This window comes from Rosa chinensis, chromosome 7 (assembly GCF_002994745.2).
Source record: "Rosa chinensis cultivar Old Blush chromosome 7, RchiOBHm-V2, whole genome shotgun sequence".
Classification (NCBI taxonomy): domain Eukaryota; kingdom Viridiplantae; phylum Streptophyta; class Magnoliopsida; order Rosales; family Rosaceae; genus Rosa; species Rosa chinensis.
The window spans coordinates 43160132-43231839 of record NC_037094.1 but is presented as its reverse complement, the minus strand read 5'-3'; the positions used below and the strand labels follow the sequence as shown (position 1 = coordinate 43231839).

General features: G+C 40.0%; 5 protein-coding genes and 1 pseudogene across 6 annotated transcripts; 2 read left to right on the top strand and 4 right to left on the bottom strand.

Annotated features, from left to right (window-relative positions):
- Nucleotides 1-9059: 9059 nt before the first annotated feature.
- LOC112179913 (probable 3-hydroxyisobutyrate dehydrogenase-like 2, mitochondrial) lies at nt 9060-10481 on the top strand. Its single transcript, XM_024318403.2, has one exon. The coding sequence runs from the start codon at nt 9261-9263 to the stop codon at nt 10179-10181; it is 921 nt and encodes a 306-aa protein (XP_024174171.1). The 5' UTR covers nt 9060-9260; the 3' UTR covers nt 10182-10481.
- A 4308-nt stretch (nt 10482-14789) lies between these two features.
- Nucleotides 14790-16438, bottom strand: LOC112175157 (probable 3-hydroxyisobutyrate dehydrogenase-like 3, mitochondrial). The gene has a single exon (XM_024312819.2). It carries the CDS (start codon nt 16196-16198, stop codon nt 15254-15256), a length of 945 nt encoding a protein of 314 aa, XP_024168587.1. The 5' UTR covers nt 16199-16438; the 3' UTR covers nt 14790-15253.
- A 6061-nt stretch (nt 16439-22499) lies between these two features.
- Nucleotides 22500-23141, bottom strand: LOC121048819 (annotated as a pseudogene).
- On the bottom strand, nt 22899-25582 carry LOC112175158. Its single transcript, XM_040510870.1, has 2 exons — nt 25099-25582; nt 22899-23174 (listed from the first exon to the last, which is right to left on the bottom strand). The coding sequence occupies exons 1-2, from the start codon at nt 25289-25291 to the stop codon at nt 23143-23145; spliced, it is 225 nt and encodes a 74-aa protein (XP_040366804.1). The 5' UTR covers nt 25292-25582; the 3' UTR covers nt 22899-23142.
- A 22536-nt stretch (nt 25583-48118) lies between these two features.
- LOC112179731 (12S seed storage globulin 2) lies at nt 48119-51344 on the top strand. Its single transcript, XM_024318209.2, has 3 exons — nt 48119-48571; nt 50157-50853; nt 51035-51344. Exons 1-3 carry the CDS (start codon nt 48382-48384, stop codon nt 51156-51158), a joined length of 1011 nt encoding a protein of 336 aa, XP_024173977.1. The 5' UTR covers nt 48119-48381; the 3' UTR covers nt 51159-51344.
- A 595-nt stretch (nt 51345-51939) lies between these two features.
- Nucleotides 51940-53924, bottom strand: LOC112179732 (50S ribosomal protein L27). Of its 2 annotated transcripts, none has more exons than XM_024318211.2 (4): nt 53747-53924; nt 52854-52955; nt 52614-52738; nt 51940-52525 (listed from the first exon to the last, which is right to left on the bottom strand). In XM_024318211.2, the coding sequence occupies exons 2-4, from the start codon at nt 52924-52926 to the stop codon at nt 52292-52294; spliced, it is 432 nt and encodes a 143-aa protein (XP_024173979.1). In that variant the 5' UTR covers nt 52927-52955; nt 53747-53924; the 3' UTR covers nt 51940-52291. The 2 variants fall into 2 exon arrangements, with proteins under 2 accessions (XP_024173979.1, XP_024173978.1); XM_024318210.2 differs by having other exon boundaries at nt 51955-52525; nt 52845-52955; nt 53747-53921.
- Nucleotides 53925-71708: the final 17784 nt, after the last annotated feature.

Below are 71708 nucleotides of genomic sequence, written 5' to 3'. Positions count from 1 at the left end.
GGCCAGCGGCGCCGGAGTCATCTTAACAGGACCCGGGGGACTAAACGCGGAGTACGCGTTGAAATTCAACTTCACAGCTTCAAACAATATGGCGGAGTACGAGGCACTTGTCGCCGGTCTACTCCTCGCCATTGACTCAGGAGCTGACAGCGTCAATATATTCAGCGACTTGCAACTAGTCGTTAACCAGGTCAACGACAGCTTCCAGGCCAAGGACCAGCAGTTAGCGGCATATTTGGGGTACGTCAAAACGTTGCTAAAAAAGTTCAAATTTCACACCATCACACAAATCCCCAGGGAAAAGAACGCTAAGGCTGATTCACTGGCGAGACTGGCAACCGCCCAACCACATCAGAGTCCAGCGGACACAAGGGTGGAGTACCTTGACAAGCCAAGTATCACAAAGACCCTGGCGGAGATTTTCAACATTCAGGTCAATCCCAGCTAGATGGACGAGATCATTGCATATAAGCGCAGCGGCACATTGCCAGAAGATAAAGTCCACGCAAGACAGCTCAAGCGCAGAGCAACCTGCTACAACATCCAGGATGGCAAGCTTTACCGCCAGGGATTCACCCATCCCAACCTCCGCTGTCTAACCCCAGAGGAGGGAAAGGTCGTCCTAGCAGAAATCCATGGCGGAGAATGTGGAAACCACTCGGGCGCCAGATCCTTGGCCAACCGCACAATGCGACAAGGCTACTTCTGGCCCACGCTTGGTGATGACGCCCGGCGGATTTCGAGGTCTTGCCACAAATGCCAACAGTTTGTAGATCTCCCACACGCACCGGCGGAACCACTGTCAGTCATCATCAGCCCATGGATTCATTCCACGTGGGGCCTTGATTTGATGGGAAAGTTCCAAACCTCCAAGGGCCAGTTCAAGTACATCATTGTCGCCATCGACTACAACAGTAAGTGGGTAGAAGCGGAGCCACTGACGACAATAACTATCGCAAAGGTAATTCGCTTCCTTTGGAAGAATATCTACTGCCGCTATGGTGTCCCACATACAATCATTACAGACAACGACACACAGTTTAACAATAAGGAACTCATCTCATTTGCCGCCAACCTGGGCACCAAGTTAAGTTTTGCATCTGTCGCCCATCCCCAAACCAACGGCCAGGTCGAAGCAGCAAACAAGATAATCAAGAAGCTGCTAAAAAAGAAGCTCGACGACGCCAAGGGTTTGTGGGCGGAAAAACTTCCAGAAGTCCTATGGGTATCGCGTTTACACAATTTACAAAACAAACAACGGGTATCGCGTTTCTACAACGCCAGAGTCAAGGTCCGGAACCTACAACTGGGGGACTCGGTCATGAAGGAAGTCATTCCGCCACCAATAAAACTCTGCCCAACTTGGGAAGGCCCGTACAAAATTGTGGAAGTCGTTAGCCCAGGCACCTTCTACTTAATGGACAAGGACGGCGTCACATCGACCCACCCTTGGAATACTGAACACCTTCGGTATTACTACAAATAGTCAGACCGCTACCCAGGAGCATCTTGACTTAGCTAAATTTTTGTTCAAATATTTAGCTAAGGGAAGCTACCCAACGGGTACTACCCCACTTTTGTACACTGATCCGTCAACTATCAATGAAACGAGGAATTATTCAAATCATTGTTACCAAGTCTAGCACTGAGGGCAACTGGCAACGCCAGCAATCGTCGGCGGACCTCGTCCGCCACGTGGTGCACTTGGACCAATCTTAATTCCTTTAATGTTTCATTGATCGACAGAAGAAAAATATAACTCAAAACACTAGCACTGCAAACACATCATGGCAAACCAATTCAGAAATTTATTTCACTTCCCAACATTCTTTACAAACTGTCGTGCCTCAGCGGCCACAAAACAAAAAGAAAAGAGTAGGAAAGTCTCTAGCGGTCTCAGCTGGCTTCAGGGGTTGCCTTCGACATCTTCTGCTTCAGTGGGCGGCGGCACGATCGATCTACTCTCTTGGTCGGACCCTCGCGCTGTCGGACTGGGGGTCTCTATGGTACCATCCGCCCAGGTGTGCGCCTCCAGGAATCCAGCACGTGACACCTCCGACGGGGTGGGGTGGGGAGTCTGCTAGGACCCTTCCGCCGGATGTGCGCCACTTTCTCCGCTGCCCGAGCGGGCACCTCCAGTTGGGGCAGGCATGACGTCTGTCTCCGGCGGGATACTCTTAGCCGGCGGCGCGTCAGGCTGTGACGCTTTGGCGAAGTCAATGGCGCCCTTCCGCTTCAGCATGTCTATGTTTGCACGGGCCCCAGCCTTCGCCGACTAGGTCATCGCCTTCTTAAACTCCGCCGACTGCTTGAACGCCTCAACAGCGGCGGCCGCAGCGGTACTCCCTTCAGCCCTCAGCCGGGTAACCTCACCCCCCAGCCGCTTCACTTCAGTCATTCTGTCGGCGGACTCCCGCTGCACAATAATGAGTTTTTTATCCTTGGCGGCTATCCGCTCCTGCAGCAGGACGATGTCTTGCTCCAACTTGGAGACATATTCATTCCTCTCCAAGTCCCGCTCAATGGCTACGTTGAGCTTACCGCGGACGTCGGCATAATCACATTCCGCCTTGGCAAGCCCCCGCTCTACCTCCGCCAGTCGCTCCTTCGCCTCCGCCAACTCCCTCTGCAGACCTTGGATTTCCTCCCTGAGCTCCCCCTCAATCAGGGGCCGCTTCGACACTACCACAAACATGTCGTGCAGTCCCGCCGCAATTTGACCAAACGCCGAGCTGAAAGGCGATTGGTCAATTGCCGTGGGGCGCGAGATACCCGCTAGGCCGCCGAACCCTAGCCGTTCGCATAGATGGAAGAGGAACTCCCGCTCACCATCTGTCATGAACGCAGCATACTCGGCAAACGAGTCCAGCTCACTAACGGCGGGCGCCTCTCCCTCCACCGCAACAGTTTTCGAAGGAACTTGTCGAGCCTTCTTCTGTCGGCGGGCCCCAATCACCTCCACCTCCTCTCCCTCTTCCTCGTCAGGAGAATCAACCTGCCGGCGTTTTCTCTCCAGCGCCTTTTGGGTCCCAGCGGCGGTCCTCGTCACCCTCACTGGCGGCTCCTCCCTTGTCACAATGACACTATCCGCCGGTTGCACCACCTTCCCCTTTTGAGGGCCACGCCTGTGGGCAGGCATCCGCTCCTTCTGTTGCCCAGCTGCAACGCTTCCCCTCTCCCCGCCAGCCGCTTCGGTCCCCGCCTGCACTACCGGCAGACCATCCTCACCAAGATGGGAGTGGTGCGGCATATGCAGCACCACAGGAACCTCGGACTGACTCAGCGCCAGTGTCTCGGGGTTCACCAGCGTCTGCTGGGCCGCCAGCCCTCGGCGTACATGGCCTCCAGAAAGTTGTCTATCTCCGCACGGTCCATGGCCTTTTCAAAAGCGTCGCGACTTGATTTATTACCCGGCGGGGTTTCTAAAAAAAAAAAAAGAGAGAAAACGGTATGGCGGAGATTTTTCACCAATGGAACGCGTTAACCGCTGGTCGACCAGCAACTCCCAACCAGTCAGAAGTCGGAAATCCAGCAAGTTGCGGTTCCGCCAGTAACCTCTGATCCTCGCTACGCGACACTCTTCTTCGCGCGTTAGCGTGTACCGCAGTCCCGCTGCACAAAAACGGTAATCGTTAGTGAGAATACAAGTGCAAATACGTGAACCCGCCAACTACGTTCAGCGGAAACCGGTTACCAACCTCGAATGGGTTGGAACTCCGACTTAATCCTAAATGTCGGCCCTTCCTCGTTCGACCTGGCATGATACTCCCAACCCTCTGTGGCGACGCAGAAGGTCCCCTGCCAGTAGGACATTGAGTCCCTTAGATTCTCGATCAGCTTGGGCGCTCCCTGCCTGCGGCTCAAGTTCACTTGCCCTTTGCAACCTCAGCGCTTCACATACACCAGCTCGTAGAAGTGAAGCACTTCCGCCACAGTAGGCCCCTCGCACCCGGACAACCGCCAAAGTGAGTTCATGGCCAACATCAACCGCCACATGTTGGGGCAAATCTGACCAAAGGCAAGGCCAAATTCGCACACCAGGATTTGGAGATTTGGCACCAGCGGGAATGTCACTCCTTGGCAGAATATCGCCTCATGAATGGCAGCAAATCCCGCCGGGAGAATCGAGGCCTTCTCATCCGCTGTCGGCGGGCGCAGCTTCACAGAGCCCGGCAACCGGAACGTCTGCTTCATTCGGTTAACAGCGGCGGCGTCCATCCGCCCTCCTGCCTCGTCGACGGCGGTGCCATCCGAGAGGAACCACGCCGACTCAGCATTCTGCCCCGCTACTTCTCCTTCTCCAGCGGAGCCGCTAGCAGCACTATTGCTCACCAAACGCTCATCGCGCCTAGCTTTGGCAGCAGCGGCCTCACCCGCCATTGAGCTCTCTGGACGCGAACCACGACCCATAGCTACTTCCCAGGGGATGGTCTGTTGTGGCTCAACTTCTAGCGGTTCTGGCAGTGAGGTTCCTGCATGGGCAGACGGACGCAACGAATCAATAAAAATCCTATCCGCAGCGCTGAACGACACATCAGACCCGGAATCCTCACTGCTCGAAATCTCTATGACATTAGCCATCCCAAACCCTAAAACCCACATCAGTTAGCACAAACACAGATCTAGCCTATTCTTACATCAGTTATAGCCAAGGGCATCAAGAACAAAACCCAGAAAATGCCAAAATACGAACAAACGCACTCAACCCAGATTCGGCCATCTAAATCCCTAAGCACTAACGCTTTGCCAACCATAATTCAACCCCCCCCCCCCCCCCCCCCCCCCAAAAAAAATCTCATTTTACACCTCAGAACACGCCCAACAAAACCAGCAATCTTCCCAGAAAGACAAAAACAAGACCCAGAAAATAGCAGACCCACTGAAACAAAAAAAAAAAAAAGGGGGGAAATCCAGATACCAACCTCGGTGATGAAGTCTATGACACAATGGTGCACATTAATCTTAGGGGGCTGCGATCGTCGTCTCTCCGGGAACGGTATACCCAAGCTTCGGCAAACTCTTTCTTCGGTCTTGGACAAACAGAGCTTGAAGACGATGACTAGGTTTTCAAATTTTCACAAAGTGATGAAATCTCCCAAGGTTCCCCCCTTTTATGTCAGCGTCAATGCGTCCTAAGCCGTCCGCTTCATAACGACATCACATACCAGCCGTACACGTGTCGTAAGTCTCTACTCACTCTCCGGAGTACCCGAGGCGTCACCTTGGTTACGAAACCCACATTTACTATCATTAAATGCAAGAAGACGGACAGGCTTAGGAGACAAGCCTACGCACGCTAACCCTCTATGGGTTCGACGCGTGTTAACCACCACGGGGACGACTTCACAATACCGTCCGAAGTCTCCGCTGAGCGAAACCCCGCCAGCGGAACTTCTCACTTGTTATCTTCCAAGTGACGAAGTCTCCGCTGAGCGAAACCCCGCCAGCAGAACTTCTCACTTGTTATCTTCCAAGAGACGAAGTCTCCGTTGAGCGAAACTCCGCCGGCAGAACTTCTCCCTATACCGTTCTGCAAGCCGGGTATCTTCCTCTGTACACCTCTGGCGGAACCCACTTTCATCTTGCAAACTGCGTGCTTTGTTTAAACGCAATACCGTTCAAACAAAATACCGCCAGGCACGTCTGCCGGACACTGCTTCCTGCTACATTTAGCGGGGGGATATCCGCCAAAATGCGTATCCCAAGGCCACGCCTCTCTGACAACGTCCGCCACGCGGCGTTACCGTCAGACCGTCCCTACGGGACACGGGGACTAGTCAACAGTCTACGACGGCTCTGATCAGGCACGTTGACCCCCGTCATCTGGGTGCTAAACGTTGGGCTCGCTACCCAACACCCTCTGCTCCGTGCAGTTCCCCCTCAACAAACAACTTGCCGACCATCCGGAGGTCTATCTTCTCCGGGGAGTGGGGGACTCACTGGGGGGCCCAGCAGGGGCCCACCCGAAAGGGTATAAAGCGTTTGCTCAGTAAAACCAACGGTTGACAACGCACTGACGCTAATTATGCTCTTGCAAGTCTAGCGGAAGAAAACGCTACAAACCGCCGAACAACTCCCCAACCAAGATTGCCCTCCTTGATTGGGGACTTGGGGGACTTGTACATACATGTACATTTGCAAACATAATTAGCTATAATGGGCCACGCTCATTGTACCGCCAAAGGTACTAATTCCAACTAAAGGAATGACATGCAGACACACCGCCAGGCAGGCTACAGCCTCAGCGTCGAACCACCTCCAGATCACCGCCGACGCGCCGCCACGAGCCACGCCAAGATGGCATCAGAAGCTTCTGAAACTGGGAACTGAAGCATATCAGTCCCACATCGAAAACAAAGAGAAGATCAACCTCTTCCTCACCTATAAAAGGTTCTCTCCTCTCTCCTCATTTAGGGGGCATTCAATACTTATCTACTGTTACTTTGTCAACACAAATACATTGACTAACTTAGGCATCGGAGAGCAGAAGACCGCCCGGCGCGGTCTCCCTCTGACGCCCATTGTATTTCACTTGACAGGTAACGGGAACTTCGAGAACAACACAAGTACCGATCCGCACACCGGATCAGCGTTAGCTAAGGTCTAGCTACCGCTGGACTTTTAGATATCAACAAATACCAAAAACAGTTCCTTAAGTGGTCGGAACACCACCGGAACGCCACCACAGACGGTGGTGCACCGCCGCCGGCCAAAAACTCATTATTTCACAAAACTCCCAACATCAAAAAGCTTCATCTAAGCATGCTTGTGAATTCTCATAACTAGCTCGAAGTCAGAAAACAAGCATAAAGGGTCGAAAACTACCTCACAAGCCGTGAACAGTAATCCGGACTGAATTGAACAAGGTTTCACGTGAATCGATCCAAACAACCACCAAGGATCGATCAAGGAGGCTGCTCTGAGCTCAACCAAGAAGGCTTGAAGTCTCGCCGACGTCGGAACAAGGATTTCCGACCGGGTCCGAAATCCTCCAACTGCACCGCTTTGCTGCACTTCCTCCACCACGAATCGCCGCAAGAGGCTGCCACAGAGACGACCGCACGAGAGAGGCGAATCGTTCTGTGCAGGTTTCAAGGTTAGAGGTGGCCGGAGATCGCCGGAAAATCCGGGTCGGGTCGCCGGGTTCGGGTCGGGTCACGCGCAAAGAAGAGAGAGAACAGAGCTTCTGATTTCCGGAAAAAGAAGAATGAAAGAAATGGAAATAGTAAGTTTCCGAAAATGGAAACTACTATTTATAGAATTTTCCCAAAACTTCAAACGCTCATAACTTTCTCATACGAACTCCGATTCTCGCGTTCCACATGTCCATGAACTCGTATCGACGCGCTCTACAACTTTCATGAAGGAAGTTTTAGGAGAATCCCAACGCTTCAAAAGTCAACCTTTGCTACCTCCTAAAGTCATACTTTCCGAATAAAAATTCATCCGAAACACTTCCGCTCCATCCACGAGCCACGAAACCGTCCAACAACCAAAAATTAGATTCCGGAAAATCCTCAGAAAATAATTACGAATTTCCAGGGCATCACAGGGCCGACATGGCTCAGCCCAGCCCAGCCCAGCCCATTTTAAGCGGGTTGATTTATGCTTTGTGTCGTGTTCCATCCGACCCATTTATTATCGTGCCGGGCTCATGCCTGCTCATTTAGTTGAATGTAAAGTCTAGCCCAACTCATGGTTCGAGTCCATTGTTAGGTCCATAATTACCTAGTAATTATTCCCCTAATTTTACACTTTTTCTTAACCTTTATGCTTATTTATATATATTTATTATATTTTTTTTATCATGCTAGGAAATGTTGTAAATTTCGGCAAGACCTCAATAAAATTCATGCACCATTTTGGTAGTTAGACAAAGAATCAAACTTTGAAAAGAATTTCACAAAATATATATAATATTCTCAGTTTGTCTTCAATTGTAACGCAGTACAAAATATTAGTATTATATGACTCTAGAATACCATGTGGTATTGCCAATTGTCGATCAATTGATGGTTCCAACCAACAGAATTGAGAAATTCCACCTGAGTTCAATTATGGAATGTAAAGAAAATAACAAATTATGTTAAAGAGATTGATTAGTAACAAGTACTTGCATGTGGACCAATCACATTAGCCAAAAAGAGTACATGTTGTGATCCGGGACGTAGAGACGACATGTGACATCGATGTAGGTGAGAGAAAAGAAGAACCATAAAAAGTCAAATTGGAAATGCCAATCTAGTCTATGTAAGTGGCTGTCTGGAAAAGAGCTAGGGCAAGTCAATGATGAAAGACAACGTTGGTGGTGGTTGCTGCTGCTGTGTGAGTTATTAGTAAAGATTGGGGATGTTTGGGCTGGGAAGGGATGGGGGGTCGAGCACGAAAGGCTAAGGGGGTGGAGGTTGGGTGGTTCGATCCATTGTTGTCGACCTAGTGGGTTCATAGAGCTACTGGTATAGGGTGGTTGTTGGTCATGATGGGTCGTAAGTGGGGATCGACGTCATGTATAGATATTTGTTTTGATTCGGACGAATACTCGCCATGTATGATGGTGGTTATTGTTGGCTCGAGGAGGATAGCAGTAGTCATAAAGATGTTGCTAGTGATCGACTATGACTAAGTTGGTGTTTCATTATTGCTTTTTTTTTAATCTATTTTTAGATCTCAAACAAGTTCTTGCTCTTTCGCATTAAGGTTGTCGTCTTGAATTCCAACGTGTGTTTAGATTTTGGTAGCTGGTCCGCTATCAATAGGACCGAACCCCTACCCGACTTAAAGCCGCGCGGTTCAGTAATGACCCAATCACATCTAGAGTGACCCACACAACATTTCATTGTTTTAGTCACATGTCCCCATAACTGCGATAGTAGTTTGTCAATTTGAATAAATAAGTTGCCGAGTTTAATTGTCATCAATGAATGATGAATCACTAAGTCGCTCCTGTTTCAAGTGCAGAAGCGTAATTTTAGTTTCTTGATGTCTTGCTATGGATGTGGTTGGAATGAATTTTAATTTGATTAAAAAAACAAAAACAAAAACAAAAACAAATAGTCTAGAAATTCTCAGCACGCAGCAAGGAAAGGAGTGAGGAAGCTACACTGCATCACACAAAAACAGATTAGCCTCCCTTGGAGAATACAGCAATTCCACAAAATTGCCTCGCATTTGGAGGACATAACCTTCAAGCACATATTTGTAGGGAAACAAATTTTGCGGCAGATGTTTGTGCTGATCTAAGTTCCTGCGTCAGCTCTGTGATGGGGACTCCTTACCCAAACCCCATCTCTCCTGCCCAAACCCGCATAGGCTGGATTGGCATCGGCGTCATGGGTGCCGCCATGGCCTCCCGCCTTATCTCAGCCGGCTACTCCCTCATCGTCTACGCTCGCACTCCTTCCAAAGCCGCTCCCCTACAATCCCAGGGGGCCCACCTCGCCGACTCCCCGTTTCAACTCGCCCAACGCGCCGACGTCGTCTTCACCATGGTGGGCCACCCGTCCGATGTCCGATCAAATGTCCTCGGCCCGAACGCCCTTCTTTCCGGCCTCAATCCCAACTGCGTCAACGTCGACATGACCAGCAGCCATCCCGCCCTCGCGCGTGAGATTTTCGACGCCGCACGCGCCAAGGACTGCTGGTCCGTCGACGCGCCGGTGTCCGGCGGTGACATTGGCGCCAGGGAAGGCAAGCTTGCTATACTCGCCGGTGGGGATGCCTCGGTGGTGGAGTGGTTGGCGCCATTGTTTGAGATTATGGGGAAGGTTACTTATATGGGTCCGGCAGGGTGCGGCCAGAGTTGTAAAATTGGTAACCAGATCACCGTGGGGGCGAATTTGCTTGGATTGAGTGAAGGGTTGGTGTTTGCGGAGCGGGCCGGGTTGGATGTGAGGCGGTTTATGGAGGCGGTGAGGGGCGGGGCGGCGGGGTCTAAAGTAATGGAGTTGTTTGGGGAGAGGATGATTGAGAGGGACTTCAGGCCTGGTGGTTTTGCTGAGTACATGGTGAAGGATATGGGGATGGGAGTGGATGTTGTGGAGGAAGGTGAGGATGGGAAAGTAGTAGTGTTGCCGGGTGCTGCATTGTGCAAGCAGTTGTTTTCGGGTATGGTGGCTAATGGGGACGGGAAGCTTGGTACGCAAGGTCTTATCACTGCTATAGAGAGGCTAAATGGAAAGTGAGGTGAAATGATTCCCTCCATTTGAAAGGTGTGCCTAGTGGTTTGAGTGTGTTCATTTTGTTCATACTTATTGTATCAAGAAGGAGCTGCAGAGCTAAGTTGTTTGCTATATAAAAGATAGGCTTATTCTGTTGCTCTTCCTGTTATATCTATAAATTAGTTTTTCGTGCGCTGCCATTGATCAGTAGAGTACTTATGCAATGTGTTGATGCATTGCCATGTGTCTTTTCTACTTACTTCCTGTAAAGCATGTTTCAGACAAGCAATTGATATATTTACATTTGAGATAAGCAGTTGATTATTTGCGGTTTCAATAACCGTCAATGAACATAATAGTGTTCTCTACCCCCTCTCTAGAATAGGGATACATATTTTATTTTGATAAAACTGAAATTCTTCGCTATCATGGCTTCAATTATAATTGCCTATCTTATGAGATGCATTATTGCAAAGTTAGAGATCAACAAAGGCGGAACCAGGAGTGTTCAGAGGCGCATATATTTTTTTTCTTTGGGTTGAACAATAGGTGAGAGTGTGAGACCATATAATTGAAACAAGTTCATTCATTTTCAATAAACATTAACATGATTAAGTAGAACTAATATTATAGACAAAAATTTAACACATTATTAGAGGGTGGTTGTCAACTTGACGAGTTGGGAAATAGTAAAGAGTTAGATGTCTTTATTTTTACAAACTATAAGAAATTTACAAGAATACAATGATCAAAGAGGGCCACCTCAAGGACAGAGCTAGCTTAGGACTGCCTATTACAAGTTTAAAACTGCTTGCTCTACATATTTATTTACTAAAGGCCTAATATTTCCATTTTCCAATCAGTTACGATCTGTGATGTGTTTCCTTGCTTATGTTTTGTGAAAAAAACATTTTGTAATAGCTGTTGTGGAAACTAGAATTTGAATAGACATATGCATTTCAGCCTTGATGATCGATTTCACTGTGCAATCTGCAATTTAAAAGGAGTGATACTAACTAACTTCTTCCCAAAAGCATGTTTGAGTAAGAACACTATTGTAGAAAAGCTCAAAGAGTTTTTATGCGATAGACTAGTACATATCTAACTGTAGGTCTTCTTTGGCAATTTCTAGAGTTGCTAAGGGACAGGTGTTTCAAATTTTACACAGGTATTTCACAACTGCCTTGCTCTATTCCTATCTCACAGGGAAAAAAAAAGTGCTTCCTTATTTTTCGCTCCACTGTTTTCAAGATGTGCTGTGTCCACTTCTCTTCGTAGTTTTTGGTTTAAAAGTGTACATTGCAGCTGTCTCCGAATTTGTTTCATTATTCTAGTAGTTTTCCTTGAAAGTCTATGTAGGTTCCCAGTTATGGATTAAAGGTAAATGCCTCATCATAGTTTTCAGGAAAATGTCATGGCGGTTACAAAAATCAAACCTATAAATTTTCATAATGTGATATATGCATATGCATGCGTCTCCAAATCTTCTTTGTTTCTTGTATTTCTTCATTTATCCTATCTAGGCTGATCATCTGCATTCAATTTGTCCATTTTCAATTTCATTTATAAATAATATCATTTATAAATATAACTAAATATATCAGTAAAAATACTTTTCTTTGCCATCTTCCTTGATTATCTGTATTCCCTTAAAAGCGCATTTTGTGAGTCGCCTTCACGCAGCAGCATTTAAATAATCTTTCCCTTGTTTTTATCATTTTTAATATTATGGAGTATGGTTTCCTTGTTGTCAGTGTTGTATCTGTTCAGTTTTTTATAAAAGTTTTATTTCTCAAAAAAAAAAAAAAAAAAAATAGTGGTGTTTTGTTGTGAATGTGGTTCTGTTCTTCTTATAAGCGTACTACAGTGATTTTTGTTTGGAATTTTAATCACTTGTGAATCCTAAATCCTCTCGTAATTAGCTTTTTTCTATATTTTTGTTTTCCATGGTACCTTTGAGAATTTGGCTAGAATTGTCCCTAATTTTTTTTATTCCAATGACCTTAGCTTTGACAAGTTGTATCTAGTGGCAGAAGAATAGAAAATAAGGTCAATGAGATCAAATGTTGGAACCATACTGGATTTAGAAGATTTTAGTTATACAGACCAAGGTGAGATACTGACCTCCCTTCATAAGGCAAGGTGGCTTTCCCATTCCATCTTTTTCCAATGCAGACTGCGTCTCTAACTTGTGTTAATTTGGTCCAGCTTGTAAGCTGTGTTAATCTTTTTAACCAAAATGGTAATGTATATACTGTTTTAGCACATGATTACTACTGTTTAAGAATTAAAGGCAAACTGCTCCTTAACTTACTGTGCTGTCTGGGAGCCATTTTTTGGTATCATATTGCTATCTAAACTTATAGCTATTCATAAGAGTGAGATGGTTTCATAGAGATAGATAGAGTTGCTCATGGCATTGCTGTTGCTTGCTTCTAGTAATCAACAAGATCAAGGTCTGTTTCACCCTTTGATATTCTGTTTCTTTGTTATGCAATTCACTTTAACATTTCTTTCTACTCCTTGTATATGGTTATACTATTAGTTTGGTTTTAAATTCTTGTGGAGTCTGATTGATTTGGGTGGGATTGCCCTGATGTGATGAGCTGCTGGTATATATCCATGGTATATACTCTTGACAGTGCTCCTTTTTTCTGAGGTACGTACAGTTATGCTTTTCACTAGTCTTATTCTGTTATGTTTGTGGGTTTGAGATCGAGTAATAGGTCTACAATGGTTGTTTTGTAATGTATTTAAATTAGTGCATGATCTGAATGATAGATAGGAGTATAAGAAAGTTGAGCATTTGGAAAGAGATTGGTCCAGTGAGCATTACCAACAGCTCTGCCCAAACATTCGTATATTCTAGAATCTGCTTGTTGATTATTGCACTATGCTAACTGATTACCCAGAGAAGGTGAAGATATAAGTTCACAATAATTTAAAAAGGTCATAAAATTTGTCATATAGTTTGTAGTTTTCCTAGCTCCTCCAAGCTTTTCATTTAGGTTTCAGATACAAATAAAATCTCCAATGATAATCCAGGGAGATATCTGAATCGGTTTTAACATTTTTAGTTCATTCCAAAGGTTCATATGAAGTTCTTTATGAGGATACATATATAAAAAAGTGTGTAACAAAGACTGATTAGAAGCAACATCCATTACACTACAATGCAAGTATCTGGAATGTCTACTGGTTTATGAGTGTGCATTGCACCTGCCCCCCAATTTGTTTCATTATTCTAATAGTTTCCTTGAAAGTCTCTATAGGTTCCCAGTTATGGACTAAAGGTAAAATGCCTCGTCATCTTTTTCAGGAAAACATCACAGCAGTTACAAAAATCAAAGAAAAATGTGGTATTTGCACATGGGTCACCAAATCTTCTTTGTTTCTTGTGTTTCTCCATTTATCCTATCTAGGCTGATTATCTGCACTGAATTTGTCCATTTTCAATTTCATTTATAAATAATATCATTGTAAATATAAATAATGTCATTGTAAATATATCAGTGAAAATAATTTTCTTTGCCATCTTGCGTGATTATCTGAAGCCCCTTAAAATCTCAGTTTGTGGGTCTCCTTCACGCAGAAACATTTAAATAATCTTCCTTTTGTTTTTCTTTTCTCAACTTATTAGAAAATTTGTTTTTATCATTGTGAATTTGGTTATGTTTTCATATGTGTACTAGAGTGATTTTTGTTTGGAGTTTTGAGCCATTGTAAATCCTAAATCCTCTTGTAAGTGGCTTTTTCTGCATTTTTGTTCTCTATGGTACATTTTTGATCATTCAATTTGGGTAGAATTGTCCTATTTTTTATTTCATTGACCTTAGCACTGACAAGTTGTGTCTAGTGGAGAAGAATAGAAGATAAGGTCAATGAGATCATATCTAGGAACCTATTGGATTTAGAAGATTTTAGGTATACAGACCAAGGTGAGAGACAGACCTCCCTTCCTAAGGGCAAGGTGGATTTCCCATTCCATCTTTTTCCAATGCAGACTGCCTCCCTGACTTGTGTTTGTTTGGTCCAACTTGTCAGTTGTGTTAATTGTTTTAACTGAAATGGTAATGTTTAGACAGCTTTAGCACATGATCACTATTGTTAAAGAATTAAAGGAATTCTGTTCCTTAACTTAATTATGTGCTGTCTAGGAGCCATTTTCTTGTATTGTATTGCAATCTAAACTTATAGCTATTCATAAGAGTGAGATGGTTTCATAGAGGTAGATAGAGTTGCGCATGGCATTGCGTGTTTGTTTGCTTCTAGTAATCAACAAGATCAAGGTCTGTTTCACCCTTTGATATTCTGTTTCTTTGTTATGCAGTTCACTTTAACATTTCTTTCTACTCTTTGTTTATGGTTATACTATTAGTTTGGATTTAAATTCTTGTGGAGTCTGATTGATTTGGGTGGGATTGCCCGGATGTGATGAGCTGCTGGTATATATCCATGGTATATACTCTTGACAGTGCTCCTTTTTTCTGAGGTACGTACAGTTATGCTTTTCACTAGTTTTATTCTGTTATGTTTATGGGTTTGAGATCGAGTAAGAGGCCGATTTTCAGATTTGAGTTGAGTTCTTTGATATATGGTTTTCTTCGAGGGAGACCAAACCTCCTTATAGTTTCAAACAAATACAACTTCAAAATCATTCCTTTAATGAAACACTCCTGGAATTTATACATCACAAGACTAGATAATAGGAATTAACTGATCACTCTAAACACCGTAGAAATTAGATTAGACAGCTGCAGATATACCTGTAAAAGATAAATACTACTACTGTAACTAATCACCAACACAGATATGCATCAGTAAGTCTAAGTCAACCTACAATTAGGCACATATCATGTTCCAACACAAGTGAGAGTTCACTTTCTAGGGAATTATATGAAGCAGCAAATATCCATGTTCCAGGACCATCACTTTTCTAAAGTCCAGAAGGGAAGCATGGTAATTTTCTTCCTGAAAACTCTCTATCTTATTTAGGGAATGAAAAAAGAAACTAGCAAAGACATAGCTAGTGATACTACGGGAGAAACAAACATGTCTAGGTTCCCCCATCAGTTTCACCAACAGCTTAATATTCTTCAGCGAGTAGAATTGTCGATTTCAGATATGCCATTGAGCCTTTGTATAACAGTGATAAGGCCCTGAAGGCCAAGCTTTGCATCCCCATTAGCAACCATCCCAGTAAACAGTTGCTTGCACAATGCAGCACCAGGCAACACCACCACCCTTTCATCATCAGTTTCCTCCACAATATTTAATCCCATCCCTAAGTCCTTCACAATATACTCAACAAACCCACCAGGCCTGAAGTCCTTCTCGATCATTTTCTCCCCAAATAACTCCATCAACGTTGATCCTGCCGCCCCTCCTCTCACTGCTTCCAAAAACTGCTTCAAATCCAAGCCAGCTCTCTCTGCAAACACCAAACCTTCACTCAACCCAACAAAACTCACCCCTCCCACAATGTTATTCGCTATCTTGCAGCTCTGGCCGCACCCTGCTTCACCCATATACGTAACCTTTCCCATGATATCAAACAATGGTGTTAACCACTCGACGACTCCAGCATCACCGCCTGCAAATATTCCAAGTTTCCCTTCCCTGGCGCCAACATCTGCCCCGGAGACTGGGGCGTCAACTGCCCAACAATCTTTGGCACGCGCAGCTGATGATATGTCACGTGCCAAGGCTGGTAGATTGGTGGTCATGTCCACCGTGACGCCGTTCGGGTTTAGGCCTGAAAGTATGCCGTTTGCCTCCAAGATAACTTGTCGTACATCCGGTGGGTGTCCCACTATGGTGAAGACAACATCACTACATTGAGCAACTTCGAAAGGGGACTGGGCTAGGCGGGCACCTTGGGATTGTAGTGAAAGGGCTTTGGAAGGAGTGCGAGCATAGATGGTGAGGGAGTAGCCAGCTGAGATGAGGCGAGAGGCCATAGGAGCGCCCATGAGGCCAATGCCGATCCAGCCAATGCGGGTCTGAGCAGGAGTTATGGGGTTTGGGTAAGGAGTTCCCATGTGTGATAATTCCTACTAAGCTGAATCTGGTGTTGGATAGCACTGAGAAACTGATGAAGGACTTGTTGAAATCTCGAATGCCTTGTTCATCGGCTTTGGCTGCAGATTTAGGAGTTGACTAAAATATAATAAATTATTACTCTTTTAATCTTGCAAACATGAATCTTAGAATAATCAATAATGTAATCATAAATCGGTTGCGTTTAGTTTAATTAAACCTCATTTGGTTACGCGCACTAAGATGATTTATATATATTAGAAAATTACTATTAAGTGTGGTCTTGAAACTTTATTTATGCATAAATTGATAAGAGCATTTTAATACGACGTTTTAAAAGTTAGTTTCTCATGTTTTGTTTAGTTATTTCCTTAACTGAATCGGTTTTTAACTTAGTTTCTATTTTTAGGTACATTGGAGCAGATGAAGAAGAAAGAAGCTTAAAAGAGCCTGAGAAGCAAAAGAAACGTTGGAGATAACAAAGGCAAGGCACAAGGGATGCAGAAATGAAGAAATGAAGTATTCCTGTTCCAACTAGGAATCCCAGTCAAAGTAGGAATATTGGGTCAACTAAGAACCATGTTCGAAGAAATGAAGAAAAATGGCAAAAAATGTAGAGTCCGAGTTGGACTAGGAAACCTACTTCTACCAGGAAAAGGAATCCTAATGACATCCTAATGACACAAGGAGTCCCAGTTGAACTAAGAAAGCAAAAGAAGATTTAGGAAGGTTCAAGAACATTTCATGTGAAGAGTCCTTGTTTGACTAGGAGTCCTGACGACATAAGAAGTCTTGATGGGGCTAGGAAACCTGAGAGCACTAGGAGAAAAGACGCATGAAAGGCCAAATCAGGAAATCTGCCTGTACAAGTCAGTCAACTTCGATAGATCATTGAGAGTAGCTCAAAACGAACTAGATGATGATCTTTATATAATTATATTTTTGGAAAGCCTCGAATGTCTAGTTTCCAGAGCTTTTTACGGCTTATCAATATCATTTTTCTAGAAGAAGTTATGACCGATTTAGTACAGGAAGGTCAAGTTGAGCAGGAATCTTACTTTTGACGGAAATTTCTGTTTTGAGGCCCAAATCACATCGAGAAGCCCATGAATGAATTTATGCTTCATATTTCAAATAATATTGCACATGTGCTGTCCATAGAGAATTCTAGAAAGGTTTGGCATCATCCTTGGAGAGTTTTAAGGGATCACAACATGCAGAAAGGATGGAATCGAGTCAAGATACGTTGCTTGTTGCTCACACTCCTATTTGGACAAAATTATAGGATTAAAACCAGCAAAATCCCTTATTATTTGGGCAAATATATCTTCTCTAAGATTTTAGAGACTTATCATTGGTTGGTTGATGCAGAAAAGCTTACATGGATTTATTTGATTGGTTGGAACTATGTGGATCAATTAGATTATTCTTAGAAATTAAAAGAAGGATCTAGAAGACTTGAAGACTAAGGCTTGCCGTCCCCTATAAATATACACCATTCCAACGTCAAGTATCATCAATTCTTTCATTCTTTTTACACACCAAAAGTTCTGTTTCATTCTCTAGTCTTCAGAGTTCTGCGTCTTCAAGCAAAGAGGAGAAGAAGAAGAAGCCGTGAGCAAGCCCTAGCCACCATCATCCACCCTTGTGTCTAGAGGTGGCAAACGGGCCACTAAGCACGAGTACGGCACGGGCCCGGCACTCTTAAAAGCGGCCCGGCACGACCCAAGCTCGTTAGTGGCCCGGCACCACCCGAGCACGTTAGAATAACGGGTCGGGTTGGGCCTAAGAATATTGGCCCATTGGCCCGGCCCGGCCCCAGCCCGTAATGGGCCCAGCACGACATATTGTGGGCCGGCTCGTTACAAACACAAAATTTCATTTTGTTTTTAAAAATATTAAAAAAATACAATGATGAGATTTGAATATGAGACCTTTTTATTTAAAATCCCATGGCAATTCCACCAATGTTTTCTTTTATATTGTCAAAATAATGAAACAAAACATTATATCCTTGTTTTGACATAAGTATTTTTTCTAAATATTAAATATATGTTAATTAATAAAGACTAATCTCATAATAATACAACTATAGAATGAAGGAAAGAATAATAGATACTAAATCTTCATTATATTAATAAAAATTAATCTCACAATAATATACTAAAAACAATATATTTTGAGTTTTTTCTTCTTCTTTCTTTCTTATAGTGGAATATAAAAAATTATTAGAAATCTAATCTTAAAAAGCTAAGATTAAGAAAAACGTTGTGGAACTTAATTTATTTTAATTTTCTAAATAGTTAAATAAAATTAATTTTTATTTGTTCAAATTAAGATTTTAAAATCGTGCTTTATAGTGGGTAGGCACGAGCACGGCCCTTTATTGACCCGGCACGAGCACGGCCCGGCATGATATGAGCTCGGGCCATGGGCCGGGCCGGGCTTAATGTTTAAGTAAATGGGCCGGCACGAGCCCAGCACGATAATAAATTGGCCGGCCCAAGCACGGCACAAAGCACGACTAGGCCCACTTAAAATGGGCCGGGCCGGCCCGTTTGCCACCTCTACTTGTGCCATTGCCATTGAAGTCTTGCTTTCAAGTTCTTCAAGTGTTCAACGTCTACAAGTGTTCTTCATTCATCCCTTCACGGTGTAATTCAATCTTTTTCCTTGTAAACTCTTTAGTTCGTAAACAATGATTTCTAGTTAACACATAACGTTAAGGGTAACACATAACGTTAAGGGCCAAGTTTAAAGCCCGTCTCTATGTTTTGATAATAAAGTTGTGATTTCTATGTGTTGATTTATATGTTGCTTATGTGAGATTGGTTAATTGATTTTGTTTTACAGAAATTTTTTATATGTTTATGTTCTTTGAGTGCACACTTAGAATATATGCATGTAATTGGAGCTAGTTATAGGTAACCAATTCACCTAACAATTTTGTGAACCTATTTCAGAAGTAGTAAAGGCTTTGGACAAAAGTCGAGATCAATTAAGGAGGATTGCAAAGGTGCTTTCACTTAGATTAAATTGGATCTCTCCCGCACGAGACATTATCAAAATTAATTTTGACGGTTCAGTTACTAGCAACTCTGTTGCTAGTGGCTTTCTTATATATCTAAGATTCCAATGACAAAGTGCTTATTGTTGGGGCAAAAAGAATCGGTTCAACCACTATTTTTGTTGCAGAAACTATCGCCCTGCGTGATAACCTTAATAGTGGCTATTAGAAAGGCTACAGACACATTCAAGCTGAAGGTAACTCAAAAATTATAATTTATGCTGTCAAAGGTGAGTTCACACCGCCATAAAGAATTATGAAGATCATTTGTGACATTCAACAACTTGTAAGATAGTTTAAACGTATCTCTTTTAACCATATATTTAGAAAAGCAAATTTTGCAGCTGATGCTTTAGCAAACATGGGTAATGACGACCAATTTTAGTCTAGTGTCATTCTTGTCCAGGTTTCTAAAGTCATATTATTTAATGTTGTAAACTCAGTTACCCAAGAGGTTTTAGCATCTAATGAAATATTTTTCATATAAAGAAAGAGTGTCAAATTCCTTTCGTATTTTCCACCCATATCACCACTAGCATAATTATCGTAGTCGATAAATTGCATTTTTAATTTATCTAATTTATAAAGGAAAAAAAAATCAATGACCATTAAAAATAGTACAAAGTAGGCGCCTTGTTAGTGTTAAAGTTAAAGATAGTGCGACCTTTGGCTCCCGTTTCGTAAAGATGTGGAAACAATAATGTGTGGGAAAAAGTTTAAGAACAGTACATGAAGTATAGGCCGTTCCGAAGTTCAGTGTATTTGGTTTCAAATAATTAACTTTGGTACATGAAGTTCCAATCCCGACCCACTTTTAGTACATGACATGAATAACACCGTTAAACCTATGCAATTATTCAATTTTCAAAGGGTAATTTTAGGTTTTCACCTCTCTCTCTCTCTCTCTCTCTCATATGGACACCCAATTCTGGGTATCCTACTCCTTCCTTCTTCTTCTTCCTTTTTCTCCTTCTTCTTCTTCTTCCTTCTTCTTCTTCTTCTTCTCTCCCTCCCCGATTTGATTTGGATGCTGAGATTATCTGATTTTTTCCTCATCCTTATTCTTCTTCCTTCTTCCTTCTCCTTCTTCTTCTTCTTCCTTCCTTCCTCCCTCCCTCCCTCTCCGATATCAAGTTTTATTTGGACACCCAAATCTAATTTTCTTCTCCTTCTCCTTCTTCTTCTTCTGCAATTTTTTTTTTGTTTTTTTTGTTAATTCATGAAGAGACGGATTTGCCCTTACAAATTTGACTAAAATTCCATTGACTAACGGGGCCGTAACGGCATACACTGATTTTGAGTCAGAATTGTAATGTCATGTACCGAAATTAATTCTTTGAAACCTGATACACCGAACTTCGAAATGGCCAATATTTCATGTACTGTTCTTAAAATTTTTCCTAATGTGTGCGTATCTTATCTTCTCGTCCCACGGTGCCCACATGTGTGTTAGTCTGTTGCCCACTCTCTCAAATCTTTACGTATTGTTAATCGCATTTTATGTCTGATGTAACATATGCATGTACTTTCGTCCTTTTTTAATATCTTCCACCAGCTAGTGCTCTACTCCTTCTCCCTTTCATATTTACGTTTATTTTTTTGCCTTATTAATCACGTTTAGCATAAGTGGCGATCAGAATACATCTAAAGAAATTGATTTGATTACATATACATACAAGCTGGACCAACTAGATGCGGACTGTTTTAATCATATATAAAAGCAATATAATTCTTTGGAACATTATTATATGGTCCAGAATCATGGTCATAATACGCGGAGTAGTTTAGGCTGATGTTATTGGTCTATATGAGATTATCAAAATACATCTAAAGAAATTGATTTGATTACATATACATACAAGCGTGGATCAACTAGATGCGGACTGTTTTGATTATATATAAAAGCAATATAATTCTTTGGAAAATTATTATATGGTCCCGGACCATGATCATAATACGTGGAGTAGTCCGGGCTGATGTTATTGGTACATATGAGATGTACTTAATCTTAATTGGTTATCAAATTCTCAACCGTTTATGCAATATCATAGCTAGCTACCTCACTTATTAATCCAACTCCATCCTTAACATTGTCAACTATATATAATTGATTAAGGTTCTAGTCCCGTTTCACATTGTTCAAATTATCGATCCATCAATGGCGGAGATGGATCTAACACCAAAGTTAGCTGCAGCGGCGTTCGAGGGAGATGGTGGAGGATATTACATATGGTCATTTCTGGCCCTTGGCGAGGCCAAAGTTGGTTCCAGGAAGCTTCTTTTGAAGCCTAGTGGCTTTGCTCTTCCTCACTATGCAGATTCTGCCAAACTGGGGTATGTTCTTCAAGGTACGTACGTATGTCTTTACTCTCTCTCATTGCTTCTGCCTGCAAATGAATTAATTGTTATAACCAACGCCCATGTATGTAGCATAGCTGAATTGTCCGCACACATTTTTCATGTTTGTAAATCATTTACCTCATGACTTTTTAATTTGGAATGATCTCTGATTTGTCCCAGTGTTTTTGATTTATCCGGTATCGTCAACTCCATCCAAATTTTCCGTTTAAACCCTAGTGTTTGTGTTTGGCACGTTAATGCATTTTTGATAATTTCCAACCCAAATACTAACATGTTTCTTGATACTGTATAAATTATGCGAAAAAGCCTCACGTCAAGATGAAAACTTTGAAAATAGGGGAAATTCATTATACACCCAATTTTTATAAGAAGGATACGATCCATAATGGGTCTCTTTAGAAAATCACACAAAGATAAAGATTGTAAATGAACAAGAAAACAATAATCTCCGATCCTCTGCAGACAGGAGTTTTATTCTAATTCATCCACTTTATTACATGTCTTGCAATGGAGACTATATATGGAAGTAGGTATGCGATTAATAAGCAGAGACTTCGATAGTGCAGTCTCTAGTTAATCTTTGATTGGAGAATTGTCTGCAACCCTGGATGTATATTTAGGGATATTTGTAGCACCTCAGGTGATAATGCCCTCAATACTGATGTCTTGCCAGTTAAGTCTTCCAGGACAGCCCTACAAAATTAATTATAACAATAGCTAATTAATTGTTGTCCTTATATATTGACAAAAAAAAAAAAAAAAACAAAAAATTTCGTGCTTATTTATACTTCAGTAGTTTTATTTTTAGTGTATTATAGGCTAAAAACCAAGTGAAGGTGCTCAGTGTACATTTCATGCAAGATATTATTAGATGCTTACCGGGAACTTGTAATGACAGAGAAACACTCCATTCCTTTTTTCCCCAGCAAGTTTCGCTACCATGAAAAACCTAGGCACAACGATCAAGTGACCCGCAGTTACTTCTGCATCCAACGCACTCTGACCATTAAGACCCGCAATTTGGACCCGACCACCTCCTCCAACGACATAGATCACTTGAACCGAAGAATCAGTAGTGTAAATGGGAGAGGAAATTGCATAGGGTTCAAGTTTTATGAGGTTGGCACTTAACCCAGCTTGGTTAAGAAAAGGAAACTCCTTCTCAGTCAAAGTGGCACTAATAGTGAGTTGATGAACAAGTTTGTGGGTGACGAGTGCGTTGGGCTTAGGCATGGTCTTTCCCTGTTCTAGCTTAACTAGCAAAACCCCTGTCTGGTTTTTGGTGACCTCATCAGCTTCATCTTTGGTAATATTGAATGACTTGCTAATGAAGTCAGTCGAGAAACCTCTGAGCATACTTTGAGTTCCTGCTATGAAGAAGTAAGTAAACAGACCAGGAGTGTAAGCCTTAGTAGTTCTCCCAAGAAAACAATAATAAGGTCGTTGGATGAGCCGCCATTGTTGAACCACCATGAGACTGCTCCGAGTGGTATCGGAATCACGTCTCCTTTCTTTAGCTTAATATACCATTCCAACTAGTCCATCCTCACCTGTGGAACATTAAATCACTTAATTCATGTTACAACAAAGATCGAAAATATGCAAGTGAGTCTAGATATTACTTTTTCTGTTTTCCACTAGCTAGGTCGGTTAGTCAATGATAGACAGTCATGATCACCTGGTCACCTACTGACCAAATATTATTTGGTCAGTCACCGTTCGATTGACATCGGACGGTTGACAGTTAAGTGATGAAATCTGAGATGAGAGCTGTCAACCGTTTGATCTCAATCAAACGGTGGCTGACCAAATGATATTTGGTCAGTAGGTGACCATGTGAACGGGGCCGCAATGATAGATAGTCTAGTGACATTGGCACCTTGCATGGAATTTGACTACTTATAACTGCTAGCTGAACCATAATTCATATTATTGAGGGAGAATATCACAAATGATCACTCAACTTTTACATGTTCGACACTTTGGTCACGCACTTTTTAAATATATCACTTTGGTCACTCAACTTTAACTTTGTTATTCACTTTAGTCACTTCATTAATTTTTTTCATTAAAAAAAAATAATTTGCCACAATATCAATGGTATTTTCGACCAACCAATTATTAAAAATTGAGAAATCTGAATTAGAATTAATGGGAGAAGTGATTAAAGTGAGACAAAATGCCACTTCGGTGACTAAAGTGATTGACAGAATAATAGTTGAGTTACCAAAATGATATATTTGAAAATTAAGTGACCAAAGTGTCGAATAAATCATAATTGAGTACCTATTTGTAAAATTCTCCCTCTTATTAATAATCATAATGGTAATCCTTGATCTGACAGTTCTAAAGGTGTGTCATGATTACGTATGTTGTCTCTGTTCTCTAGCTAGCTCGGTTCATCAATGATATATAGTCTAGCGATTTACCTCTACAATTGATTACATAAATAACTAGCTGCACCATAATTCATATATATTGATCATAATGGTAACTGACACGTAGCAATAAAAACATAATAGTTTTAAGTAATGATCTAAACATTGAACAGTTTGGATTGTCAAATTTGTCTGATGATCGACTCTGATCACACCCTACTACATAAGCTTTTTGAGTAATCGTCTGATAATTGAACCGTTTGGATCATGAAGACAAGAATGATTTTTAGGACTGCCATGACTTCCATCACGTTATACATAAAAACGAGTCTCTACTCAAAGATCGTGTATAACATCTATTGAGCACCCAATTTACATGTCTTTATATTTTCTTTATTCTCTCTATAGGCCGTACTTTAAGAGAAGTTCTGTACAAGAGATTTTTTTTTTTGGATAAAGTACTAGAGATTTTTTATCGACTTCTTTTTTCTGGCATACTTGAATGATTAAAAACTAGCTAGCTATCGTTCTTCAATTTCCTTTACAATACACACACATAATAATTATATTATATATTATATATATATATATATATATATATCTGTATGTGTGTGTGTGTATCTGCAAAATCAACAACCACTTGATCATCTAATCAGGAAAATTCTACAATGTGTTAACGTATGACATGCATACAATTGCCTTAAAAGTGGTAAAATGAGTCATCAAAATAGTAATATTAGTCTTCAAAGTAATAACATGAGTCCTAAAAGTGGTAAATTTTCTTAGTTATCACATGAGTCCTCAAAATAGTAATATTAGTCCTCAAAGTGATAACATGAGTCCTTAAAGTGGTAAATTTTTTTAGTTGACCATTTGAGTCCTAAAAATAGTAATATTAGTTCTCAAAGTGATAACATGAGTCTTTAGAGGGATAAAAATAGTTGATGTATTAAAAATGTTAACATACCATAGTTTTAGCCATCTAATCATTACTCTCATTCTCATTTGTTTTTTCTAATTTAGTATATATGCATACGGGTTTAGGGAAAACAGCTTATTTGCGGGCAGAAGCAAAATGAAATATATACGGAGATACCTTGAAGAACATATCCCAGTTTGGCAGAATCTGCAGAGTGAGGAAGAGCAAAACCACTAGGCTTCAATACAAGCTTGCCGGCGCCAACGTTGGCCTCTCCAAGTGCCGGAAATGACCATATGTTATATCCTCCACCATCTCCCTCGAACGCCGCTGCCGCTGACTTGGGTGTTAGATCCATCTCAGCTGCCATTATTGATAGAGAATTAGATGAAGTACGTACTTACTGGATTGATATTCGGACAGTGACTAGGGGTCTAAAACATCGGTAGGACCGTAGGTAGTTCGCAGAATTTATAAATGGATCGAGATGGAAGATGTACTTAAGCTAGGGATCCTATTGTACAGTAGAGAATTTTATCCAAATCTCAGAAAAAATAAATCAGCGCTAGCTATATGATTCATTTAGCTAGCTCGCCAGCTTGATAGTCTTTGTTTTTGATTAAATATGGGTTGTTATTCTCGGGCATGATACGTGAGAATCACACTATAAGCATGTAAGGATTACGTAATGGTGAAGGTTAATGGAGAACCATTCTTACGGGCATGATATGTGAGATCCATTCTTATGGGCATGATATGTCAGAATCACACTATATGCATGTGAGGATTACATAATGGTGAAGGTTAATTAATGGAGAACCATTCTTATGGGGCTGCAATGCTTACATGAAATAAGAGAAGGTAAAATTAGAGGCGAAAAATAACTTACTATCTTGAAGCTATTACAGTTCAGGTTGGACAGATTCAGTTCGTCCATTGATTTAAGCGAGTTAGATACTTAACGATCATCAATTTGGCTGAAAATTTACAGAGATGATCTATACATTAGTACCTAAAAACTGAACGGTCGAGATGTGGATATGCAACCAAAAAGTGACCCTAAACCCTAAATGCGCACTTTAATTTCAAAGCGAAACTTCGCTCTTGATAAAATACACACGCGCGCACGCAAGGCTCTTCTAGTGAGGGATCATTTTTTTTTTTGTATTTTCTAGGGATAGCGCATTAGACCAACTTTTCGATTATATTTTCACATCTCAACCGTTGAGTTTTTAGGTCATAATGTGTAGATCACTTCTAAAAATTTCAGCCAAATTGATTAACGTTAAGGCCTTCAAAACGGCTATTTAAAATTATAAGTATGAACGGTTCAAGTTTGACAGATTTAGTTAGTCCATTGATTTAATCTTGTTTGATACCTTAACGATCATCGATTTGACTGAAAATTTGCAGAGTTGATCTACACATTAGGACCTAAAAACTGGATGATTGAGATGCTGAAATGTGATCGAAAAAAGTTGGTCTAATGCCCTATGCCTAGAAAAGACAAAAAAAAAAAAAAAGGATCCCTCAGTGGAAGGGATATATATATATTGGTTGAAATGGTAAAGTGATTATCTAGAGAGGATCTCCTTAAATTGGAGATGTGTTTGGTGTTAGATTCATCTCCGCCCTATTTGATCAAGAATTAGACGGAGTATGTACCTACTGGATCGATATTTGGACACTGACAAAGGGTTTAGATCTAGAACATCGATAGGTAGCACTCCGAAATTAAAAATGGAGATGGAAGAAGTACTTAAGCTAGGGATCCGATTGTACAGTGTCATTTGTATTAATCTCCAGTATTAAATCATTACTTAAAATATTTTAATTAGGCTTCAAAATTTCATAATGGGCCCAAAGTATGTATTGAGCTTCATGTTCACCTACTCAATAAATAGATTTTTTTTTTAAAAAAACAAATGGTCTTAATGGTCAAAATGGCGTTTCGGCTCTCCCCAAACCCTAACTCTCACAGCCCCGCATTCTAGCTATGGCGGCAGGTAATACTTTCCCTGCTAAGCCACATGCAAATGGCCCCAAGGCGCCAATCCCATACGGCGACCACTCAATCGGGCAAAGCGTTTTGCCACAAAATTTTCATCACCCGATTTGTTCCTCATAGGAGTCGACTGATTGATGGGAAGGAAATTGATCGGCGATTAGATCCATGGGGACCCAACGCTAGATGGGTGCGAGAATTGGATCAAATTAGTCCACCGAAGGCACTGGATCTGGGAGTCAAAACCATGGGGTGGTGGGTTCCTAAACAACTTGATTGTAATGGTGATGCTGAAAGATCAGTCATGGCAGAGGAGGATCAGAATCTGTCCTGAGGGCTATGTGATGGGGATGGCAGTGGCCTTGAGGCAGGATATTAGCGATGTGAGTGATGAACAAGTGCTCCGGTCTGTGGTCTCCAAGGTAAGAGCAGCAGCAGCGGGCGGTCAGATGGTAGCGGCGCATGGCTTGGTCGGCGGTGACGACCTGCCCTCTCATGCAATGATGTGGACACCCATTTGGGGGCCCAAAGCAAGATTGAGGCCCAACTCAGTTTGGTACCCTAGCTTGTCTTGGACAGATCTGGTCCAGGCCTCTAGTGGGCTAACTAAGGCTGCAGATATTGGAAGTTGGAATTGGGCCCTTTTTAGGTTGTTTTTTGCTACTACCATGTGGGCTAATGTGGGGCCCACATACTTCGGGTTTCGCATTTGGGATCCCAGAGGATTATTCCAAATAACTATGCTTATGTGGTTTTTTAGCTTGCAGATTATGATGTTTCTTTTACGTCTTGATAATGGAAGCTTCTAGAGCACCGCAATTGAGTGCATTGGCAAAGAAAATTTTCACACAAAATTATCTCTTTGTAGGGTAACGTTATAGTTTGTTAGGCTCCTTGATTAAGTGAGCTTCGATGTCTTAAGTGAATGGTGCATGATTCTCATTTCTGGGAAATTTGTTAGTGCCGTTCTAGCCTGCAATTATCAATGAAATTTTCATTTACTAAAAAAAAAAAAAAAAAAAAAAAATTTTTTGCTCAGTTGTGTTCGCTTACCATTGGATTTATATCTAAGGATAGAAAAAAGAGACAAAAATAAATAAATTATAATTATTGTAAAAGTAAAATGAGAATTGGAATTGGTCTACTCATTTCATTTCATAGCCCCTTAATATAGGGATATAATTACAATGGAAACATCGATTAACATCAATTACAATAATGATAGTAAATGCTGATTGTGATGTGATTGCAATTCCTTAATTCCCTCTTTCGTCAGTTTCTTTGACGAAAGCACATAATGTGCTTTTCCTTTAACACTCCCCCTTGTGCCAAGTCAAAGATGAAATGGTGCATGAGTTGTTGCCTCACTCAAAATCTTGCCAAGTAATAATAAAAACTCTGTGGGACAAAAAAATACACCTTGGTTGAAGGAAAATAGCACAATGCACCTTCTACATTTGAGGATGACATGTGTGTGTTAGACTCCCCTAACGTCTACACCTCCCCTTGATACTTACATTAATCAAGGGAGCTTGGAAAGTTTTCACATTCCTATGTTTTTCACATGTTTCTCAAATGTGGCCTTAGGCAACGATTTGGTGAACAAATCTGCCACATTCTCCTCAGACATTACTTAAATCTTGAGGAGATCCTGTTGTTACTGATTGTAGAAAAACTTTGGCGATATGTGTTTTGTATTGTCACCCTTGATATATCCTAGCTTCATCTATTCGATGTAAGCTGCATCATCTTCATAAATGCAAGTAGACTCTTCAGTGGTAGAACTCAAATCACTAGTCCCTCGAATATGTGTAATGATAGCTCTTAACCATATACACTCAAGAACCGCCTCATGTAGACCAATGATCTCTGAGTGGTTCAAGGAGGTAGCCACAAGGGTTTGCTTGGCTGATCTCCAAGATATCGCCGTGATCTCAATGGTAAATACATAACCAGTTTGGGAACGACCTTTATGTGGGTCAAAGATGTACCTAGCATCAGCAAAACCAACCAAAACATCATTTGGTGTTTCAGTGTAGTGAGTGGCGCTTTCGCCATCAACATTTCCTTTAGGGATTGCAGTTCCATCTGCGGTCCCTCTTGTTTCTTTGTAGGGAAAGAACAGTCCCAAGTCAATGGTTCCTTTTAGGTATCGGAAAATGTTCTTGATACCATTCCAGTGACGCTGCGTTGGCGCTAAGCTAAATCTAGCTAACAAGTTCACTGAGAATGCAATGTCTGGTCGAGTACATTGGGCCAAGTACAATAATGAGCCTATTTCACTTAGATAGGGAATTTCGGCTCCCAACACCTCTTCGCTATCTTCCTCTGGACAAAATGGATCTTTCTTTGCATCCAAACTTCGACCGATCATGGGAGTGCTAGCAGTATGCACTTTGTCCATGTTAAATCGCTTGAGCATCTTTTGGACATACGCAGACTGGTGGATTAGTATTCCACAAACTCAATGTTCTAGTTCAAAGCCTAGACAGAATTGAGTTTTCCCAAAATCCTTCATCTCAAATTCGGATTTTAAGTAACTCGCGGTTTCTCTTATTTCATCAAGAGTACCTATTATGTTCATATCATCAACATATACAGCTACAATTGCAAATCCGGAACTTATTTTCCTTATGAATACGCAGGGACATAATTCATCGTTCTTATATCCCTTCCCAATCAAATAGTCACTTAGACAGATATACCACATCCGCCCGGATTGTTTCAATCCGTAAAGTGAGCATTTCAACCATATTGCAAACGCACTCCGTGGTTTAGAGTCACTTGACTTGGGTGATGTAAGGCTCTATCACTTTCATATATATCTCTAAATCAAGATCCCCATAGAGATATGCAGTAACCACATCCATGAGCTGCATTTCCAGTCCTTCGGAAACTACCAAGCTGACTAAGTAGCGGAACGTTATAACATCCATTACGGGAGAGTATGTCTCCTTATAGTCAATTCCAGGGCGTTGTGAGAAACCTTACGCCACAAGGCGAGTCTTGTACCTCAGGACTTCATTCTTCTGAGTACGCTTTCTGACAAAGACCTATTTATGTCCTACAGGCTTTACACTTTGTGGGGTTAGCACTACCAGACCAAATACCTGTCTCTTTGCCAGAGAATCTAGTTCTGCCTGGATTGCTTCTTTCCATTTAGGCCAATATGCTCTTTGTTGACATTTTGCAACAGAGTGTGGTTTGATATCATCGTGCTCTATGATTTCTTGAGCAACAATATATGCAAATACATCATCAATGTGTATGGAAGATCTTTCTATCAACTCATACGCACTCTCATAATCCATTGAGATTTCTTTGTTCTCTGGAATCATTTAATCATCGGAGCATCCTCCAGTATTAATTCATGGACATAACTATAATCAGAGACAATCTCATGAGATGGATTCTCTACATTGATGATTAATGGATCGGTTTGTGCCTTACTCGCCCTCTTCTTCCTTGAGTGAGTGTCAATCGAACCAAGTGGCCTCCCCCTCTTCCTCTGGGGAACCACGGCCTCAACCACACCTCCACTAAGTGTGGTTGCAGTGCCTCTATCTATGGCACCATGCCCCTTGTTGGGAACTTCTAACCTTTCAGGCACATTTGCAGCTGGTATATGTGATCTCCTCACTTTTGCAATATCAGTAAATGCATCAAGCATCGAATCTGCTACGTTCTGAAGATCGATTATTCTTTTCACTTCACTTTCACATTGTGGAGTGTGGGGATCAAAATGAGACAGAGTGGGCCACGAAAATTTCTGTCGTTCCCTTGGAAAATCATTTTTCCTATCTCCCCCTAACGACGGGAAGATTGTCTTATCAAAGTGACAATCCGCAAATCTAGCGGTAAAGAGATTGCCTGTCAAGGGTTCCAAATAGCAGATAATTGTTGGAGATTCGTATCCAACATAAATACTTAATCGTCTCTTAGGACCCATTTTTGTGCGTTATGGCGGCGCAATGGGCACATATACTGCACAGCCAAATATGCGTAGGTGTGAAATGTCAGGCTCATATCCAGTTACCAACTGGTACGCAGAAAATAGTTGGCTAGCAGTGGGTCTGAAACGAATAAGTAAAGTTGCGTGCAATATTGCATAACCCCAGGAAAATATAGGCAGGTTGGTGCGCATAATCAATACCCTAGCCACCATCTGTAGCCTTTTGATGGTAGCTTCTGCCTTCTGCGAGACCATTTTGTGTATGCACATGGGGTACAGGATGCTCTACATCGATCCCAATAGACATGCAATAATCATCAAATGCTTTTAATGTGAACTCTCCAGAGTTATCAAGCCTTATAGACTTGATGGGGTGATCAGGGTGGTGAGCACTTAAACGTATAATTTGTGCTAGGAGTTTTGCGAATGCAGCATTTCTTGTGGACAATAATGCGACATGTGACGAGCGTGTCGAAGCATCCACCAATACCATAAAGTACTTGAATGGTCCGCATTCTGGATGGATAAGTCCATAGATATCTCCTTGTATCATTTGTAAGAATGGAATGTTTTGTTTTGTATCTTTAGCATAGGAAGGTCTCGATCCTGTTTTTGTTAAAGAGCAAGCTTTACAAAACGAGTGATGTGTGCCTTTGAAATAGTCAATGAGGTATAATGGGAGGGAGGTGGTGGTTCTAGTACTTCAGAAGGCAATGGCTGCATTTGAGTAGTATTAGGACCGACACCTTGCAGTGTGGCTGATTTTTGTCCCATTTTATTTTTCACTCGAAAGAAAGGATGCCCGTGTGAGTTTTTTAAAATACGGATCATCATGTCACGACCAGGGTGCCCTAGGCGGTCATGCACAAGCCTGTATGAGTCAGTGTCCCACATTTCATTATCGGTGACAGCATAGGATTCAATTATCTGAATAGTAGTGAGGTACAGTCCACTAGATTGACTCATTAATTTTTCTAAAATGCGTTTCCTTCCACATTCATTAGAGGTAATATAAAGGTATTCAGTTCCATTCTCACAATCGGTTTCTATATGATAACCGTTGGCATGAATATCTTTGAAACTTAACAAAGTTTGATTAGCTCTTGGTGCATACAGAGCGTCTCCTCGATTCATTCCTATAAAACGGGAGGTATTTAATTCAAAAATATATCTCATATTCTTTAGAGTATTTCTATTTTAGGTAGAATGATAATCTTTTCATTCTAATAAATTTTTTTCTAGATGTATTGATTTACATCTTTATAGTGATATTTCGAACCATGTAAATCTGTGTAGTGAATAAAAGTCGAACGAATTCATTGCTTTAGAATAAAATTTGAAATTTATTAATAAGTCAACGATAATCAAATCAAGGTCTTGTTCAGAAATCTAATTCATCAAACCATTATTGAAAATAAACTTTAAGACCAAGCAATAGTCTAATTAAAAATGAGGCATTATGCCTTCACAATCGTCTTTGGAAAATAAAATGAATAAGGCAGATCAGTCAAAATCTAGTGCATCCATTGACTGAGCAATTTTCTTGTTGCCTTTGAAGTCTGCAATTGTGAGGTTGACTTCTTGGTCATGGCCTCCTTCTTCCATATAGTGAGCCTCTTGTTCTTTAGACTCCTTATACCTCTTGTAAGTGGCTGCTACTCTGTTGCTTGCTTGGCAGTTCTTATACCAATGCCCAATGACTCCACACCTATAGCATGGTTCATTACCAACTCTTTCATGTTTGACTAAATGGTTCTTTAGGTACCTTTTGCATCTTGTTTCCATGACCACTAGGGCCAGCACCACCATCTCTGCGCCATACATTGGGAGGGCCTCCACGACCCCCATGTCCCTTTCCATATGGTGCATTGTTGCCACGTGGGTAGGGATCAGTACGTCCAACCTCTTTTTCTTTGGGGTTCTTTCCACCTTTTTCTTTGCCATAATTAGCCTCGAGAATTTTCTTTGTCCTAATAGGCCTGACATTGTTGTTCAAAAGAACCTCATTATGCCTCTTAGCCACTTGCAGTAGGTTGATAAGCTTATTGAAGGTTGTGATTCTTTTGTTGTTATACTCCAGCCTATACTGGTTCGCTAGTATAAGTGCTGAAGTAGGAAAAGTGGAAAGAGTCTTCTGGATCATATCATCTTCCGGGAGTTCCTTTCCACATAAATTGAGACATGCCTTGAGGGGCAACATGTCCTTGTTGAAGTCATTGACCCTTTTGTAGTCAAGCAAGCGGATTTCATTCCGCTGAACGATCAATTTTGGGAGCAAAATATCATGAATGTTCCCAAAACATCCCTTAAGGGCATCCCACAGTTCTTTGCTTGTCTTCAACTGAAGGTACTCCCAGCGTAGGCTAGGATCAATATGTCGCCCCAAAAACATTAAGACATTTGCTTTCACCTTATTTGTAACGTCCCGAACCTAAATTAACCAGTTTACGAGTCTTTCGATGGGTAAACGATATTTACATTACTTTTTGGCTCCGTTTTGACATTTTAGGGGGCCCTAAAAGTTGACTTTTTGTTCGGGTCAAAATTTGACAAAAAGTTCTTCATAAAAGTTGTAGAGGACGTTAAACCGACCGCGTGCATATGTGGTACGTAAAAATCGGAGTTCGTATGCCAAAGTTATAAGCAAAAATGTAAAGTTACTGTTCATGGTAAATTAGTATATATATTCGAAAATTTACTGTGGTAGATCAGTTCTACCACTCTCCCTCTCTCTCTCTCTCTCTCTCTCTCTCTCTCTCTCTCTCTCTCTCTCTCTCTCTCTCTCTCTCTCTCCCCTCTGCACCTCCGACCACGTGGGAGCAAACCGAGACCCCTCTCCTCCTCCTAGACAAGCCTGGGGTGGTAGCTCGTCGAGTCTTGGCCGGAAAAGGGTGAACCAAGGCCGAGAATTTTACTGTAGCATGTGACCGTTGACCTCAATTCTGGCCACCTCCGGCAACAAAGCCAGGCTTTTTAGAAGCCCATTGAGGCGTACTTGAAGCTCCCCAAATATCTTGAAGCGATTTGCAGCGTGGAGGAAGAAAGCATAATTAGAAAATTTTACTCTACTTCGGTTTGCTTAATTGTTTGGTCACTTAGAGATATGGTGGTTGACCGGCGGTGCGTGAGGGCGCGTCAGACAGTTTCTGGACGACGGATATGTGAGTTGAGGACGGGAAAGTTGGACGGCCGTTGTAGCCGCAAACCGTGAGTGGACATTTATTTTAAATTAATTGTGCATGCAATATATTATTATTTTCTAATTGAGGTTTAATTTATTATTTGAATTATTGAGTTTTATGATTTTATAAACTTTGGTTTATTGAGATTTATTTATGAATTACGAGGGTTAGTATTGAAATTCCTTCCCGAGGGCTTTTAGTAGATTTTCGAGATAGTTACTTATGAGTTATTGAGTTGGGAAATGATTTCAGGAAGTGATCGATTAAGAAAATATTATGAGAATTATATTGATTTCGAATATCGATTTATATGATGTTATACGAATACGAATGATTTACCAAATATTAGAGCACAATGGAATTATCGAAATTTCTTAAGTTTCGAGTTCCGCACTTATCAGATTTGAAGTTATATTGAGAATTCTTTCCGAAAGCATTTATTGATTTATCGAGTATGGGATTTATGCTTTCGAGGATTTATTGAGATATTGAGGTTTGAGTTATCGAGATATTCCTGAGTTATGCTTTCGATGAACTATTAAGGATTTAGTGAATTAATATCGGGTTCTTTCCGGTAGCAATTGCCTTAAAGAGATTGAATCCAGTTTATTGAGGAGGTAAATAAGTCAGCGCATGCATGCTTTCCCTGGTCGGTAGTCCCCTCCAGGTAATAGTTTGGGCGTCAATCCCCTCCAGACAATATTCTGGTCGGCAGTCCCTTCCAGAATATTCCGGTCGGCAGTCCCCTCCGATGCGTCATTTAGTCGGCAGTCCCCTCTAGATGACATGAGGTAGTTAGTCAGCAGTCCCCTCGAACTACCTATGGTTAGTCGGCAGTCCCTTCTAACCATCACCTCCTCGTCCGGTCGGCAGTCCCCTCCGATGCGTCACTGGTCAGCAGTCCCCTCCAGGTGGCATGAGATGACTAATCGGCAGTCCCCTTTAGTCATCGTCCATTTTGAGATATGATTTGAGACGAGTAATTTAACAAGATGTCTGAAATGTGATTACGTATAGGAGGAATTGGAGATTTTAAAAGATTGTGAGATGTTCTATTTTATGAGATTAAGATTGCAGCAAAGATGGTGATTAAGAGTGTTTTCAAGATTGTTACAGCATGCGAGGTTTTAGAGAATAACTTCGGAAAGCATTAAGTTTCACTTGTTCATTTGAAATTATTTATTTTTCGTCCACTCACTCTAACGATTTTCAATGCTTTTCCCCGGGCCCTTTGGTTTCAAATGCCCAGTTTGCAGGCCAGTTTAGCTTGAGGTCGAGCGTACATGGGGTTGAGGCATAGCTGTTATCGCTTCCTCATTATAAAAGTATCGGTCCTTTATCTTGTATTCTATTCTCTTGTACGCCTGTACATTAGATTGCTCTGATAACCTTTGAGATTAATATTTTTTAAGTTCAAAATTGTTTTGTGATATGGGAGATGTTATATTTTAGGGAGCATGGTGGCTCCAGAAGATTAAGTGGATTATTTTAGAAGTGTAAATATTTTTCTACAGATTTGAGTAGTCCACTTTTAGAGGAAGTTCCGCCAAATTTTTGGTAGAATTTCTTCTAAAATGGGCCCCGCAGGGCCACTTTGGATTTCAAGGTGAAATTCGGGGTGGGTCCTGTCATTATTAGAGTCACCTTATTAGATGGTTCATCATCTTTGGGCTCAGTAATGGTGGCAGAGTAGTCTTTTGCCACAAAAGCAGTTTCCACATCGGAAACCCAACGATGGTACTCAAGTCCTTATGAGTCCAAGATGTCAAATTCAGGTCGAGTTGGATCAGCCATCTATATAAACAAGAGGGAAGATATAAATTACGCAGTCATAAAGACATCCACGTGAATTATTTTCCAAAAATATGAATTAGATTTCAAGACCAAGATTCATAATGGTCACTTTTTTTCAATGCTATATGAAAATACTTTATCACGGTAATTATGTGTTTATAATACGCATGAATTTTCATTATCATGGCAAGATGTAATTTATATGTAGCATGCTAAATAAGGAATAACCATAGCACATTTAAACATAGCATATATAAAAATAAATTACATGGCATGCTCAAAACATTTTGAAAAAGTTGTTTTATCTCGAAGTACCGGTTTCTCTCTCTCCAAAACCCTAGGCGGCGAGTGTCTTCCATTTAAGTGTATGGCCGGTCCGACGGCACACCCTCGCGGTTGCGTTGTTGGATGGGCTCGAAGGGTCCTTGTGGCCAGGATTGCATGGTCCAGTTGGGGAGAAGGTTGTAGGGTGGCGACATTGGCGTTTGGAGGATTTAACTGTGAGGGGCAGCGGCGGGTAGATGGATGGGTGTCGGGGCCGATGTCGCCTGACCATAGGAAGAAGTGCGGACTTTTTGCGGAGGTGTGGCGGGATCGGAGACCACCTGAGGGTGGTGAAGGGACAGCGGCGTAGCTGCAATTCTCTGGTGGTGGATCAGATCGATTGGACTAGATCTTATCAGTTCGGATCGATCACTGGGTGGGATGTTCTGGCTCTAATCTCTGGAAAGGTGGGGTGGCTAGCCGGAAGGTGGATGTTGGTGCTGCTACCGGTGGATGGTCTACAGGGAAGGCGCCGGCAGGTGGTTAGCTTTGCTCCTGATCTCGGCTTGGGTCGGTTACATATTAGGTCTGGGCTTTAACCATCTTGTTAGTCTAGGCTTTGACCATTTTGTTGGGTTGGGCTTTGGCCCTTGACCCAACTTAGTTTTCTGTTTTGCTTAATTATTATTTACATTTAGTATGCTAAGGCTCTATGCCGGTAATAATTCCCTACCAATTTTGGTTAGGGCGAAGTGGGCTTTGTCCCGGTATGCGAACTTTGTGTGCCTTGTCTGGCCTAGCGAGGCGGCGAGTTATTTGCTTGATCAAATGAACACAACCTCCTAATGGCATAATGAAATTGAGTGTCGCCGGATTTATTTCTGTGTGGAAACATAGTGGGAAAACTGTACTATTTGTAATGATGCTTCTTCGTGATAGACTTATCTTTCCAGTATGTCACCGCTATGTCAAAGCAAATGGAGTAGCCATTCGTGCACTCTTTGCTAATTGGTGCTTGTTAGAATACATAGGTTTTGTGGAGAATCTTGGTATTATTTCAGGATGTTCTATCTATGCTTATTGTAATTTGGGGTTCAGGCTCTATGTCCCCCCCTTGTATTCTGCAATTTCATTCATCAAGGCTTAAGGGCAGCCGCACCAGCCCCATTTCAAAATATATATATATATATATATATATATATATATATATATATATATATATATAGACACACACACACTACACATAATATATCATGCGTAAAACTATAAACAATAGCATAACATAAAAACATGTTAAGGAATAATTATATAAGCGTAAATAAAATAAAACATACTCAAAATTTCATGATAAAAACATAAACAATAAAATATAAGGCATGCTTAAATTCTCTTCTTTCTTCTTTTTCCTCATATGTTTCTAGTTTGCTGAAGGTGCTATCAATCTGGCCTTCTGGTTTGCAGCAAGTGCTGGGCGGTGGTAGGTGTGGTGATAGAGGCCAGCTGACGGAGGAAGTGCCGACCAAGAGGTCTGATAGGAGCAAAAAATGTGACGATATTATTGAATATTTGCCCCATTTTAGCCTTGTTTCTCCCTTAGTTTAGTGTTTTGAGTTATTAAGTCATTTTGAGAGTCTTGTTGAGTGTTTGGAGTGAAATAGGCGGAAAAAGTAAAATTCATGAAAAATCCTAGCTGGATCAGGATTCCTCACTGTCAACTGTTTTTGCGGTCTTTACATTTTAATTCCTTTTATTTTCTCTAGAAAATTCTGATATTCTCCTACTTGTTGTAGGAAACCTTGCCTAGTGGAACTCTTGGAAACAGCAATGATGGAGTCATAAAATAAAGCATTTAAGAATTTGACCAAGCAATGAAGGAGGAAAATAAAGGAGAAAGACGTTTTCAGTTGGGCAATAAAGGAGAAAGACGTTTTCAGTTGGGGAATAAAGGAGAAAGACATTTTCAGTTGAGGAATAAAAGAGAAAGATGTTTCAACTGGAAAATAAATAAGAGAAAGACGTTTCAGCTTGGAAATTAAAGGAATTGCCCCATTATGAGAGGAGTTAAGGCCATAAAGGAGATGTTTCAGTTGGGAAATTAAAGAAATTATGATGCAATCCCATCCGTCCAATGATGAAGGGTACGATCGACAAAAGCCAACCAATGCTCCCCTATAAATAGGTAACGTCCATAACAGAATTATCATTACTTCCCAGCCAAGATCGCTTTCTGGCCAATCACTTCCTTGCGCATCACTTCCTGGCCAAAAACCATTCCAAGATTGCCCAATTCACTCCTCAAACCTCCATCTCCTACAAGACCGTGACCACCATCCATCCATCAATCTACAAAGGTCTAAGGCGCTGAGTCAAGGACGCTCCACCACCATAGTAGAGACGAGTTCATCACCTTGTTGCCAAGCCGCTGAGGAAAGCTTCAAAGTGTAACTATGACTCTATTTACAATTTTGGTTTCGGTTTTGTGTGTTTGGATTTGCGAGTTGTGTAATTGGAGACACGAAATTTTCAGAATATTTTTATTAATATTTTTGAGATTTTCAATTTATTATTGAGTTAATTTCGAGAATTCTTTTATGATGCATGTTATAATCTTGTACCCTTTTACGTGTTTAGGTAATTTTCAGAGTTAGGTTCATAAGTTTGCATGCTAGAATAACGGTGAGAGTTCTTGTGTGTTTGCTTAATTTGCCAAGAGTAATTGTTATTTGTTAAGACGCTGAGTTAAACAAGTAGTAATTAGTTCTAACGGGTGGTAAAAATCATGCTTTAATGATTAAACGATTCTGGAAATTACGTATTAAATTCTATGTGTAATGGTTAATTTGCACGTGTGAGTTGATTCGAGAGTTAGATAATACTACTAGTTAAGAGAATTACACTGAGTGTTTTCGGAAATTAGTAGTATTAGGCTTGGTAAGGACTTTTCCGATCCAAGCCTACGTTAGAACGAATCAGATAAATGGATTGATCCGCTGAGGCTTTTCATTTGGGCTCTTATCTAGGCGTTCAAGATAGGCACATTTTTGTAGCATGTTGAAATGAATTTTCTGTTTTTACACTTAGTAATTTCCGAGTGGTATTGGTTTAGTTTAGGGAAGTTGATCATTATATATAGGTTTATTTGTTTTGGTTTTATTTTAAGTAGATTAGGAACCAGATTTCAAAACCCCCCATTTTATTCTTTTATTTGTTAATTGACCTTTTTGTGTGGGTGTACCCTACAATCCCCGACTGAACGATCCATGCTTATCCTATACTGACAACTACATTGTGCAGGGTTAAATTGTGAGGCTATTTAAGCCGCATCAAGGTCTGGGGCACCGTGACTTGGCCGGATTTGCTGCGCCGAGGTCGGGTTCGACTAGATGCTTGCTTGCTGGGCCATGCGTAATCCGGCCGTGCAGGGCTGGAGTTGGCTCGGCGGTGCAGAGCTGGAGGCGGCTAGGTAAAGGCGAGCATTTGTGTGGGCGAGAAGGCTAAGGCTGGACGAGGCCGGTCTGTGGGGCTGGATGAGGCCTGTCTGTGCTAGCTGTGTCAATGAGGCCGGTCTGTTGCAAGCGCTGGGCGAGGGTGTGCGCAGGATAGAGGCTGGCCGGGAGGAGGCCCATGTGGATAGGTTGATTGGGATCTGGCCTCAGGTCTAATGCAAACCCGACCTGGAGATCTGTTTTTTTTTTTTTTTTTCCGAAGCTTGGGCATTTTCTTTTGTTTTTCAAAGCTAGAATTTTTTTCTTTTGGCTATTGGCTCTGAGCGTGCTGATAACGTGTAAAAGTAAAATGAGAATTGGAATTGGTCTACTGATGCGGCTAAAATAGCCTCACAATTTAACCCTGCAAAATGTAGTTGCTAGTATAGGATGATAAGCAGGGATTGTAGGGTACACCTACACAAAAAGGTCAATTAACAAATAAAAGAATAAAATGGGGGTTTTGAAATCTGGTTCCTAATCTACTTAAAATAAAACCAAAACAAATAAACCTATATATAATGATCAACTTCCCTAAACTAAACCAATACCACTCGGAAATTACTAAGTGTAAAAACAGAAAATCCATTTCAACATGCTACAAAAATGTGCCCATCTTATATGCCTAGATAAGAGCCCAAATGAAAAGCCTTAGCGGATCAATCCATTTATCTAATTCATTCTAATGTGGTCTTGGATGAGAAAAGTCCTTACCAAGCCTAATACTACTAATTTCCGAAAACACTCAGCGTAATTCTCTTAACTAGTAGTATTATCTAACCCTCAAATCAACTCACACGTGCAAATTAACCATTACACATAGAATTTAATACGTAATTTCCAGAATCGTTTAGCCATTGAACATGATTTTTACCACTTTTTAGAACTAATTGCTACTTGTTTAACTTAGCGCCTTAACAAATAACAATCACTCTTGGCAAATTAAGCAAACACACAAGAACTCTCACCTTTATTCTAGCATGCAAACTTATTAACCTAACTCTAAAAATTACCTAAACACGTAAAAGGGCACAAGATTGTAACATGCATCATAAAAGAATTCTCAAAATTAACTCAATAATAAACTAAAAACCTCGAAAATATTAATAAAAATATTCTGAAAATTTCAAGTCTCCAATTACACAACTCGCAAATCCAAACACACAAAACCGAAACAAAAATAGTAAGTAGAGTCATAGTTACACTTTGAAGCTTTCCTCAACGACGTGGCAACAAGGTGATGAACTCGTCTCTGCTGTGGTGGTAGAGTGTCCTTGACTTAGCGCCTAAGAGCTTCGTAGATTGATGGAAGGATGGTGGTCATGGTCTTGTAGGTGATGGAGGTTTGAGGAGTGAATTGGGCAGAGTCTCGGAAAAGTTTTTGGCCAGGAATTGATAATAATTCTGGTCTGGACGTTGCCTATTTATAAGGAAGCATTGGTTGGCTTTTGTCGATCATACCCTTCATCATTTGTACAGATGGGATTGCATCATAATTCCTTTAATTTTCCAACTGAAACGTCTCCTTTATGGCCTTAATTCCTCCCATAATGAGGTCTTTTAACAAGCTGAAACGTCTTTCTCTTATTTATTTTCCAGTTGAAACGTCTTTCTCCTTTATTCCTCAACTGAAAAACGTCTTTCTCCTTTATTCCCCAACTGAAAACGTCTTTCTCCTTTATTTCCCTTCTTCATTGCTTGGTCAAACGTCTTAAATGCTTTATTTTCTGATTCCATCATTGTTGTTTCCAAGAGTTCCATCAGGCAAGGTTTCCTACAACAAGGAGGATAATATCAGAATATTTTAGAGAAAATAAAGGGAATTAAAATGTAACAACCGCAAAAAGTCGATGGTGAGAAATCCTGATCCAGTTAGGATTTTTCATGAATTTTTTTTGTTTTTCACCTATTTCACCCCAAACACTCTACAAGACTCTGAAAACGACTTAATGACTCAAAACACGAAACTAAGGGAGAAATAAGGCTAAAATAGGGCACATACTCAATAATATCGTCGTTCTTTGTGCTCCTATCGTCTACTCATTTCATTTCATAATCCCTTTATATATGGACGGAATTACAGCGGAAATATCAATTATAATGATGACATTAAATGTTGATTGATATGTAATCGATGTTGATTGATCGGTAATCGTTAATTCCTTGATTCCCTCTTCGTCATTCAATTTGACGAAGACACTTAATGTGTTTTTCCTTTAACATAATGAGGATTTTTTTTAATTACCACATGTGTCCTCAAAGTAGTTACATGAGTCCTAAGAATGGTAAATATTATATAAAATAGAACATGTATGAGAAATGTTAATGCCCATGCCATAGCTTTACATGTCCTCATTTGTGTAATAAAGTTCTCTCTTGCATAATTAAATTAAGTAGTATATTGTGTAACGTCCATCTTTGAATTAGTAATTACTTTTAATCAACTTAAATTACCACAAACTCCAACAATTGATGAAAAAAAGATTAAGTTTTGTTCTAATTATAGTAATTACTCCACCTACAACATATATACTAGTTTATGGATAATTTCACAAGTGTGACAATAAATTTGTTATCAAAGTAGTAAATCTTTATGTTTTTACCATTAGTGAAATTATTACCAAAATGACTACACATTTTATCATAAACCATAACACTTGATGTAAAAGCGGTAACTTTTGTTCTATTTGTAGTAATTACTCCACCTAAACTAATGTACTAATTTATAGACAATTTAACAAGAATGACAAAAAATTTGTTGTCAGAATGGTAAATCTTTATGTTTTTATCATTAATGAAATGATTACTACAATGACTACACATTTTACCATAACCACAACAATTATATCAAAAGCGGTAACTTTTGTCTTATATATAGTAATTACTCAACCTAAACTAATGTACTAATTTATGGACAATTTAACAAGTGCAACAACAAATTTGTTGTCAAAGTGGTAAATCTTTATATTTTTATCATTAATGGAATAATTACTCAATGACCACATATTTTACCATAACTCACAACTATCGGTGTAAAAGTGGTAACTTTTGTTCTGATATTGTAGTAATTACTTCAAAAACTATACCATTTACAAGATTACCAACCATTTTACAATTCCGACAACATTTGTGTTGTGAACATGGTAAAATTAAAATTAGACAAAAAGATATGTAACAACTCAGTATTGTAAGGAGCTTCTCCACTTGATAATCAAGGTTCTCCATTTGATAAAAGTTGTCCAAATACGATATTTACATTTTTGACCACTCAGTTACAATAACCACAACAACTGTTGACATAAGTCATAATTGTAGTTCAACTATGTATAATTTATTATTTTGACAATACTTGTTACATGATTTTTAATAATGTTGCATATCAAGAAAGAGTGTGTTGTTAATATGGTAAATTTTATTTTTAAAAATGACACATGTTGATATTTAATTTGGTAACCTGTTGACTAGTTCAGTAGGTTTCCACTATATTAATTTACTAAAAGTAAAAAAATAAGGGTATGACATACATCAAAGTACTCTAGACGACCATAATATTTTTAAGCCAAAAAAATAAAAACTAGTGTGAGTCTCTACACCGATTTCGATATTTTAACGATATGTGCACTTGCGTATGTGTATAGATATTATCAAATCAATACACCAACGTATACTAAGAGCAAGTTCACTGTTGAGAGAAAATAAGCACACTGTGAGCGTAAATGTCACCCAAGATAATTTCACTCGTATTCATTTAGTTAATAGAGTTTTAATTATTTCGGGTTCGAGCCATTCAAGACAGAATGTGTCCCTTAATTATATTCCCTTGTTACAGGGAAACACCCTTTGATTCCATTTATGAAGAAACCAATTGTGGATGTGTGTTTGTTTATTTGTTTTTGCAGCTGCACCCGGATATTTGAATGGGTTGCCTACGTACCCTTGGAGAGGGATCAAGCCACTCGTAGTTCAAGAATTCCATTGGGTGAATGACCCATTGGAGGGTATTGCTTTTGGAATGTGAATAGAGTTTGGACGAATTTGGTGTAAGTGAACCAGGGATTCGATTTGTTTTGGATTTGTTTGGAAAGGCTGTGACGTTTCCTGGTGTTTGGCGGAATTTGACTGATGAGGTCAGGGATTCGGATTGGATGAACCAGGGAGTCGGAGATTTTGTTTGGACTTGTGGTTGCATCTAGTGGGCCGCTAGATTGCCTACATACCCTCGAGGAGGGATCAAACCGTTGTAGTTCTTGGGATTTATATTTCTAGTGTTGGGAGAATTTGATTGGAGTCAGTGATTCAATTTAGGACTGGTTGAATTTGACTGGTGGAGTCAGGGATTCTGTTTGGATTTGTGGTTGCATCTAGTGGGTTGCTAGATTGCCTACGTACCCATTGTGGGATCAAACATACCGTAGTTCACAGGAATTTGTATTTCTAGTTTTGTACCAACTTTTGTGTTCGACGGATGTATGTATTTTTTTGAATCCGTCAAATGTATTTCTTTTGCAGACATTTAGATTGAGGAGTGTCTGTTGATTTGATCCGGACCCAATGTACTGAGATTTGCAATGGGCCTTGTGATTTGGAATGGGCTTTCGGCTACAAATTAATCGGGCTTGAGCTTTCGAAGTAGACGGGCTCAAGTTAACAAAGTGACTTGGGACACCCACTACGAAGAGTTAAGCTTTACACGGAGTCATCGTTGTCATTTTGAAGAGTCGGGTTTTCAATTCAGAACTCAAGATTTGAAGTGAACCTTTGTAGACTGGGCTTGCTTCCATTTCTTTTGTAGGAGGCCCAACGGATTGGGGTTCAGAGAATTTCATTTCTTTTTTCCTTCACCGGGAACTCTTCACTTTCTTAAAATTCTAAAATTAATGATTGTATCAAACCATTGATTTATGTTGGTGTCCACTTTGCCATTGGTCTGCTTCTTTTCAATTTATGAGAAGCCTTGAATCCTAGCTAGTCCCTGTAGCCTCCTCACATTCTTGCCTTTTGTTTGATGAGATTAATAATTGCTGCCACTTAACCTGTGAGTTTGATCTCATTTGTCATGGAAGACGCAATGTTGTGTGGTGTATATGGCCAGCAACGTCAATTATTAACGTTTATATGATCATCATTTGGCTTAGAAGTTCTCATTTTTTGTGAAGGCTGTGAGTGAGTGATTTTGGAGTGGTGGCTTCTCAAGGGCATAATTATGCTTCAGGCTCGTTTAGGACAAAACTCATCATCTCCAGCTTGTCATCTTCCACATGCTTGCTGCATCCACATCTCGGCTTAATTGAAGCATGTTTCGCTCTTAGCCAACAGCTGCTTGCACATGAATTTGGTGGGAGACCATAATATTGTTTGAGCAAAACTGAGGTCGTGTCATTGGGAATATCAAATGGCAAAACCAACCACCATGTCAACGGACTTTCTAGCATTAAATGTAGCTGTTCGTGAACAACCATTGTTCAATGCAATGAGTTTTGGATCATTGAGGATGTTGGCTGTTCATGAACAACCTCCACTCTATTAATTTTGTTTTCTTGTTTGGAAAACGACCACATCAGCACCATTGTCAAGGTAATTTTAGCATTTAAACGAGGCTGTTCATGAACAACCGTTTTGTTTCGATGCGTCAAGCATTGGAGCAGTTGAGAGCAGCAGCGTCATTTTGACAGGTTTAGGAGGGGACTCTAATAATTGTGGTCGTTCATGAACGGCTATTAAAGTCTTGGAGAAGGCCACTACAAGACATGAGAATTAATTGGAGAGGCTCATATCATGGGGAAGGCAAACATATACCTGTAGCTTTCTGGTAGTGAAGCTTGGACCTTCCTTCTCTGTTTTTTTTTTCTCCCCTCTGTAGTCTTTTTTGCTCGGTGTTTTCTGCCCTCCTCTGCTTCGCTGCTATAGGGAGCCTTTTTATAGGCTTTGAGAGGCTAACGATCATATCATATCCTTTAGTTCAAATTTCAAAAGCTTTCTACCACCTCATTCAACATATAAAGGTTTACTTCAACGGCTGCAAATCCCAATTTTTACGTAGGATTGAAAACCGTTTATGACTTTTTCTCCTCCCCTCTTTTTGTTTTGAGCTTGGACGCTCGTCCCATGTTCTTTGCTGCATTTTGCAGTGTTTGAACACAGCTAGGACTTTATCCTCTATAACAAACCTGTATTTAAGGGTTTATGTTACAAAAGAATTTTTATTATTTTTTTGGAGATAATTAAGCAAACCCAATATTTTGAAGAGAAAAATTCATGAATAGTACCCGAAATAAGGCCCACTACGAATTTCAGTACAGCAAATTCCAAAACATAAACTTTGGTACATCAAATATAAAAACTGACCAATATATGTACATGACGTCAATGGCTCCATCAATCCGCATGCCATTATGCACCTAATGAAGGGCAAAATTGGTTTTTCATTGGTCAACAGCTTTCCTCTCTCTCACACTCTCTGACTCCTTCTCTCTCTCTCTCTCTCTCTCTCTCTCTCTCTCTCTCTCTCTCTCTCTCTCTCTCTCTAGAAATGGCTCTGCAACTCTGGAAACACAACTGAAGGAGGCGATCGTGGTCTACACGGGCCTATCTCCGACAACCTTCTTCACACTCCTGGCTCTGATCTTTGCCTCTTATCATGTCTTTTCTGGGATTTTTAGGCAGTCCGAGACCCACCATCGCCCCAAGAACTTGGAGGAGATGCAGCCTCTGCTGCCGCTGGTCTAGCTAGGCGAGATCTCCACTAAGGAGCTGAAGCAGTACGACGGCTCTGATCCCAACAAGCCTCTGCTCATGGCCATCAAGTCTCAGATCTATTGTTGAATTTGCAATTTTCGATTTGGGATAGTGATTACTATTTCTCTCTCTCTAAACCTCGCTTACCTAATCTGCTACCCCCAAGCCAAGCAATGGCCTCTGACGACCTCTCCACCGTGTCTGCCGCCTCTGACGATGGGAAGTACAGGTTCAAGAGGCCGGAGATACCCAATTTGGCTCTTCTCCCACTCCCTCCTTCAAAACCCCTTTCCAAAACCCAATTCTTCAACCCGAACCCACTTCACACCTCCAAGATGCTCGCTTTTCGAAGATGACCCAGTTGCAAAAACTGAGCACCAATCCGTTTCCGGCCGAGGTACTCTCATCCAACTCTTGTTGTAGTTAATTTGGGGTTTCAATACAATTAGGAATTAGGAATGGATTGTAACTATAAAATAGAAATGGAATGCATCTTTATTAGATGATGGCGGTGGTGATGTTCATGTAATTTTGTAGATACAATTAGGAAATAGGGATTGAATAAAAATGTGTTAGACGATGGTGGTGGTGATGAGGTTGATGTTCTATTGCAGATACTGATGAGGACAACTACAGGCCTTCAAAGAGGGGGCGAGAGCTGATTTCAAGCCGGAGATGTTCGAGAGCACACTCGCCGGCACTATCACGATGTGTAAAGAGAAGAGAGAGGGTTGGGTGCCAGAGTAAAAAAGAGAGAGGGTTGGGTGCTCAGAGTAAAAAAAGAGAGAAGGCTGAGTGATCAGAGTAAAAAACTTGAAGAGACCAAATTACCCTTTAAATTATGACACCTGTCACTAAACTAACGGCGTCATTGACGTCGTGTATGTTTACTGGGTCAGACTTGGAATCTAATGTACCAAAGTTTATGTTTTGAAACTTGTTGTACTGAAATTCGTAGTGGTCCATAGTTCAGGTCCACTTACCAAATTTTTCCCATATTTTGAAAGCTGCTGGACTCTCTCAATGTTGCATTTTGATCTCAACATTCACCCGTTGGGTCACCGGGTCACCTACTATTCACTGCTTTTTAGTGTATATTTTCATTCTCTGGGTCACGAAATACACTGTGCCTATGACCCAGGGCACGAAATACACTGTGCAGGTCACCATGGTGACCCAGGACACAAAATATACTGTGCTCGTGACCCAGAGGGTGAAATTAACACTAAAAAGCAGTGAATAGTGGGCGACCTGGTGACCCAACGGGTGAACTTGCTCTAACAATTCCCCGCTAGTGAGAGCTGATATCCTCATTGAATTTTATTTTAGTTTTGTTTCATTTCGGTAGTGATGCGTACAAGATAGTAAGTTATTTTTCGCCTCAGATTTCATGTAAGCATTGCAGCCTCATAAGAATGGTCCTCCATTAACCCTCACCATTGTGTAATCCTTACATGCATATAGTGTGATTCTGACATGCATATCATGCCCGCGTACGGTGTGATTCTGACAGATCATGCCCATAAGAATGGTTCTGACATATCATGCCCGCGTACAGTGTGATTCTGACATATCATGCCCATAAGAATGGATCTTACATATCATGCCCTAAGAATGGTCGTTCTCCAGTAACCTTCACCATTATGCATCAACTTTTAATCTTTTACAGTATCACAGAGTGGGTCTCTCACGTATCATGTGTCGACTTTTATACTATCACAGAGTATCAAGTTGATATAGTCATATTTGATTGTATATATTATTAAAGCAATAATTTACAGTAACGTGCCCGAGAATAAAAACCCATATTTAATCAAAAACAAAGGCTATCAAGCTGGCGAGCTAGCTAAATGAATCATTATAGCTTGCGCTGAATTTTTCTGAGATTTATCCAAAATTCTCTACTGTACAAGCGGATCCCTAGCTTAAGTACTTCTTCCATCTCCATTTATAAATTCTGAGTACTACCTACCGATGCTTTAGACCCTTAGTCACTGTCCGATCGAATAGCAATCCAGTTAATTAGTACGTACTCGATCAATAATGGCAGAGATGGATCTAACACCAAAGTCAGCGGTAGCGGCGTTCGAGGGAGATGGTGGAGGATATTACATATGGTCATTTCCGGCGCTTGGGGAGGCCAACGTTGGCGCCGGCAAGCTTGTATTGAAGCCTAGTGGTTTTGCTCTTCCTCACTATGCAGATTCTGCCAAACTGGGATATGTTCTTCAAGGTATTTCCATATATATATCATTTTGCTTCTGCCCGCAAATAAGCTGTTTTCCGTAAACCCGTATGCATATATACTAAATTAGAAAAAACAAATGAGAATGAGAGTAATGATTAGATGATCAAGTGGTTGTTGATTTTGCAGATAACACACATACATATATATATATATATATATATATATATATATATATATATATAGAGGGCTTCCACTAAGGGATCCCTTTTTTGCTATATATAGATATATATATATATCGTTGGCGCCGGCAAGCTTGTATTGAAGCCTAGTGGTTTTGATATAGATATATATATCATTTTGCTTCTGCCCGCAATTTAGTTGTTTTTAAATCAACACCAACGTATGTACTACGGCCACTCTGATACACACACACACACTCGTGTCTGGCCTTTTTTTTTTTGTCAAAAACCATTTGGGAATCCAAATTATGCATATATACTAAATTAGAAAAAAACAAATGAGAATGAGAGTAATAATTAGTTGATCAAGTGGTTGCTGATTTGCAGATATATATATATATATATATATATATATATATATATCTATACTATTATTAAGAGAAGAGATTTTGTTAGCCAAAACTGAAAATTTTAACAGATTTAACCCTGAAAAATTAAAAAACTTTAAGAATATATTAAATCACAAGAATAAATATGACAATTATAAAATAATTTTTTATTAAGAAAATTAAAAAGAAATAATTCCACAACCCCCACTTTTCTCTCTGCAATAACTACCAGTGAATCTATTTCTTCTGCAATAACTACCCACCTTTTTTTTTAAATGAAATTTTTTCGTATACATGCAGAGCATGTGATTGCAAACTAGTATATATATATTTCAAGTATGCCAGAAAATAGAAGTCGATAAAAAATCTCTTGTATAGAACTTCTCTTAAATTACGGCCGATAGAGAGAATAAAGAAAATATAAAGACATATAAATTGGCTACTCAATAGATGTTATACACAATGATCTTTGAGTAGGAGACTCGTTTTTATGTATAATGTGATGGAAATCATGGCAGTCCCAAAAATTGTTTTCTTGATCCAAACGGTTCAATTATCAGACGATTACTCAAAGTTATGTTATGTGTGATCAGACAAATTTTACAATCCGTTTAGATCATTACTTAAAACTATTATGTTTTTATTGCAACCTGTCAGTTACCATTATGATCAATATGAATTATGGTGCAGCTAGTTATTTATGTAGTCAAATTTGTATGCAATTGTAGGGGTAAATCGCTACACTAGCTATTTATCATTGATGAAAGGAGCTAGCTAGAGAAAAGAGACAATATACATGATCATAAAACACCCTTAGAACTATCAGATCAAGGATTACCATTATGATTATCAATAATATGAATTATATATGGTTCAGCAAGTTGTATGTAGTCAAATTTTATGCAATGTGCCAATGTCGGAGACTCGGAGGTAAATCACTAGACTATCTATCATTGACCAACCGACCTAGCTAGTTGGAAAACAGAAAAAGTAATATCTAAACACACTTGCATATTTTCGATCTTAGTTGTAACATGAATTAAGTGATTTAATGTTCCCCAGGTGAGGATGGACTAGTTGGAATGGTATTCCCCAACACATCAGAGGAGGTTGTATTGAAGCTCAAAAAAGGAGACGTGATTCCGGTACCACTCGGAGCAGTCTCATGGTGGTTCAACAATGGCGGCTCATCCAACGACCTTGTTATCGTTTTCTTGGGAGAAACTACAAAGGCTTACACTCCTGGTCTGTTTACTTACTTCTTCATAGCAGGAACTCAAAGTCTTCTCGGAGGTTTCTCAACTGACTTCATTAGCAAGTCATTCAATATTACCAAAGATGAAGCAGATGAGGTCACCAAAAACCAGACAGGGGTTTTGCTAGTTAAGCTAGAACAGGGAAAGACCATGCCTAAGCCCAACGCACTCATCACCCACAAACTTGTTCATCAACTCACAGTTAGTGCCACTTTGACTGAGAAGGAGTTTCCTTTTCTTAACCAGGCTGGGTTAAGTGCCAACCTCATAAAACTAGAAGCCTATGCAATTTCCTCTCCCATTTACACTACTGATTCTTCGGTTCAAGTGATCTATGTCGTTGGAGGAGGTGGTCGGGTCCAAATTGCGGGTCTTAATGGTCAGAGTGCGTTGGATGCGGAAGTAACTGCGGGTCACTTGATCGTTGTGCCTAGGTTTTTCATGGTAGCGAAACTTGCCGGGGAAAAAGGAATGGAGTGTTTCTCTGTCATAACAAGTTCCCGGTAAGCATCTAATCATATCTTGCATGATGCATTTGTACACTGAGCCCCTTCACTTGGTTTTTAGCCTATAATACCCTAAAAATAAAACTACAATAGTATAAATAAGCACGAAATTTATTTAGTTTTTTGTCAATATATAAGGACAACAATTAATCAGCTATTGTTATAATTAATTTTGTAGGGCTGTCCTGGAAGACTTAACTGGCAAGACATCAGTATTGAGGGCATTATCACCTGAGGTGCTACAAATATCCCTAAATATAAATCCAGAGTTGCAGACAATTCTCCAATCAAAGATTAACTAGAGCAATAGTAGTGGATCCTGCACTATCGAAGTCTTATTAATCGCATACCTACTTCCATATATAGTCTCCATTGCAAGACATGTAATAAAGTGGATGAATTAGAATAAAACTCCTGTCTGCAAAGGATTGGAGATTATTGTTTTCTTTACCTTTGTGTGATTTTCTAAAGAGACCCATTATGGATCATATCTTTTTTGAAATGCATCGACATGATTAATGAAAGCATCAAACTGGGAAGAATATGAACCATGAAGCCAGATGAGGCCATTAGGTACGCAGTAACGCAGCGTAATGAAAGATGCTGATTTCATAGCTTGTAGCCTTGTACAGGTATGGGGGATGGACTCCCTTTTCCTTCATGGTTCTGTTGCCCAACAAGTGTGACTACTGTTAACTGGATTTTGGCACCAGCATTTAGTTTAGTCCCTGTTTCGGTGGCCCTTGTGTGGAGTGTTGGCAAGTCTCGAACAAAATGACAAAATTGATCGGAAATCTACCTCATGCAGTATCTAAATTTGAAAATTTTGTTGCTCTGCTTCAGAAATCTGTTTATAGTGTTCTCTGATTGGTTCAAAATGCTTGAAATGTTGGTAGTAGAGGTAGCTAATTAGAGTACTGTATATATATATATATATATATATATATATAGATTATCTATAGTTGTAAATCTACACCGTGTGTACATTATTAGAGCCTTTTGTTGCCCCATTTTTGTTTTCGTAAGTAAACATTTGGTGGCAAAGGTAACAGACATTCTTGATAAGAACATGAACACCTGCAATAAGAATGAAGAATAGCACCTGGAATTTCAATTTGACTTGCTGATATAAGGGGAGCACTTTAGGGATGTCATTTGCTCCCGGAGAGGACTACATTTTGTTGAACTTTTACCGAAATACAAATACAACGACCCACATCACTGTGGACAACATTCAAGAGTACCGCAAGGCTGCATGGCCACAATCTAGGTGATACAAATTAGAATTCTAAATTTATATAAAACTTAAATGAACATAAGTTCAGGAGTTATTGATTTATAAAAACCCATTGGCAAGTGGCACGCCGGTAATTTTTGAATGGTGACTAATCTGGAAATAAGTTTGAGGCTAAAAAGATCTAAACAAAACAAGGACTCAGACTGTCTCCACCGTCGCAGCTGCTGCAACATTCGCATATATAGGGTGAAGCACATGGCCCTCTTTGGGCTCTACATGCACCCACTTACGTCCACTGAGCTTGTGCTTTTCAAACTTTACGGTGCCTTCTTTCAGAGCAAAAAGAGTGTGATCCTTCCCTAACCCAACATAATTTCCAGGATGGAATCGGGTTCCCCTCTGGCGAACAATGATGTTTCCAGGTATCACTCTCTGCAGCATAAACAGAAAAACCTCAAACTGACTGTAAATATCCACTTTCCTTTCGTACTAGTCCCCATACAAAACATCAGCCTCTTACCTCTCCACCAAATTTCTTCACTCCAAGATTCTTAGGTAAAGAGTCTCGCCCATTCTTTGAGGATCCAGCTTGTTTTTTAGTAGCCCAGCGCCTGAACATCAAACTCAATCCTTCCCCTGTGACATCTGCAATTAGTGCACCAAGTAAAACAGTAGAGGTTAGATGCAGCAATATTACGAGTTCACAAAACATTTAAAATAGTCAACTCATCTAGTTATATAAAATCTGTACCAGACGCACTGCTGTAAACAGAAGTACTGGTAACGAGATGCTTTATATTCAATCTTTGGCATAGTGATGTTCCGAAATTCATTATGCTGTTTTCTGGAAGATGGAGTTATCCTGAAAGAAAATCACCACATTAAGTGGTCAAAATGTCAGAGTTAAGTACTCCTGAGCACTAGAGTAAGAAAAGCAGTGTTGCGGGAATCAAACATATGAACATGAACCAGTTACCATTATGTGAGTTGTCAACTAAATTGGCAACTAATACGTAAATTTTATTCTTTTCCTGAATATACTCCTCCCTCGCTACCTTTGAACTAGCAGCCTACCCACTCAATTGGGATAAACCCCTTGATTCATTTCGCAGTCACAAAAAACTCAGGCGCTGGCTTTTCCTAGTGGAAACCCTACGTGCACTTGCTCAAAGTAAAAAGCAATTAAAAGAAAATGAAGACTCTCTAAAGATTTCAACACCTTACATCTTTGCTTTTGCTTCTTTTTTTTTTTTCTTCAAGAAAAAGGGAAAATAGCAGAGGCCCCCCAACATGGAGCATTTGGGATTGCAAAATAGATCAACCAGTTAAGATCTTTGGGACTGAAGCTTGTTTTTGTTTGATCAATTCAAGCTGTGACATATACAAACTCAGAAAACACAGGACATAAACGAATTCAACAACCTACAACAAACCAAGCACTACAAAAGAAAGGCCCACCCTTTTTCTAATTAGGCATTATAAGCTGTAACGACCTTACAGTTCAGCTCTATCACAGTTGGATTTCGATTATATTGAAAATTGAATGAGAAAACTATCATACCCAACCCAGAAATCACATGCCCAATCATAATTACCTACGAAATTTGAATTAAGAAACTAAGAAGTAAGTCAGAGATGGCAGATGAAACGTACCCGAAGCAAAGAGGAAAAGAAGAGGAGATAAGCTTCCTGTCAATAGTCCTTTTCCTTGCGCGAGAACCTCCAGTGATAAGCTTCAGTGTTTGCACTACTTCCTCAAACTTGAACAAACAAGAGCAGAACGCGAGGATACGAACGCAGAACGCCTCTGATCTAGTTAGGTCTTTCTTTCTCTTTTTTTCTTTTTCTTTTCGTGTTTTAAGGGTAAAAAGTCTCATTTACCCCGCCCGAGTATCCGATTTCATTACAAAATAGGGGTTGTGCCCGTCTGCCCAAAATTTCATGGTATTTTGCCCAATCAATCCATCATCCTTGTTTTTTTTTTTTTTTTTTAGAGGAAGACGACAAACTTTATTAAGTGAAACTAAAAGCACATGGAGCGATGCAAAAGTATCGAAAATAAAGCAATGAACCAAAACATGATGCACAAGCGCATCTAATGTTGAAAAGTAACCAGAGTATGACTAAATGCGTTTCGAACATGACTAGAAGCTGAAAAGCCAAGAACTGCACTGCATATATCAATTCAGCAGCGAAACTGTAGTAGTAACCGTAACCAGGATCGTAACCATAGCTTGGGAGATACACCTCAAGAGAGCAAGGTGAGGCTCCCGAGAGGACGAAGGCGACCAAGGATGTCAAAAACTCGGACGTTAGCAATCGAACTCTCAAGAACAAGAACCATGAAACCGAGGCTCCAATCCAAAATTGAACTAGAGCCCAGATTAAGCAGCACCAACCCCCTGGGTCCCAAACACGAGCCCACAAGTGCATAGGCCTAGAGAAAGCCCACTCACTTGTAGAGCCCCACCAACAAGCCCAAACCCATGCCCAATTGAACTTACTTTGGGCACCCAAGCCTCCCAAGCCCATGATCCCATTCTTTCGCCGGCTCCACCCAACCCGCGCTGCTGAATCTCCGGAGGAAGAGAGACGTCCACTACCAGAAGAACGAGCGACCCGCCGGAATGACACAGCACTTCATTCCGAGGCCATGCCCGAAAGTCCACAAGCCCAGACAAACCTAGCAAGCCGGATCAGATCCAACCTCCCGCCAACGACGAAAGCCTTCAGTCGCCGACCTCCTCCATCTCTGGAACCGTCAGGGCAACCCTTTCTGCCCCGAAAAAGAGAAGAGACAGGTCCAGGGTCCCAAATGCAAATCGCCTCACTCAAACCCAGATCTGAGAAAAGCCTCCTTCGACAAGAGATTTTCAAGCCCATACCAGACTCCCCTCGAACACCACCGCAATTCAAAAGGCAATTCAACATGGAACGAATGCCACTACCCATAGGTTGAACAGAAAGGAAGAACGGCCTTGAGGAGGACGACAGACATGCTTCACGAGGAGTAGGAAACTCATCGGAGGCATGAAAATTCAACGAGCAAAACCCTAGAACTAGGGTCTGCCGCCGCCAGGCGAGAGAGAGGAGAGCTCTCGTCATTTAGAGGAGACTTGAAAACTCCATCATCCTTGTATTTTGCCCATTTACACAACTCTTAGGGGAAAAGACTCATAAGGGTAGTCATTTCTAAAGTAGTGCCTAGTGTATCCTATGCTGACTTTTGGGTCCAAAATTCACTTTTTCTTAGAAAAACTCTATTCCAACTTCTGAGAAAAACAAAACTAGTCTTCAACATACCCAAGTTTTTCACCTAACGGTTACTTTAACAGGCAGAATCACTGCTGCTTGTTTCTATCATAAGCTGAGGCAAATTTTCCTAACAACCAGGAAATCTGAACTTAAAGATAGTATAGGGTACTGGCCGAATATGATTATGATAACAGAAACTAACTTGCGAATTTAAAACTTGATGAAGTGGGTGAACACACTGAAATTATTCATATAAACATAATTACAAGCTAAGAAGTCAGAGCCTCATTCTCAGGTAAACAGCTAAGAAACTGTTTAGCTATCCATAAGAATGATTACAGTACTTACTTGAAATGAAAGCACACTTCTTCACACTAGACAGGAAGGAAGAGCACACTGCTACTATGGCTTTCTTGTTTTGAGAGAATATGATTATGTCTCAATTTTCGAATGCCTTACAAATGAAACTAAAGCTCCTTATATAGGGAGCAGAACTCAAACTAGAATTCAAAAAATAAAAATGTACAGGACGGCTCCGTGATTTCCTACTTTTCTGAGTGCTCCTGCTGGTGGAGGTTGATCAGGGAAAAACGGATTCCTTTAGGTGAAGTGTTTTTCACCTATCTTTTTGAAAAGCAAAAGCAACTTTTGGGAAAAGTCCAAAAGTACTTTCGGTGCTTTCAACACCTGCTGCTTCACATGTTCTCGTCTGTTTCTGAATTGTGGCCAAGGACAAAGGAGTCGTTGTATGCCTGGGCCATTCTAGTAGTTGTGGCATTGTCTTCGACATCTATATCAACATACATCTTGTAATGGTTGTCTGTTTCCAGCCTTTCAACCCATTGTAAGCATGCTAATGTCGAGTCTATCTCCTTTCTTGTGAGAGATAGGAAAATGTCACTGCTAACTACGTCAGGATGATCGTAAGCAGTGATTATTGTCTTTTCTCCTGCTGCCAGGAAGGTATTGTTTGTGTCTTTTTAAGAGATGATCTTCTTGAGATATTCAAGGGACATGGCCTTCATCCATGGAATGCTTGAATTTGGCTCGCCATTGTATCCCACATAGGCAGGCTGCAGATATCTTCGTTGAATAATTCTTATATAGTGATAAGGAGAAATGTATTCAACTTCGCCGTTTGACCTCTGAATCCATTCTGGTGGAGTGGATCTGAATTTTAATCTCAGACTACAGTCATTTTTTCTAATATTTTTGACTGTGTTGACGATGATGGGGGGCAGGCCTTTGAGATCATCATTCGTTTTGCTCCAAAGATTATGAACAAAACCATTTTCAACAAGCCAAAGCTTGTGTTCTTGAGGATGTTCACTCTGAACATTGATCAAGTATCGCCCAACATAAGGTCCAGAAATAATGAAGAGAGTTGGAGGAATACGGTCCTCAGAATTATGACTTCCTATCAGCTATGAAATTCATGTCAGTCTGATTCTTTTAGTGCTATGATAGGGATCCTAGCACTTTCTGGATCTTCAAGGAAGTGGATTTTTTGTTTTCTGACAACACTCTGCTATGTGTGAATTTCTTCAAACTGTGGTCTAGCATTTTCAAAAAGTTCTTCAGCTAATGCAAAGAGCGCTGGGAACATCAGACCACTGCTTCTTTCCTGAAAAGCAAATAGGAGATTATCCAGAATTGCTTTCTGGTGGTAAGCTAGTCTCCTGCCAGTTCTGAACACAGGAGCATCAAATGTTTGAAGTTCATAGTTAAAAACATTTATTACTCCAGTTCGAGTAGGTTTGCTTTTTGGCAAAGCAATAGCCGTCAACAATCTTGATGAGCCTTTACCGTCTGCCGTTTGAGACGGGCTAGCCAATCCTTTACCCTGGGATTGATCAGTTGGGGCTAGTCCTTTTGGACCTAGCAAGAATCTCTTGAGGATTTTTTCTTTGGGATCCTCAGCTTCATGTTCTTTTCCAGTTGCTTTTCTGCTTTTAGGATTGCGACCTTCGTCGTCATCTTTCCGGCTGAACATTGCTAGTTCTCTGGTTAAGGCGTCTGGAAGATAATTCTTGTTTCCTGCAATTAATTTCACAATATAATCATATTGGTTAAGAAACAATTTCCAGTTGGCTAATCTTCCTCTATTAGCAGCTTTATCTAGTTTAAAATTTTTGAAATTCTTTACTCTAGCACAATCAGTGCGGACAGTAAAGGGTTTTCCAAGAAAAGCTGGAGAGTTTAAAATAGTTTTCTTGACAGCCAAAATTTCCTTTTACCCTGTGGGATAATTTAGTTCTGTAGGGCTGAACTTGCCACTACAAAATTTACAGATCTTTTTAATGTTTGTTCCAGGCGCTTTCGCCAGAACTACACTGGACCAATAATTATCACTCGCATCTGTTTGGAGGATAATTTCATCATTTTCCTCTGGTTGTTGTAGAGGAGGGAGGTTTTTGCAGAGAGTTTTTATCTGCTTTACAGTCTTTTCATCATCTGTTGTGAAGTTCCATTTTCTTTTGGAACTTGTTTTAGGAGATAACATTGCTGTTAGTCCTGAGATTTTGGGAATGAAATCTCTCCCATAATTTATGACACCAAGGAATCTCTCTAGACTCTTAGCATCAGGAATTCTATCTGGGAATTTCCAGATCTTCTCGAGGATATGAGGTTGAAGTTTTATCACTCCATTTTTGATATTTATTCCTAGGAAATCAACTTCATCAAGGATAAAGAAGATTTTCTTCTCTCCTAGGATAATTCCATGCTGAACTATCAGCTTGACAACCTCGTGGAGGTGTTTCATGTGTTCTTCTCTGTTTTTGGAGAAGACAAGGATGTCATCTATGTAGACGACGTAGAACTCCTAACATATTTGAAGATGTTGTCCATCTTTCTCTGGAAGATTGAGGGAGCTTGCTTTAGGCCAAAAGCATTACTAACCATTCGTAATGTCCTTGTGATGTTCCAAATGCAGTGAGAGGAACACTCTCAGGATGCATCTTGACCTGCCAAAAACTCGACTTTGCTTCGAATTTTGAAAAGACTTTAGCTCCTCTAAGCTGGTTGATCAATACTCTTACTTGAGCAATTTGATAACCGTCTTTAACAGTCTTCTTGTTGACATCTCTATAGTCAATCACCATTCTAGCTTTTCCTCTTAGATTTTCTGCATGATTTCTCACGTAGAATGCTGGAGCATGATGAGCGCTAGTGGAAGGTTGAATTAATCTCTTGTTCAGGAGATCTTCAATATCTTTTCTGAATTCCTTTTGATCTTCCTCTTTGTATTGAGGAATGGCTTTAACATGACAGATAGTATTCATATCATGTAATCTCAATTCACAGACCATTGGGTCTTTTTCCCAAAACTTCTGAGGATCTACATCGATATTCTGTTCGAGTAGTTTCTTGATTTTTTCAAGAGTGGGAATTTTCTGAGACTCAAGCTTATTCTGAAAGTGCTTGAGGTTATGCTCATGAACGAAACTAGCTTCTTCTTCTTCACTAGTTTCTTCTTCTTCTTCTTTAGAAGATTCTTCAACAAGTAATTCTTCTTGTTGTTTGATTTGGAGTATGGATTCAAATTTGGGTTTGTAGGGGGTAAGATCACCACTATTCTGTTGTGATCACTGATATTGTGTAGTAAAGTTTGGTCCTACTACACTTTTGGCTTGGGTAAGCCGATTTGCCCAGAACACCCATTCTCCTTTTCTGAAGCCTATCGCTTCTTCATCCTGAATAAATCTCTGTTGGAGAATAAAGTCATTTGCCAACAAGAAATTTGAGCCTTGGCCTTCAGATTGCCAGACATTGTGGATGATAAACGTTCCTCCACCAATGGTGATATGAACATTTTTTGCTACTTTGTTCATTGTAAGGTGACACCAGTAGCTGTTCTTTTCTTATCTTCTTTCCGAAGTTCTTCTGGAATTGCAACAGTAAATCCTGATTCATTATCTACAAAGGCATGTAGATGGTATTTTTTGTGATCAGGGAATTTTAGTCCAATCTCTATATAGTTGCTGTATCTACTAGTAGAGACGACTTTCGATTGTTGAAGCTCATTTTCTTGAGCTTGTTCTTTTGGAATCAATGGTTTACATTCTTCTGGAACAATTTCTGGTGTTTCAACAAATTCAATATTTTCATCGATTTTTTCTTCATCGATGATTTCTTCCTTTTCTGAGGAAGATGGTTCCATGACTTCTTGGAACAAAGTTTCTACTTCTTTCTCTTTTTGTTCAGAGAAATATTCTTCATATTCTTGTTCTACCAATTGGCTGACAAGGCCATTCTTGGTTTTTCTTTTTGCTTCAGCTATGAAGCATTCTTTGTGATAAGTCTTTTTTGACTCTTCACAGAACATAGGGAGACCATCCTTTTCGTGACATAGGCAGTAGTCACAAACGAATGTACCAGGGTTCACCTGATAAGAAGACATTAAAGATTCTGTCTTACTTTCTTCTCAGTTTTTGATTTTTAGAACATTCATCTGTCTAGATTCTAAGTATTCTACTTCGGAATCTGTTTCAGAGTCAGATGATTCTTCTTCTTCAGACTAGACAGAATATACTGACCTATCGTCTTCTTCATCATCAGAATAGGCTATTTCGTAGCCTTTCATATTTGTTGATTCTACTATATGCTCATATTCTTCAAAGAGAGCTTTAGTAGATCTTTTACCCTTTTCCGGGCATTCATTGGCATAGTGCCCTTCAGCCTTACATAACCAACATCTGCAAGCTTTCTTGCTGGGTTGTTGTTGTTGTTTATGCTGATGACTATTTTTCTTTTTCTTGAAGAATTTCTTTTTAGGATCTTCATCCTGTTGTTTCTTGAAATTGGAACTTTTCTTGAATTTCCAATCTTTCTTTCTATTACTCTTTCTGAATTTTTTAGAGTAATACTTTTCTTTTTTCTTTCTGTGGAACTTGGATTCATGACATCCCCAGTTGGTTGGCATATCCAGTATTCCATAACAGAAATTTTCAACTCCTTTGAGTTGTTTCTTAGACATCTTTGCTCTAAGATTGGCTTTGCACTGTTCTTTCAGTAATTGCTTAATTCTGTCGGCAATTCCTCCAACTGAAAATCTTTCAATTGGTTTTTCAGCTATGCTTTCTCTCACAGCTGTTCTCCATGGTTCAGGGAGTTTCCTGTGCAACAGGTTGACTAGATCAGTATTCTCTAGTTCACCAATCGTATAGTAATATTCTTGAAATTCATTCAAGTATTCTTCAAAATATCTCATGTCACAAATCTTGAGAGCATAGATATTTGATTTGGCCATTTTTTTAGCGTTTTCACTTAGATTTGAGAGATCTCCACAGAACTGATCGTACAGGGGTACTGCAAAATCATACGGACATTTTGAAGTTTTAATCTCTTCCAGCCACTCTTTTCCTCTGGCTGTCTCTTTGAAATAGAAGTAGTACTTTTTTGCTACTCCAGTAAGGGTAGTTTCAAAGTACATCTGAAGATCAGGAGCTTCAAATTTTCCAAGGGTAAGAGCAGAGGCCATCATCAGGCTGTCTACCCATTGGTCAAGAGTTTTTCTCTTGTCTAGAGCTTTATCTAGATCTAGCCAGATACCATAATTGGAAATTGGTACTCTGGATATCTTGTCCTCTAGGACAAATCTTTGAGAATTTCTTTCTCCATTTCTGCCCGTAGGGGCTTTCTGTATAGGGAGTTTCAGTTTTCCCTTTTCTCTAATAATGAAAGTTTTGGAGCTTTCTCCTTCTTCCATTTCAACATCTTGGTAGGGAAGGAGTTTTCTTTCCTTTCCTGGTTTGAAATTTTTCATTTCTTCGATTAGTTTTTCTAATCGTTCAGGATTTTCGCAGAATTCTGCTTCTTCATAGAGATCATAGAGCTTTTGTGCTCTAAGCATATTAACTGGTCTATTTAGATCAGCTTCTAATTCTTCTTCAATGATAGACTCTAATGGTTCTTCAGAGTTTTTTGTACCACTAACACTAGCTTCTCTAGTGCTGTAGTTTCTTCTGAGAAGATTTTTGTTTATCCTGCTGTTTTCAGGACAGACATCACTTTTTCTGTGATTGTCAAAATTTAGACTAATTTCTCTAGTCTTTCTACTTTCATAAATTTTAGCTTTTGCACTTTCTGCTGGTAGCTTTGGACCAAATAATTTCCATTCAATAGGAAAAGTTACTTTATTCCAAGTAACCTTGTGAATCTGTTATGAATGGTTCTTCTGACTGGTGAGGAATCCAGTAGTAAGACCAGGGATGTTTGATATCCTTGTCTTTGGCTCTACCGTGGTACTCATCAGCTCATAGTATATCCTGTGTACTATTGTGAGTTCTTGCATATCATTTTTCATAGATATGTCATCTGTCTTGACTCTCAGTCTTAGATAGTGAGCTGCATCTTTCAAGCTGGTTGAGAAATTTGGGAAACAGTTAAAATAGGCCACTTGGTTGCACAAAGATGCTTCAAGTGTTCCCAGAAGACTAACTTGAAAATCTGTTAGTCTATTGTCTTGTAAGGCACATAGAACTGAATAGTTTATACCTTCTCGAGCAAGTAATTTTATGCCTACTTGGACTACTCCAATGTGCATAAATTGATACTTTTTTGTTCTTGCTCTGGCAACTTCTTCAGGAGTGATCAGCAGTAGATCTGTTTCTCCTGTTGTGGAGGGGGTTGTAAATTCCAATAGTCTGAAATGATGGCTATCCATCAGGTCAAACGTTCCCCTTTTGTAGATTTGTTTAAAATTTAGCTTTGGAATTGAGGCGTTTTTTTCCTCTTGCTCGATTTCGTTAAATTCGAATTCTTCAGCATTTAGGAGTTGTACTCCTTTCTTTTTCCCGAAGATGCTCATCATTTTGACATCTCGAGTTTCTTTTGGATTTTCATACCGAATACTAGTAGAACTAGTTGATGGATCCAGAAAAATCATATTTGGAACATGATTCTTTTCTGGTCTTTCTAATGGTTTGAATCCATTAGCTTTCTTTGTTTTTACTGTAGGCACTTTCTTGTCCTTCAGTATATTTTTCATAGAATCCAGCGTTTTTTGCTGTGCATTGATTTTTCTACTAACACTTGTTAGCTTTTCTTCTTCCGTTTTTGGAAGTTCCTTGATATAATCCAGTTTGTTTTCCAATTTTTCTAATTGGTGGATTATAACAGGTATTTTTTCTAGATGATCTTGATATCTAGATATTTCTTTTTGCAGGTTCTGATATTTTTCATCAGAGGATTTTAATAGAGAATTCAGTCTCTCTATTATCAAATCAGACATTGTCCCCATTGGGGATTCCCCTGCTGAGCTATTTTACAAGCTCTTATACCAATGATTTGCGGATCTAACCAAAGCTCATCTAATCAAGAGGTTTTTGTTCCTCTTTGAGTATATATAAGAGATTTTCAATATCTTCTTCTATTTTATAGATTCTTGTTTGAAGTCTAAAAATGATATCTCAGTAATCGGGAGTTTCTCTTTTAAGACTTTCTCTGAAGTCTTTCAATTTTCTCAACTTTTCTCTTTCTTTTCTCAATTCTTTGCTAGTATTTTTGCAGATAACATTTAACTCAAGTCTATCGACGATCGAAATTATGAATAGTAATTTTAACTGTCTACCTTCAAATTCAGAGGATGAAGTTTAGCTGCAATTATAATTTAGATCAATAAATTCAAGATGGGCCCACCACGTTTCATCAAAAGTAAAATAATAGTAAAAGCAAGAATTAGAAAGAGAGAGGGGTATTCCTGGGATAAACATATAAGTGAAAGGAATAGTTGGGAGGAAAAGAGAAAACTTTTGTGTGAGTGGGGTTGAAAATAAGTTGGTGGAGTGTATGAGGTTGCATTTTGGTATTCTATGGGTAAGTGGTCATTATCCCTACAAAATAACGTATCCTAGTTAAGAAAGATACGTCGTGTACGTATCCACAGCGTATCCGACCGTATCCAACGCATATTGCACCTGTATTTTATATCGGTATGGAATTCGCTCTCAAAATCGCGTATCTATGCTTCATAGGAGTGTATTTACACCATTCCTGAACTTTTCCGATCCAAGAATTCATTCTCGTCCGGCGGCGTTTGGATACCAGGCTGGCCTCTGGCCTCGCCGCTGTCATGGAGACTGCTGCTGGATAGGTATTGATGGCTATTGCTCATGGGGTTCCATCAAATGAGGTTTGCTCGGGGCTTGTCGGCGGGTTTGGCGGGGATGGTGCGTGGTGGTTGTTCAAACAGGAGCGGAGATCTAGCTCTGATGCCGGTTTTTTCCTTACTCGACGGCGCCAAGGAGTAGACTCGATGGAGGTGTGTGGCAGGAGACCTGGACCAGGGTCGGTTTTTCTGTGGTGGCGTTGGTTTTTCTGCGGTGGCGTTGGTTTTTCTATATGCGTGGGTTGCGACGTCGAGGCCCGTGGCGGTGTGGGTCGCAGGCGGTGGGACCGCTAAGGCGCGGATCTCTGCGGTGCCGGTCATGGCGACGTGCGGCAGAGGGACGTCGACCCGGCTCATTCTGCAAAAAAATGGTGCCGGGTGAATCTAATACGATGCCGACCGGCGCGCCAAAAAGCCGCCATGGATGGCTCTCTTCATCTGCTTCTTAATTTCACCAAAATTTCCAAAAGGTGTGCAATTTAAAGTTTTCTTTTTGGGCTTTAGGTGTTGGGTGTAATGAGTATGATTAGGTGACTGGCATCCAAAGGGTCCAGATTATAAGTTTCCTTATTTGGGCCTTTTGTGTTCGTCATAAAAATCGCATAAAAATAACTAAAAAGGTTAAAATAAATTATACAACAACAGTGTTTACCTATTCAATAACTGACTAATAAAATTAGTATATCTAACCATGAAAAACAAAACAAGGCAACTTAATAATAATTAATTTCAACTATTAGATTTACACCTAATGGTGGTTTAGTAAAATTTTTATGACCAGATATTGATTAAGTGAACACCGCAGTTTTCTTATACAAGGCTTGAAAGTTAAACATCGTGTTAGTCATTTATGTATATCAAATCAATAGACCCATTACAGCAAAACTCTCTTTCCCGTCTACGAGCTCCAAATTCCCATTGCTGCCAATTCTTCTTTTTATGACCAGTTACTGATTAAGTGAACACCGCAGTTTTCTTATACAAGGCTTGAAAGTTAAACATCGTGTTAGTCATTTATGTATATCAAATCAATAGACCCATTACAGCAGAACTCTCTTTCCCGTCTACGAGCTCCAAATTCCCATTGCTGCCAATTCTTCTTCTTCTTAATTGACATCCACAATTAAAATCTCATATTTACCCTAGTGTCACTCTCATACGGCAGTTAAAAAAAAACAAAAAAGTAAAGTATTCAAACTACTACCTCATGTCGTATAGAAGTATAGAACTATAGATAAGTGGTGCCCCAAAAGATTAATTATGGGAAATGACTCAACGATGTATGTTAAGTTTTGTTATTATCAATTTAGACGAATTAATTTTAAAAGAGAAATTCTTTTAACGTAGAGTATAAGACTAGAAAAAATGGTATCACTAAGTGCAGAGTAAATATGTATACAAAAATTGTGTGGATCAATTGAAGGCTAAACCAATTGCTTTCCAGTGTGGACCCAACAAACCATTTTGCCCTTCAAACCACTGCAAACAATTTTCAAAGTAAAACAGGGAGTGAATCAAAAAATGGTTTTAGGCTTCTTGGCATTGTTTTGGCTATATTGGAAGAATACTCACCTGGATGACATGGTTCTTGAAGTTTACATTTTTTTCTCCTTCCGGCTTCGGTACTCAGCATACAGAATACTAATGATATAAACAGTCCAGCTTCCCAAAATGCCATAAAACACTTGAAATATGCAACAAGTTGAGAGAAATAGTATGGCAATGTCAGCAGAACTTGAGCAACCTGTAAAAAACAATCAAAGCCCAATTCTCAGAATCTCAAAGGGTACTCAAGAAGCAGAAATTCCGAGTTGGGTTTTCGTTAAAGTTTCTTACTTGATTTGACGCACAGCTGAACAAGGCATCATAAAACAGAGCCACCATGCCAGAGAAAGTTGCTGAGGCTGAAACCAGTTTGATGGTGATCCGGGATTTCTTCGACTCTGTCTTCATGATCAATGCTCTGGCTCACTATGGCCTCCTCTGCTTGCTTCTAAGGTAACATTGCTACAGATAAAATCGACCTGAGAAAGATGCAACAACCTTTCTGGTTAGAAGTAAACCAAAACGTAAATGAGAGTGAAAAGCCATGATCTTTTGCTTACCCGGAAGAGAATGGAGGGTTGTTTCACCTTGTTTAGAAAGTTTGACCTGGTATTTATAATGTAGAAAGCCACAGAAAGCCTGAGAGCTTTTCAAGGTTGCTCTCTGGAACTCCCAAATACCATTTGCCAGTAAAAAACAAAGAGTGGTTTATCTCGTGTAACCTTTGAAACAAGAAAACAGAGCAGTCCGTTACTTTTGTGTTTTCCTGCAGAGAGTATTATTTAACTTTCAAGTTCAAAGAATTTATGTTACAGAGAGACTTGAATATAAACTTGAAAGTTGAAAGACTTGTCTGAGATGTCTCAGACGCAGCCAAACATTGAATGCTGGCTTTTTTGTGAGAATTGAATTAGCAACAAAATCTGGGGGAGCGTCAAAGAAGGTAATCCTTCGAAAGAACGTTTCAACAAAAGGCAAAGAAAACTGAACGTCTTTTTATTCATTGATAGGATTCAACTTCATGCAAATAAGAGTGTTCACGTACACGCCGTATATACAGTGTAAAAGCATCAATGAGGGTCTACCTACTATGGGTTTTGATGCAACAATTTGCTGTTGCCTAACGTCCTTCTATAGTTGTAACGCTAGCTTCATTTTTGGAGGAATTAGTATTTTTATAGGATGGTCCAGGATGACAAACTGAGTTTTGGATGGTGGACACAGGCCTCTTTGGATGTGGACCATCTTTCTCGTTGTTTAGCATTGAAGCTACATCCGCCATGGTTGGTTTATCCGCAGTATTGTCCTGTACACAAAGAAGCCCAACACACGCCTGTCATTACTTCTGATGAGGAGTATGAATCACCCAATACTTCATCTACTAACTCCAATGCCCTGCCTTCATTCCACAAGTTCCAAGCCTGAAAATTTCACATTAGTTGTTGTGAAGACTTGTTAAGACAGTGTTGTATTTAGCTTCAACTTAATGGTTTAAGCTAAATAATGAGCTAGACTACTACACATAAAATCAACTATTTTACATTAGTTTTTAGAGTATGAACTTACATAGGCAAGGAAGCCAAGTTGTTGGTCATATAAATAGAAGCTGCTATTCTTCTTGCTGCTAATAATCTCCAATACCAAGACCCTGAAGCTATAGACATCAGATTTCTCGGAAAATATCCCACCGATAGCATACTCCGGAGACATATAGCCACTGCATGGCAAACACATTAGTATGTATCTGATAAAATTGCTTCTTCTGGTTTATGGCTTAAACAAAAATGCCATTTGAGTATGTAACATAAAAACTAGGAGAAATTATTGGTCACTCCCTGTACTTTTAGGGCGTCGACAGTTCAGTCCCTACTATCCTAATTTCAACAAGTTACTCTCCTCAGACATTCAAATCTCACACAATATGGTCCAAAATGACTATTTTGCCCCTCGCTTCCTCTTTTTTTTTCTCTCCTCTCCCCCCCCCCCCCCTTTCTTCTAGTTGCACCAAAAAGCGAAGAGTCCTAAAATCAAAGTTCCCAAGCTAGCCAATACGGTAATCAAAATTGGTATTGTAACTAACTATGTTCTAAACAAGTGTCCTAGCCATAAATTAGAGAAGTGATTAGGTCCCCTAACTCGTTCTAGACATGCTCATTTACATATTCAAGAGTTAATCAAGCTCCTAATCATGCATCTAAGCCAAATATTATAGAATAAAACATATGCCAAACACGAAATTGAAAACCATTATTCCATTAAATCAAAACATATTTATTACATTAAATTCATGCTAGGGCTCAAACCCTAGCTTCCTAAATAGACTACTCACAACCCATTCACAAATCAACAACAATATACATCAATTAAAGAGGTAAAGGTGAAGAGGAGTGAAAAGTAACAAGAACAAGTCACAAATTGCTATGGAGCAATTATGACAAGCCTTGATTTATGGCTTTCCACTATACTCAATCTCAAATCTTGATGTCTTTTGAAATCTCTTGAGAAATTGATGAGGATTTGATGGAATCTTGGTGAGATGGATCTTGGTGAGGAGGAAAATGAATCTTGGTGAGGTGGAAAATGAATCTTGGTGAGGTGATGGTGTGGAGGGGTGGTTTTGGTTTGGTAAAGGGTGAGAGAGAGAGAGGGTAATGGTGTGAGGTCGGCTACTGTTGGTAGGGATGATGAAGATAATTGATGGTGGCGGCCCTGTTCTAGGGTCAGAATATATATATGTGGCTGTTGTCGTATAAGAGAGGAAAGGAAATCCCAACAGTGATCCGGTGAGTTTCGGTGGGAGGAAGGAAGAAGCAAATCAGGCACGTGGCTGTGAGAAAGAAGAATGGGAGCTGCCACTTGTATGCATTCAATTGGCTCAAGGCAATTAATGTGCTGCACCACATGAATGGCCGGAGGTGAGATTGATAATTAATCAATTGATTAATCACATTTGATTAATTAATCAATGATCGATTAGTCAATTAGTACCACCCCTTTTTTTTGTCTTTCTGCAATTTTCTTCTTATTTTCTTCCATTTTTCTTTCTTCCCACGACACTTTCACATATGACCTAATGGGTTGGATTCCACTCTCTCGCTCGAGTTGATCATGGTTGACTAATGTTGACTTTTTGTTATTTTGTCGTAAACTCCATTTAGCTCCAATTTCGCACAACTTCTTCCGAAATCCATAACTCCGCTTATTTACTACAAAATAAATAAAAATGGATTAATTACATAATAATTGATTAGAGGATTAACTAATTTTTAGTGTTTTAGATACAATTACATGCATAGAATTACGTGTAATCAAGTACTCGCCTGAGTTAAGAACCACACTGAAGGAAAAGTAAAACGAAACGAACAAACTAAAGCATAAACCCGAAGCAAAACAGAAAGCCAAATATGGATAGAGAGTAACGATAGTACTACTAGTTGGACTAAAGAGCAGCAACTATCTGTTAATCATAAGTTTTGAGACCATTCCCATGATTTTCACAAAGCAAAATTCAATTCAAAATGTCCTAGCTCCTTCAGATAATGCTTACAGCAGGCCCGCTCACCTGCGGGACGAAAATAAATGGACAAAACGGGACAAAACCATCCCAGCCGTTGGATCTTAATTCAGTTGATCAAACGGATAAAACGGCAAATCATTAAAACAAATTTTTTTTAACCTATTATCCAATCCCGTTTAGTCTCATGGTCAGTTACTTGGTCAGTGACATGGTCAGTTACATGGTCAGTTACGTGACCAGTTACTTGGTCAGTGACATGGGCAGTTACTTGGTCAGTGACATGGTCAGTTACATGGTCAGTTACGTGACCAGTTACTTGGTCAGTGACATGGGCAGTTACTTGGTCAGTGACATGATCAGTGACATGGGCAGGTGACCAGTTACTTGGTCAGTGACATGGGCAGTTACTTGGTCAGTGACATGGTCAGTTACATGGTCAGTTACGTGACTAGTTACATGGCCAGTTACAGTTACTTGGTCAGTGACATGGTCAGTTACTTGGTCAGTGACGTGGTCAGTTACGTGACCAGTTACAGTTACTTGGTCAGTGACATGTAACAGACATCCCAATTCACAATCACAAGTTATAATCATAATGCAAAAGAATATACACAAGTTCTGGGCAGTGGATGAATGAAAAAACATTCATTGAATGACAACCCAACTGATGCATATTACAATCCATTACATATAAAAAAAACTTGTGATTATGCTGAAACAAAACAGAAGAAAGATCAACTTCATCCTTTACATGCTAAGTGGTGCTGGATTTTGGTTCATTCCAGAATACAAAAAATAATAGAAATCAATCTTGAATTTGTAATAGTTCGCACCCTTGATTCAAACCCAAATTCCAATGAATTTTACTATTAATAAATGTTTAATTATTCATGAGTCTCAAACGAGACCAACCCCAGTGATTGAATGAGCCAGATAGAATAGAGAGAGAGAGAGAGAGAGGAGAGAGGGGGAGAGAGAGAGAGAGCAGCGAATGACGATGGGTAACGGATTGGGTGGAGTCCATGAAGGTTTGTACAGTTTCTTTCACCCCTCGGATCTGGTTCATTTAAATCTAATGGCCATAGACCATCTGTCCCTTTTTGTCCCTGAAAAGTAGTCCCGCAGGTGAGCGGGCCTGATGCTCACAGTTATCTTATTACTTTACAAATCAGCAAGAAAATTGAAAATAGCCACAAATTAATACCAGCAAACAAGACATACTCCTCATATTCTATCTCCAATGCCACAATTGTTGAGAGTTTGAAAGCCCATGCTTATTTATTGAAATTGCAATTCAGCTACTGATCACAAATTTTCAATAAATGCACTGCCTGATGGTATGAGATATAAACACATTCGATCTTTAAGTAATAATTCCTAGAGAAAAAATTAAGCTAACAATTTTTACACCAGTAACAATCTACATTAAGGTGCCAAATTCTCCTCTTTCTTCTCTTCTTTTCTTATTTGAATTCGGAAGCATATCTTATGCTCTTGTTTCCATAGAAGAAGAGGCTTGTCCAAAAAACCCAGTGAACTATTCTTATTAAATCTAAATCAATAAAATTGAGTCCTTCCAACTATATCACAAGTGCTTAAACAATTGCGAAAGAACCATATTTCACCTACATCAAATTATGTTCATGAAGTGTCAATCATCACCTACCTAACACAAAACTACATTATCTCATTTTCTTTCAATTACTTTTATCAAATTTTACATTGAATGTATGGTCTCTTTAATTCTCATGTCGTTGAAAACTTAACATTTGCATACAAACACATAGCAAGGAAAAGGCAATCGAATTGCATATTCAAGTATAATTGTAAAGAAAATTAGATCAAAACCCCAGAAATAACCTCAAATTGGGGCTTCATTTCTGGAAGCGAGTTGGCCTGCAGAAGACGCAATTGGGTTGAGAGAGGAAGAAGGAAGAGTCTCTCCTCTGTGGATTAACAAGTGCAGGCGGTTAGCAGATTCAGCTCCGCCATCGTCTAATCAGAAATTTCAAACGAAATAGTCGTCACTCATCGCATAATCAAAAAATTGAAAGAAAAGGACGCGCAGAGTTACTTACCATCTTAAAATCTGTGTGAATCGCAGTCTTCTCTCTGTGTTTCAATCTTTGCCTGAGTGGGTCTGCTATATCGGAGGTTGAAGTCACTGAATAATCAATTTGAATTTAGCCACTGAATAATCAAAATCTAATATAAAAAGCATGATTCTTGCAACAACAAAAAGAGACGGAGTTTGATCACCTTTCCCTCAAGTCAAAAAGCTCAGCAGCTCCAGAAAGACCCCAGAAGAGTTGGAATTAGAGAGAACCCATCAAAGTTTCCGAGCAACAGTGGCGCGAAAAGGTGAAGAAGAATAAAAAAGGTCTTGAATTGGAAGGGAGCGAAATAGAAAGGCGAAGTCTTCAAGAACAAAGATGAGTTATGAAACCCAGAAGATTTAAACCAAGAAGAACGAGGGTGAGTCTCGATCGACGGAGACAACCCACTGAGAGTGTATCGAGTGTGAGTGAGAGCAAGAGTGAGTGAGATAGAGGCTGAGAGGCTCGACGAGGGTGAAAGGGTGAACGGGATTGAGGATGAGGGGTATTAATGGTGAGTGAGAAAAAATAAATGTAAATTAATTGTCTGTTTATTTTTTTCATTATTCAGACAACACATGTCCTTGTTAGTGTTGTCTGAAATCTCTCAAATTTAACAAATGACGATGTGTTGGTTGAGTGGAGGTGAAAGTGAAAAACTACTGGTTTAAAAAATCTGTCGTCTGATTAACTCAGACAACAGCAAAAACTCATGTGTTGTGTGATGACTGTTGTGTGATTAACTTATTCTAGTAGTGATAAGTTAATAAGATCATCGGGACATGGGGTTTTAAAAAGAAATTAATATAATTAGTTATTATTATAAACAAGCAAAGAATTACAGGTATGGATTAAAACCCCTGCCTAATGTTGCATCGATAAATGGTGCGGTTGTGTCTCAAAAAGTTAAATAACTCAACGATGTAAATTTTGGTCAGAGAAATTCTTAGGTAGAGCGCAGGGCAAACATACCTATCACGTGATACGTTCAGCCAATCATATTTCTCTATTTTTAATTGTATTCTGAAACTACCCATGTTTAATTAAAATAAAACGAGTTAATTACATATAAGTGCATCTTTGAATGTTATT

Coding starts and splice junctions, on each gene's coding strand:
- LOC112179731 (XM_024318209.2), top strand. CDS start 48,382: ATGGCAGAGATGGATCTAACACCAAAGTCAGCGGTAGCGGCGTTCGAG. Junction 48,572..50,156: donor ACTGGGATATGTTCTTCAAG/GTATTTCCATAT, acceptor AATGTTCCCCAG/GTGAGGATGGACTAGTTGGA. Junction 50,854..51,034: donor TCTGTCATAACAAGTTCCCG/GTAAGCATCTAA, acceptor TTAATTTTGTAG/GGCTGTCCTGGAAGACTTAA.
- LOC112175158 (XM_040510870.1), bottom strand. CDS start 25,291: ATGGCAGCTGAGATGGATCTAACACCCAAGTCAGCGGCAGCGGCGTTC. Junction 23,175..25,098: donor ACTGGGATATGTTCTTCAAG/GTATCTCCGTAT, acceptor AATGTTCCACAG/GTGAGGATGGACTAGTTGGA.
- LOC112179913 (XM_024318403.2), top strand. CDS start 9,261: ATGGGGACTCCTTACCCAAACCCCATCTCTCCTGCCCAAACCCGCATA.
- LOC112175157 (XM_024312819.2), bottom strand. CDS start 16,198: ATGGGAACTCCTTACCCAAACCCCATAACTCCTGCTCAGACCCGCATT.
- LOC112179732 (XM_024318210.2), bottom strand. CDS start 52,926: ATGAATTTCGGAACATCACTATGCCAAAGATTGAATATAAAGCATCTC. Junction 52,739..52,844: donor TGTTTACAGCAGTGCGTCTG/GTACAGATTTTA, acceptor CACTAATTGCAG/ATGTCACAGGGGAAGGATTG. Junction 52,526..52,613: donor TGAAGAAATTTGGTGGAGAG/GTAAGAGGCTGA, acceptor TTTATGCTGCAG/AGAGTGATACCTGGAAACAT.